Source organism: Giraffa tippelskirchi, chromosome 10, assembly GCF_054371585.1.
Source record: "Giraffa tippelskirchi isolate mGirTip1 chromosome 10, T2T-mGirTip1v1.2.pri, whole genome shotgun sequence".
NCBI lineage: Eukaryota > Metazoa > Chordata > Mammalia > Artiodactyla > Giraffidae > Giraffa > Giraffa tippelskirchi.
The window spans coordinates 11,687,765-11,759,156 of NC_137284.1; the positions used below are offsets into that span (position 1 = coordinate 11,687,765).

The following is a 71,392-nucleotide window of genomic DNA, read 5'->3' on the forward strand; positions in this document are numbered from 1 at the left end:
GGGACCAGAACGTAAAGACTGTATATTGTCACCCTGCTTATTTAACTTATATGCAGAGTACATCATGAGAAACGCTGTGCTGGAAGAAACACAAGCTGGAATCAAGATTGCTGGGAGAAATATCAATAACCTCAGATATGCAGATGACACCACCCTTATGGCAGAAAGTGAAGAAGAACTAAAGAGCCTCTTGATGAAAGTGAAAGAGGAGAGTGAAAAAGTTGGCTTAAAGCTCAACGTTCAGAAAACTAAGATCATGGCATCTGGTCCCATCACTTCATGGCAGATAGATGGGGAAACAGTGGAAACAGTGTCAGACTTTATTTTGGGGGGCTCCAAAATCACTGCTGATGGTGATTGCAGCCATGAAATTAAAAGACGCTTACTCCTTGCAAGGAAGGTTATGGCCAACCTAGATAGCATATTTGAAAGCAGAGACATTACTTTGCCATCAAAAGTCCGTCTAGGCAAGGCTATGGTTTTTTCAGTAGTCATGTATAGAAGAGAGACTCTAAAGAAAGCTGAGCGGCGAAGACTTGATGCTTTTGAGCTGTGATGTTGGATAAGACTCTTGAGAGTCCCTTGGACTGCAAGGAGATCCAATCAATCCATCCTAAAGGAGATCAGTCCTGAGTGTTCATTGGGACGACTGATGTTGAAGCTGAAACTCAAATACTTTGACCACCTCATGCGAAGAGTTGACTCATTGGAAAAGACCCTAATGTTGGGTAGGATTGGGGGCAGGAGGAGAAGGGGCCAACAGAGGACGAGATGGTTGGATGGCATCACTGACTCGATGGACATGGGTTTGGGTGAACTCCGGGAGTTGGTGATGGACAGGGAGGCCTGGGGTGCTGCAATTCGTGGGGTCGCAAAGAGTCAGACACGACTGAGTGACTGAACTGAACTGATGGGACCAGATGCCATGATCCTCAATTTTTTGAATGTTGAGTTTTAAGTCAACTTTTTCACTTTCTTCTTTCATCTTCATCAAAAGGCTCTTTAGTTCCTCTTTACTTTCTGCTATTAGAATAGTATCATCTGCATATCTGAAGCTATTGATATTTCTCCTGGCAATCTTGATTCCAGTTTGTGATTCATCCAGCCCAGCAATTTCATATGATGTACTCTGCATATAAGTTAAATAAGCAGGGTGATAATACACAGCCTTTATGCACTCCTTTCCCAACTTTGAATCAGTCAGTTGTTCAATGTAAATTTCTAACTGTTGCTTCTTGACCTGCATCCTGATTTCTCAGGAGATGGGTAAGGTCAACTGGTATTCCCATCACATTAGGAATTTTCTGAAGTTTGTGGTAACCCACACAGATAAAGGCATTCACACAATCAATGAAGCAGATGTTTTTCTGGAATTCCCTTTCTCTATGATCTCTGGTTTCTCTGCCTTTTCTAAATCCAGCTTGTATATTTGTAAATTCTCAGTTCACATACTCTTGAAGGATTTGAAAATAACCTTACTAGCATGCAAAATGAGCACAATTGTTAGGTAGTTTGAACATTCCTGGCATTGCCTTTCTTTGAGATGAGAATGAAAAGTGACATTTTCCAGTTCTGTGGTTATTGCTTTGTTGTTGTTCAGACGTTCAGTCAAGTCTGGCTCTTTGCGACCCCATCGACTGCAGCATGCCAGGCTTTCCGGCCTCTCGTCATCTCCCATAGCTTGCTCAAACTCATGTCCATTGAGTTGGTGATGCCATCTATTCATCTCATCCTCATCGTCCCCTTCTGCTCCTGCCTTCAATCTTTCCCAGCATCAGGGTCTTTTCCAGTGAGTTGGCTCTTTGCATCAGGTAGCCAAATTTTGAAGCTTTAACCTCAGCATCAGTCCGTCCAATGTGTATTCAGGATATATTTCCTTTAAGATTGACTAGTTGAATCTCCTTGCAGTCCAAGGGACTCTCAAGAGTTTTCTCCAACACCACAGTTCAAAAGCATCAATTCTTTGATGCTCAGCCTTCTTTATGGTCCAACTCTCAGATTCCTACATGACTACGGGAAAAACAAAAGCCTTGACTAAATGAAATTTTGTTGGCAAAGTAATGTCTCTGCTTTTTAATATGCTATCTAGGTTGCTCATAACTTTCCTTTCAAGGAACAAGTGTCTTAATTTCATGGCTGCATTCACAATCTGCAGTGGTTTTGGAGCCCACAAAAATAAAGTTTGCACTGTTTCCACTCTTTCCCCATCTATCTCCCATGAAGTGATGGGGCAGGATGCCATGATCTTAGCTTTATGATTGTTGAGCTTTAAGCCAACAGTTTCACTCTCCTCTCTCACTTTCATCAACAAGTTCTTTAGTTCCTCTTCACTTTCTGCCATAAGGGTAGGGTCGTCTGCATATCTGAGGTTATTGATATTTCTCCCAGCAATCGTGATTCCAGCTTGGGCTTCATCCAGCCCAGCGTTTTTCAGGATGTACTCTGCATATAAGTTAAATAAGCAGGGTGACAACATACAGCCTTGAAGTTCCCCTTTTCCTGTTTGGAACCAGTCTGTTGTTCCATGTCCAGTTCTAACTGTTGCTTCATGACCTGCATACAGGTTTCTCAAGAGACAGGTCAGGTGGTCTGTATTCCCATCTCTTGAAGAATTTTCCACTGCTTGTGGTGATCCACGCAGTCAAAGGCTTTGGCATAGTCAATAAAGTAGAAATAGATGATTTTCTGGAACTCTCTTGCTTTTTCGATGATCCAGCGGATGTTGGCAATTTGGTCTCTGGTTTCTCTGCCTTTTCTAAATACACCTTGAACATCTGAAAGTTCATGGTTCACATATTGTTGACGTCTGGCTTGGAGAATTTTGAGCATTGCTTTGCTAGCGTGTGAGATGAATGCAATTGGGCAGTAGTTTGAGCATACATTGGCATTGCCTTTCTTTGAGATTGGAATGAAAACTGACCTTTGCCAGTCTTTTGGTCACTGCTGAGTTTCCAAATTTGCTGGCACATCGAGTGTAGCACTTTCACATCATCATCTTTTAGGGTTTGAAATATCTCAACTGGAATTCCATCACTTCCACTAGCTTTGTTCGTAGTGATGCTTCCTAAGGCCCACTTGACTTCGGATCCTAGGATGTCTCTGGGTGAGTGATCATACCATCAAGATTATCTGGGTCATGAAGATCTTTTTTGTCTATTTCTTCTGTGTATTCTTGCCACCTCTTCTTAATATCTTCTGCTTCTGTTAGATCCATATCATTTCTGTCCTTTATTGAGCCCATCTTTGCATGAAATGTTCCCTTGATATCTCTGATTTTCTTGAAGAGATCTCTAGTCTTTCCTATTCTATTGTTTCACTCTATTTCTTTGCATTGATCACTGAGAGAGGCTTCCTTATCTCTCCTTGCTGTTGTTTGGAACTCCGCATTCAAATGGGTATATCTTTCTTTTTCTTCTTTGCTTTTCGCTTCTCTTCTTTTCACAGCTATTAGTAAGGCCTATCTACTTAAAAGAAAAAATTGTGATGTATAGTGGAATGATATGTTTTTGCTCTGCATTTCCCAAATCTCCTGTAAATATGTTATCATATTTTCATAACTTAAAAGCTGCAGTAAATAAATAAGGAAATAAATCTCCATTGAGTCCAGTTCATGATATTTTCCATTAAAAAGATAAACAACAAGTTCTATTCTCTATTTTCCTCCATTTTTCAGCTCTGCAACCAGTCCCCTTGCACTCCCGTCAAGCCAATTGTAGTCCAGTGCCGTCCCAGTGGAGACAGGCACACGAAAGTGTGGACATATGGCTCAACTGCACACAGATGGTAACTGCAGGGTTTAAGGGTGTGTTTCAGACTGGGATGGCAAAATTGACATCCATGACCCCCTCACTACTATTATCCAGCCTTTCTCTGCCTCTCTGCAGAGGAAGACGCTCACTCCTCAGACCTCCTACCCACACCTCTGTTGTTTCCTCCATCTGTCCTCCCCTTGGGAGATTGTTTATCTGTCTCCATGACTTGGTGATGGATTTCTAACCCAGCCCTCTATCCCTGGGGTCCACCACAGCATCTGGTCATAACCCGTACTTAGTAAATTTGTACTGAAGGGAAAAATGAGGAAGGGGGGGGAGACATTCCTTTCTCTGATGCTTCTCTTGCCCATACTATACATTGTGTCTTCCACTTTATTTCTTCCTTCCATTTTCTTCTCTTGTCTGGGTCTCTCTCCAGCTCTGACCCTTGCTGTCCACAGCCTGGGTCTCTGCCTAGAGTCTCCAGATGGAAAGAGCTGATTCTTCCACTCCCAAAGTGCCAAACCATGGCAGCTCCAACCAAAGGATTTGTGGCTCTTCCCCTAGTGGAAGCTCAGAAAGAATGAAGGTTTTGTGTACCCTAGGTTCCCCATTACATGCTTAGCATCCTCCGCAACAGTACTAGAGGTCAAGGGAAGGGGCAATGCTGCGCCCTGTAGGAGGTGGGTGGCTCCCAGGGATCCAGATGGGCCTGGCAGCTGGGAAGTGGGACTGGAAAGGACACCACAGTGGGGGTAACAGTGAATTGGTAACTGGGGTGGGGGAGACAGAAGGGAAATACGTCATCCTGAGGAGCCTCACCCAGATCGCCCCTGGAGAAGAAGGCCACTGCCAAAGGTCTTCTGAGAAGGGAAGAATAGAATCTATTTTTATCACCCCTTACCATCCTTCTGTGGCCACAGGATTGGAAGAGATCAGTTTTCATCCCAATTCCAAAGAAAGGCAATGTTACAGAATGTCAAACTACCTGATAATTGCACTTACTTCTCATCCTAGTAAAGTTATGCTCAAAATCCTTCAAGCTAGGCTTCAGCAGTAGTTGGATTGAGAACTTCCAGATGAACAACCTGGGTTTAGAAAAGTCAGAGGAATCAGAGATCAAGTTGCCAACATCCATTGGATCATAGATAAAGCAAGGGAATTCCAGAAAAAAACATCTAGTTCTGTTACACTGACTACATGAAAGCCTTTGACTGTGTGGATGACAACAAACTGGAAAATTCTTAGAAGAGATAGGGATACCAGAACATCTTCCCTGTCTCCTGAGAAACCCGTAAGCAGGTCAAGAAGCAACAGTTAGAACCTTACACGAACAACTGACTGGTTCAAAACTGGGAAGGGTATATGACAAGGCTGTATATGGTCTCCTTGCTTATTTAACTTATAGGAAGAGCACATCATGTGAAATGCCAGGCTGGATGACTTACAAGCTGGAATCAAAGTTGCCAGGAGAAATATTGACAACCTCAAATATGCAGATGATACTACTCTAATGGCAGAAAGCAGAGAGGAACTCAAGAGCTCTTGATGAGGGTGAAGGAAGAACATGAAAAAGTTGGTTTAAAACTCAACATTAAAAAAACTAAGATCATTGCTTCTCTGCCTTTTGGCTAAGATCTGGTGAAAAATGCTAAGATCAAGGCATCCAGTTCCATGACTTCATGGCAAACACGTGGGAAAAACGTAGAAGCAGTATCAGACTTTATTTTCTTGGGCTCCAAAATCATTGTGACAGTGAGTACAGCCATGAAATTGAAAGACACTTGCTCCTTGGGAGGAAGGCTATCAGAACTTAGATAGCATATTAAAAAGTAAAAACATCACTTTACCAGCAAAATCCGTATAGTCAAAGCTGTGGTCTTTCCAGTAGTCATGTATGGACCTGAGAGTTGGAACATAAAGAAGGCTGAGTGTTGAAGAATTGACAGTTTTGAATTGTGATGCTGTGAAAGTGCTGCACTCGATATGCCCAGAAATCTGGAAAACTCAGCAGTGGCCACAGGACTGGACAAGGTCAGTTTTCATTCTAATCCCAAAGAAAGGCAATGCCAAAGAATGCTCGAACTACCACACAATTGCACTCATCTCACACGCTAATAAAGTAATGCTCAAAATTCTCCAAGCCAGGCTTCAACAATACGTGAACTGTGAATTTCCAGATGTTCAAGCTGGTTTTAGAAAAGTCAGAGAAACCAGAGATGAAATTGCCAACATCTGCTGGATCATCGAAAAAGCAAGAGAGCTCCAGAACAACATCTATTTCTGCTTTATTGACTATCCAAAGCCTTTGACTTTGTGGATCACAATAAACTGTGGAAAAGTCTGAAAGAGTTGGGAATACCAGACCATCTGACCTGTCTCTTGAGAAACCTGTATGCAGGTCATGAAGCAACAGTTAGAAATGGACATGGAACAACAGACTGGTTCCAAATAGGAAAAGGAGTACTTCAAGGCTGTATATTGTCACCCTGCTTATTTAACTTATATGCAGAGCACATCATGAGAAACGCTGGGCTGGAAGAAACACAAGCTGGAATCAAGATTGCTGGGAGAAATATCAATAACCTCAGATATGCCGAAGACACCACCCTTTTGGCAAAAAGTGAAGAAAAACTAAAGAGCCTCTTGATGAAAGTGAAAGAGGAGAGTGAAGAAGTTGGCTTAAAGCTCAACGTTCAGAAAACTAGGATCATGGCATCTGGTCCCATCACTTCATGGGAAATAGATGGGGAAACAGTGGAAACAGGGTCAGACTTTCTTTTTTTGTGCTCCAAAATCACTGCTGATGGTGATTGCAGCCATGAAATTAAAAGAAGCTTACTCCTTGGAAGGAAGGTATGACCAACATAGATAACATATTTACAAGCAGAGACATTACTTTGGCAACAAAGGTCCGTGTACTCAAGGCTATGGTTTTGCCAGTGGTCATGTATGGATGTGAGAGTTGGACGGTGAAGAAAGCTGAGCGCCGAAGAATTGATGCTTTTGAACTGTGGTGTTGGAGAAGACTCTTGAGAGTCCCTTGGACTAGAAGAAGATCCAACCAGTGCATCCTAAAGGAGATCAGTCCTGGGTGTTCATTGGAGGGACTGATGTTGAAGCTGAAACTCCAATACTTTGGCCACCTCATGCGAAGAGTTGACTCATTGGAAAAGACCTTAATGCTGGGTAGGATTGGGGGCAGGAGGAGAAGGGGATGACAGAGGATGAGATGGTTGGATGGCATCACCAACTCGATGGACATGGGTTTGGGTGAACTCCGGGAGTTGGTGATGAACGGGGAGGCCTGGGGTGCTATGATTAAGTCAGACACGACTGAGCGACTGAACTGAACTGGAGAATACTCTTGAGAGTTCTTTGGATAGCAAGGAGAACAAACCAGTCAATTCCAAGAGAAATCATCTATGAATATTCATTGAAAGAATGAATACTGAATCAGAAGATCCTGTACTTTGGCCACCTGATGAGAAGAGCCGACTCATTGGAAAATACTCTGACACTGGGAAAGATTGAAAGCCAAAGGAGAAGAGGAAAGGAGAAGATGAGATGGTAGGAGGGCATCATCGATTCAACAGACATTAACTTGGGCAAACTCGAGGAGACAGTGAGAATCAGGGAGGCCTGGCATGCTATAGTCGATGAGATCACAAAGAGTCAGACACTACTTTGCAACTAAACAATAATAACAGATATTCTTCTAAATGAGCAGGGGGTGGAGTTTTGGGGCAGTCATAAACACTTTCATGGTCTAGAACAGCTCCCTGACACTTCTTTGATGGTTCCTCACCCCAACTCCAGTCACCTGGTTATGGAGGAAGCTCTCAATCATGTTTGCAGAGGAGCAGGGTCACTTGCTTAAGTAAAGCTAATCATAGTACCACCTGCCCCCATCAGGATGGTTGGTCCAGGGCTAAACTTATGATCTGAGGTAGACCAGTCCTTTATATCCCTTCCTGGTAAAGTGATGTTTTCTGAGCTTCTTTCCTTCTGGACTAGATACTTTAGGGATATAAAACCTTGAGACAGGCAACTTCAGAGTCCTTCACTAAGTGTAGAAGCCTGAGGGAAGAAGGCTTTCAGACTTAAACAGTCAAAGATGCATAAAGGTAAGCAGCAGGGGAGGCAAAGCGTGAGCCGATGGCTTCTAATTTCTCAGGTCCAGTCACAGAGACCTTTGGCTCTGCTCTGGTTCTTGTGTCCAGACCCCCAGTATCCTTCCAATAAGTCTCCCCTTTTCTTCAAACCAGCTGGAGTTGGGCTTCTCTCACTTGTGCTTCAGACTTGATTCTAGATCCTTCCTGAATGTGATGCACCTCCCTGACCCAAAGAGAGGCACCCATTCATATGAGCACCATTGAGATGAAATCCTTTATTCTTCATAGAGAGTAGGGCTTTGCAGAGCAACAAACACAGTTCACCAGCATCCCTGGCCCCACCCACGGTGCTCTCACATGGGTGTGTGTTTGGAGAGGGCCTGATTGATTCGTGAAGTAGCCCAGCATTTACACTGCGGGAGCCAGGCCAATCCTGTTGTTTCCTCGATCGAAAACCGAGAAATACAGCTTCAGGAAGACGTTACCCAGGATCCAGGTCTCCCACTCATTCACACGCTGTGGGCGCACGTGAAAGTTGCTGACGCAGTGGCTCGACAAACGCTGGGGAAACAAAAATACACAGTAGTCAGCCTGAGCGCTTACCTGTCTCCCTCATCAGTATCCAGAGTTAGCAAGTTTCCTGGTTTTACTTCCTCCCTTTGGTAAGAATCAAGTGACTCTCTCAGCAGCGGTGGAAGTAGGGGCCCTTCCAACAACTAGAAGGGCCAAGACATGTGGTTGCCATTAGGGAGGAAAAGGGTCAGACAGGCAGGGATTATAAGATGCAAACATATAGAGAGGATGGATAAACCACAAACTCATACTGTATAATACAGGGAACCATATTCAACCTCCCATGATTAACAGTAATGGAAAAGAATATGAAAATATATATATATATGAGCCTCTTTGCTTTATGGCAGGAATAAACAGATCATTGTAAATCAACTATACTTCAACAAAATTTTCGAAAAGAGAACAAGAATGGCCCGTAATTCCTTGCTGTTCCTACCTCCCTCTTTTCTCTGCAGAAAATTCTGTTTCTTCTCCTTCCCCACAACCCTTTTCCTTAAAACTGTGCTTGAGCCCTCTACGAAGCCTTCCTTGACAAACACTCACCCTCCCTTGTCACTCCAGGCTGGGTTCATGATTTTTCCTGGTGCCTCCAAGTCTGTAGCCCTCATCACCCCTAATCTGCCCCCAGAACCCCTTTGAACAGCCTCCAGGGATGCCATTTGCATGGAATCCAGTTTAGATTTGCATTGACCAAGAAGTGTTCCTCAAGTCTCCATAAGTCTGGGATTTTAGAATTAATGAAATTCCCTGTCTTCCTCAAAAGATTCTTTGAGCCCATTAGCCTGCTCTGAACTCCTGTAGAGAACTGAAATGAAGCCTCAACCGTGTGCAAGAGTTGTGCAGTCTCTGCGCACCTTTTATTCATATTAGCATCCAAATGAGGAGTCAGGTATCCCAACTCACAGATGGGGAACTGGGGCTTAGCAAGGGGAAGTTGCAGCCAAGGACTGGGGTAACCATGTAATTTATGATCCCAACCTGGCACTTTTGAGAAGGAAAGGGAGACTGTTAATCACTAGAGTGGTAGAGAACACTGGGTCTGTCCCCAGGCAACCCTCCTTGTAACTTGGCTATTTCACGGATTGCTAGAGCTGACTTTCCATATTCATGCATCTGAGGGCTCTGGTTGAACTGAAGCTCTTTAAGGCAAAGGCCCTTAGTGTTCCCCTCTCCTTGTGGCTCCCACCATGCCAGCACGGGGTAGTGACTCCACACTTATTTCAGGTGGATCAATGTCCCAGACTGTCCTTTCTTTTCAGGTGGTTGGTTTTCTGGGAGGCACATCTGAAATGATGTGGCTGATCCTGCAGAGGGCGCCCTCCTCCCAGGAGCAGCTTATGAGTTCCTGCAAGTCCCAGATATGAGAACCAGCCCCCAGGTTTGTCCCCTCACTTGGATGTAAGCTTGGGCGGGTACTGGATAGTCTATTCCATTGATAGTGAAGACAATAGGAGGCAGTGTCCCGATGGCTTGGCAGGAAACCAAGTGCTGTAACAGAAAGAGGGAGAGAGGTTGGCTCTGCTGATCTTTGTGTAGAGAGCCTGGAAGTGACCCCATGAAGTGATCCTTCACCTCATGACGGACCAGCCTGGCGTGGATGAGTTTCTGGATTTTGCTGACCAGTCCTCTTGGGCCACGCAGGAAGGCAGTCCCTGTATCCATGAGGGCCTGGCAGCCACGTTTACAAGCGATCACTGTCCCATTCATGGAGATGCTGAGAGAAAATGGGATAAAACAGGCACCAGCATCACTGCGAAATCTCCCCCATGACTGTCTCCTGAACATCACTGCCTGACTGTCTCCTGAACAGCCTTTCAGCTCTTGCCCTGCCTCTGTTTTCCTTTGCTCTGGTCATTCCATGCTCTTTGATGTCCCTTCAGTTATTGAATGCGCCAGCTCTTTCATATCTCAGGGCCTTGGCATGTGCTGGTCACCCTTTCTAGAAGACCACCTATCTCCTTGGTCTAGAGGATTTCGGCTCATCTTTCAGTTTCCAGGTTAAATGTCACTTTGTCAATGAAGTCTTCCTCCTAAACCAGATCAGGCTCCTGTCTTGCTCAGTCTCTGTAGACACTTCCCCGTGTCTAGCAGGTACCAAGGTGGTAATTCACTGTGTGTGTGAGTCATTTCATGTGCGTCTGCCTCACTAGATGTGAGGGCGAGTTGTGTCCTCTGTGCCTCCCTCAAGTGCCCAGCACACAAGGGGTGCACAATGTATGTTTGTGAATGAATGAATGAATCAATGAAAAAATGAATGAGGAACATCCAGACACCTATATCTGGTGTCTGAACAATAATGGGAGTGAATATGGAGATTCCCTGAGGCAACAGATGCTCAGAGTGTTAGTGGGAGGGAGACCCAGGCTGCCCTGGGGAAGGTTGCCTTCCTGCACCGCCCCTTCATCTGGCTCAGACACGGAGGCCCTCAGCCAGGCAATGCCTGAGCTAGCCCAGAGGGCCACTGAAACACAGGAAAGCATTTATGTGAGGCTATCACACAGATTCCCATCAATCATTGCCCCTTGTTTTCAGGCCGCTCCTGAATCCCAGCTGCCTGATTCCTTCTGTCACAGCCCCTGCCCCACTGTGTGCCTTGGAAGAAAGGCAGGTAGCTATGGCTAGGAAGGTGTCTCTCTGAGTTGCTTTCAAGTCTCAAGATTGCAGCCAACCTCTCTCCACTGCTGGGTAGCTTCTCCCTAAGAAGACCAATTTGACCGGTTTGTGAAGGCCTTGCCCTGTTTTTAAACTGGCAGTACTGTCTACTGAGAACTTTCTCAGTCCCAGGTAGCCCTGGACAGCTGGTCATCTTATCACAACTGTGTTCAGGCTGGTGAAATTCTCCCTGATCCTCTTTTCACTACACTTTAGGGTCCTCAAACATGTTCCCCACCTCACAGTGTGGTGGATGCAGCCCTCCTCCAGCTGCACAGGCCTTTCTGGACCCCATTCTCCTGGTCAGAGCCCTGATCAGGAGGCCTGGGGTGATTATCAATCCATGGGTGGTGTGTGTATCTGTGTGCTTGTATGTCTGCGTGTGTCTATATGTGTCTTGGGTGTATGTGTGTCTATGTCTGCATATCACTGTTTCTCTATGTGTCTGTGTTTGTGTGTGTATTTGCGTGCCTTTGTGTGTTTTTAAGTCTGATGCTGTGTGTGTTTCTATGTGCATCTTTGTGGGTGGAGTCTGTGTCTGTGTGTGTGACTGTGTAGCTGGGGTGCATTCGTGTGTCTGCATGTGTCCATGTGCACATGAGGGAGCCTCACTTGGGGTGGCTCTCAGAGGGAGATGCTCACCTGTCCATGTTTATATGCCAGTTGCCCACTTGGGACACGGGTACCCAGTTGAGTTCTCCCTTATAGTAAGCACGGTTCACCCCTCCAAACATCACCACGCTGCCGTTCTCCTGACTGTGGAGAGAAGGAAGAGAGGGACTTGTTGGAGGAGAATAACACCACACGCTGTCTGAGGGTTGTGCTTATCCACCCATCAGAAGCACCACTACAGAACCCATTTTACAGATGCAGAAACTGAGGCTCAGAGGGATTGAGTAGTGGACCCGGGTTGGTCACAGCTAATGACTGTCACAGAAGAATTTCAAAGGTAGGCAGCCAGGCTGCGCTTTGACCCCCTAGGATTCTCAAGAGGACCTGGTCCTCTATGGTGACTTAAGTGCTCAGAAATACCCTCAGAGGACACTTTGCTGGAGGGGTATGGCTTCCTCCTTGTCTAGCCTGTCATTTTTCAAAAACAGCCCAGGCTCAAGGACAATAAGTGTGAGGGTACAGCCTCACCCAGGGTTGGCTTCACGAGCCTGTGACCTGTGCTGTTGATGGGGCTCTCCCTGTCTTGAAATCCAAATACTTGTTAAACAAAGGGTCCCACATTTTTATTTTGCACTGGCTCCCACAGACTGTGTAGCTGGTCCTGGGCTCCTGGTGAAATGCAAGTGAGGAAGGAAACGTTCCCGCCACCCCTCTCCTTCTTTCCATATCAAGTGTGTCTGTGTGTGTGTGTTAGTCACTCAGTCCTGTCTGACTCTTCGAAACCCCATGGACAGTAGCCCACCAGGCTCCTCTGTCCTTGGAATTCTCCAAGCAAAGATCCTGGAGTGGATAGCCATTCCCTTCCCCAGGGGATCTTCCTGATCTAGGGATCAAACCTGGGTCCCCTGCATTGCAAGCACATTCTTTAACATCTGAGTCACCAGGGAAGCCCTTCCATATCAAATGCATCAGCAAATCCTATTGCTTTTTCTTCCAACCTGTTTCCTGACACCTTCCATTGTTCACCCTCTTCCCTCACCCCCTGGACCAAGTCCCTGCCCCTGAGCCCATGATCATGGTTTTGATCAATAAAACTTTATTTATAAATACCAGTGATGGGGCCAGGTAAGGCTCTGCGGCCATAGTTACCCTGGGCAAGACTATCTCTCAGGAAACTTCCGGATCAGGTGGTCTATAATTTTTCATGCAACTGAAAGCATCTCACAGCTGAATTAGAGAGGCCTGGCCCACCTCAGACTCACCTGCTCAAGTAGAAGGCAAAGACAGGCTCAGAAATGACTCCTTGTTTCCTCAAGTTGTCGAAGATCGGGGTGGCCCCTGTGACAGTGGGGCTGGGGTAACCTAATCCCAGGATGCCATCAAAGGATACATGTTCAAACCCAGTCTCCTTCAGGCTCAGGCCAAATGGCTGGGCCACACTAACAAGGTTCCCGATCTGTGGAGAGGAGAGTGTTCCCACATAAAGGATTGGGAAGTGGGGCTGGGACCGGGCTTGGGTATAGATGTCATTAGCACTGCAGAGAAGAACTGAGACCTGGCTGTACTCTGGACCAATCTCGGGTGGTCAGACCAAGCTGGGACAGGAATTCGTGTTCCATTTTTGCGGGGCTGTGGGTTTTAAAATCACCTGCTCCTCCTGCAAGCACCATCTGAGTGAGTCAAATTGGCCCTCGTGCCTTCTGTACAAGTGGGGAAACCAAGAGTCAGGACAGGACCCGGTGGTGCCCCCTGAGGACACAGGAGTAGAGCAGAATAGCCTTCTCCTCGGCATCACTATGATGTGATGACAGTAAGAAAGTGAAGTCTCTGAGTGGCCAACGCTTTGCGACCCCATGGACTGTAGCCTACAAGGCTCCTCCGTCCATGGAATTTTCCAGGCAAGAGTACTGGACTGGGTTGCCATTTCCTTCTCCAGGGGATCTTCACGACCCAGGGATTGAACCCGGGTCTCCTGCATTGCAGGCAGATGTTTTACCATCTGAACCACCAGGGAGGCCCTAATGACAGAAATGAACTGAATTCAAGGCAATGCTTGTGAATTCTGTGTCTGCCCAGAGAGAAAGAAGCCCATTATACAATGTCACTGGCAAGGTCCTCCAGAAAATTCTGCCTGGGAAACACGCATTTGGAGATAAGTTTGTGTGTGCATGTGTTTGTTTGGGAAAGAGAGAGAGAAAGAGAGAGGGCAAGGAAGGTGTGGAAATATTCAAGCACTTTGGGGAAGTCAGGCCATAGTTTTTATTATCCTGTGTTCTCACTAGAGTGAGAACGCATTTATCAGTCCCCTCCCATGTGTTTGGCCCCCTGCTTTTCCTGTCTGGATACCTGAAGCTCTGTGCTGCCCCCAGGAACCCCAGATCAGTTTTATCCTCTTCCCAATTTCCCACACCTGCTTGAGTCCTGATTGGCCAGCCCAGCTACACCACTTACTAGATGTGTAACCCTGGCAAGGCCCTTGCTCTCTGCACCTCAGTTCCTTCACGTGTATCATGAAGCTAAACATAGTACCTGTTGCGTGTGATTGTTGCAGGCTCGCATCAGTTATTACCATGAAATCACTCAGCATAGTTTGAGAATATAAATGTGGTGTTTTCTCCCCACTCTCCCTGCTCCCAGTGAAATGAATCTTGAGCTGCTCATGGGCAAAGGAGCTGTAAGTCCATGCCCCAAGCCACTGTCTGGATTAGCTATTCTGGGAGTTTGTGTGTCAGCTGAGGCGCTATCTACCCAGGGACAGGGTCCTGAGGAGCAGACATCCAGTCACTAGTGGACTGCCAGCTGGTCCAGCCTCTGTTTTGTAAGCAGTGGTTGCACCCAGGGCCAGCCCCGACTCAGCTTCTGTTTCCACATTACCCGAACAGTGTCATAGCCAAGATATCCCTTTATCCACGTAGCGGTGTAGTTGGTACTGAAGAACTGCTTCGTGCCCCGGTAGGTGGAGGAGTTACAAGGGTTGAAGCTGTTGTGTTTATCTGTAGACACAAGAGATGAGTGTCCGCCAGGTGCCAAGGATGAAGAAGGGAGTTGGAGGGGAAAGACAAGATAGGCGAGGTGGGGAGGGCGGTAGGCACTCACAGCAGCTGTCACTCTGGCAGTATATTGAAGGCACCCACAAGCTAGATGAACCGGTGTCAAAGAGGACCTGGAACTCCTGAGGGGGTGTTCCAATGTTGATGTTGCCGACGCAGGCAAACTACAGAGGCCAAGGTGGAGTGGTTAGGGCAGACTTGGCTGCACTGGCCACCCTTGATTTGCCCACTGCTGCCACCATTGAGGTGTCCTATGTCTCCTGAAATCCCTCTGCAACCACCCCACCTCACAGCCTCTGCTCAGATCACTGCCTGATTTGATTCCTTTCATTTCTGTTAGGGCTGCACAGCATACTGGATTTTACTGTCTTGACTCAGGATAGAACCTGCCACTCTTTCAATGGAAGCACAGAATCTTATCCATTGGGCCACCAGGGAAGTCGTGGCACCTTCATTTGAGAAGCTCTCCAGTCTCCTCCTCAAAGCCCAAACTGAGTCCCTTATTTCACAGATGCCCTCCTAGGTCACCCCAGGCCACTTCTTCTAAACTTGAAGGATGTCCTCTCAACACCAGGCAGGTGGCCACTTTATTTGATAACTATTTACTCCCTGCCTGTCTCTCAGGATGGGCTGTGCATTCGTGAAGAAGAGATCAGACCTTTTTTTCAAATCAATAGCAACAACAATAGTGTTAGATTCGTATGGCCTCACATGCCATAGGGACTCAGGAACGTTTTTACTGCTATCCATGCATCTGTGGATGCTGACATTCCTGTTCCTGGGATTTCACACTTGATTTGCAGTTGCCTTTATCTTTTGATTGGAATGGCTCACCCTTCGTCTGTAACTGAGTGGCTCACTTAGTTCAGAAAGAACAATCTCCCTCAAACTAATGATACACCTTTGGCACAGAAATGGTTGTTTATCTGCCCCCTTGTTATTGTTGGGCCCAGTCACCAGAGACCAAAAGTTGAGGATGACACTGCCTTCTCCTTTGGGAATGGGGTCCCTGTTCCCCCATGTTTCTGCCTCCTGCAGGAGCTCCAGCCCCAACAACCCCACTGGCATCTCCACCTGAACCCCAGTGCAAAGCCAGAGCACCAGGGGGCGCTGTGGAGCACCATCCTCCCACACTCACATCCTTGAAGTTCCTCAGGGGATGATAAGTTATGCTTTGGTCATTAGTGGCTTTCTGGGACCAGCTGAAAGTGTGTTCCTCAGAGGAATTTGGCAGCAAAGTTCTTTCCCTTACGGTTTCTGGCATGGTCTTCGTTTGTGTAACAGGGATTCTTTCACCAGCCATGAGGAAAAGAAAACAAAGAAGGGGCAGCAATCAGCGGTCTGTGTTATACAGGCTGTCATACCTGACGTTGTAACGGCACTGTGCATTTTCCAAGCATTTTTATGAGTGTCACATTATTATTAGGATGCCATCCAATGACCATGGCAAAGACCTCGGTCTGAACACAGGTTCTGTTCCATAATTTTTGGTAAGGCATATGACCATTTGAAGTCTCAATTTCCCCATTGATAAAGAGGTGAAATATAATAATCTTCACCTCCACCCCCCACATAAATGGCTTAGATAGTAAGTGAGATGATGGATATAATGCACCTGATATATAAGAAGTCTCGACAATGTCAGCCATTATCATCGCTGTGGCCATCCCACAGTATCCTTCTCAAGGATGCTTGGGGAAAGAGGTAGAAGGGGTTCATCATTCTCTTTATACAGGGGGGAATTTGAAGTTCAAGGAGTTGGAGACTTGGCTGTGGTCATACTGCTCGTTAGAGCTAAAAGAGCAGAGAAATAGTACTACTGATCTTTCTTCTGGGCTCAAGCAGAAGAGAGGAGGCCAGGAGATGGGGAATAAATAAAGGAAGTGAAGGGAAGACAAGAAGAGGGTTTTTAAGAAGGGAAAGCCTAACAGAGGTCCGCTGAGTTGAAAGAAACACAAGCTGGAATCAAGATTGCCAGGAGAAATACCAATAACCTCAGATATGCAGATGACACCACCATTATGGCAGAAAGTGAAGAAAAACTAAAAAGCCTCTTGATGAAAGTGAAAGAGGAGAGTGAAAAAGTTGGCTTCAAGCTCAAATTTCAGAAAACGAAGATCATGGCATTTGGTCCCATCACTTCATGGGAAATAGATAGGGAAACAGTGGAAACAGTGTCAGACTTTATTTGGAGGGGCTCCTAAATCACTGCTGATGGTGATTGCAGCCATGAAATTAAAAGATGCTTACTCCTTGCAAGGAAGGTTATGACCAACATAGACAGCATGTTTAGAAGCAGAGACATTACTTTGCCAACAAAAGTCCGTCTAGTCAAGGCTATGGTTTTTCCAGTGGTCATGTATGGATGAGAGAGTTGGACGGTGAAGAAAGCTGAGCGCTGAAGAATTGATGCTTTTGAACTGTGGTGTTGGAGAAAACTCTTGAGAGTCCCTTGGACTGCAAGGAAATCCAACCAGTCCATCCTAAAGGAGATCAGTCCTGAGTGTTCATTGGAAGGACTGATGTTGAAGCTGAAACTCCAATACTTTGGCCACCTCATGCGCAGAGTTGACTCATTGGAAAGAAACCCTAATGCTGGGTAGGATTGGGGGCAGGAGGAGAAGGGGACGACAGAGGATGAGATGGTTGGACGGCATCACCGACTCGATGGATATGAGTTTAGGTAATCTCCGGGAATAGGTGATGGACAGGGAGGACTGGCGTGCTGCGATTCATGGGGTCGCAAAGAGTTGGTCACGACTGAGCAATTGAGCTGAACTGAACTGAAGAGAGTTCGGCATGCACAGAGACATCTGAAGAGATAGATAAAATCGAGAGATACAGAATTGAAGACACAGACATATTTACACAGAAATGAAGACAGACCATAGAGATTTAGAACCACATACAGGAGAAATGTTGTTTGTTAAGACCACACCTACAGTTGCACAGGTTGTGCACTGAACAATTTCAAAGAATGCAATTTTACATAGGACATTATGTGGCTGGACCACAGAGTTCTGCATACCTACAGGTTTCCCCGGAGAGCCTAGGGCCTCACAGAATCTCTGGCAAGGTACTTATCAAGTGATAGATGACTTTACACTGTCAGGGAGTGATTACATTCCTTTCTAACCCTTACAGGCAGAAGAATAAGACATTGGGAATAAAAAACCAAAAAAACGGACGATGTCAATTATATTCCCCGCACTTACATGACTATGCACTCTGAGAGAGCTACCAGCCCCAGGAGTCCAAGCCACTTCATGCTTCTTTCCTCAACTGAAGTACTCAGGACACATTGAGTTCTGAGCATGCACTGGCGGTGAAGATTACCTAGCTATATATGCTCTAACCTGCTCTAACGTTCTCCTTTAAGCCACCATGAGTCTGATGAGAAATATGAACCTGTAGATAAAATCTTTGCCTCTATTGGTGTCTGTGAGGAGTGGCCAGGGAAAAGTCTCATAATACAGAAAATTCCACTGTAATCTCTTCCTTCATTCCTGGGTGAAAAAACCAAACTAAACTGAACAATCTAAGTGTGGGGAGACTCTTTCCAACTTGTAGGAAAAACACTGCTAATAAAGTGATAAAAGGAAATGTTAAGGGCCATGTTAGACATTTGTGATCTCGTGTGGTCTTCCTAGCCACTTCATGAGATGTGCATTGCTGTCCACAGATGGAGAGGAGACTGCTAGGAGGAAAAGACGTCAAATGGTAGAGTCGGACACTACAGAAACAACTTGCACAACACAACACAACACAGCCCAGTGATGTTTGGGTGGCTTTAGGAAGTGGGACAGATGGCACAGATCAGAGACAGCATTGACACTAAACTGCATTGAAGTTCTATAGCGATATTACAAAAGAGCAATTTCAATATTGGAAGAAATGTCTGACTCTTTGAGATGCCATGGACTGTAGCCTGCCAGACTCCCCCATACATGGGATTCTCCAGGCAAGAATACTGGAGTGGGTTGCCATTATCTACTCCAGACGACCTTCCCAACACAGGGATCAAACCTGTGGCTCCTGCATTGGCAGGAGTTCTTTACCACTAGCACCACTTGGGAAGTTGTGATGCTGTTAGGGAAATTAAAATTGAGGCAGTCTTCTTCAGGCTTCAGAAGTAGGGCAGCAGTCCTCTGATCAAATTCTGACCTTCCTGGACTCTGCCTGGACTACATGCGTGCTGCAAGCACACCAACGGTTATCAGTGACGGCAACTAGCACCTTAGATAAGAAGAGGGAGTGAGTCTTGGAATTGCCTGAGCCCCTTGAGGCCTGGCTAGCCCCCAGGGTCTGGAAAATCCTATAATTCACAAGGTGAAAGAAAAATCATTGTAAAAAATTAATGGCAAATTAGAGGTTCGCTTTTACAGGGAAACTGATTATGATATCAGATTGCAGCCTGGGATTATAAGTGGAGGGCCCCAAAACTGCAATCTGTAGTTCTACCTGTGATGTCCAAGGACCACCTAGGACTATTTCCCAACTGGGATTCCAGATTGCCTTCCTCTGGAACTTTCCAGGGCTCTGCAATTCTGGACAGGTTGTCAGCCGAAGTAGGTGATTTACAAGCTGCTACTTCTCTCTGTTGATTCCATTTTTTCTTTAAGGACTGTATATTGAAATTAAGTCAAATAATTATTTTTAGCAACTGAAATTGTTTGTAAGGAGTTGTTTATTGTGTTATCTCATTATTTGAACGTAAAATGAAATCAAACTTTCAGCAAAACCTCATTTGCCCCTATGAGTCAATTCTTGAAAAATGCCACTCTTTAATCAAGTTTTTTGTTACTGGATGGGAAGATTTGCCTTGCTTCTTATTAGCTACTTAATGGAGCATATCCACAGGATTGTGTGAGATTTGGGACTTAAACTAAAGCTGGCCACAACTTCAGAAGTCACTGAGCTTTTGTAGGTCGTTCGAATTGAGAAAGGACAAGAATAATTGGTGCCGGTCCCATAAGGTTCATGAAGCCAAATTACGATAGAATGATCTCTGTTCATTTCCAAGGAAAACCATTCAATATCACAGTAATCCAAGTCTATGCCCAGACCAGTAACGCCAAAGAAGCTGAAGTTGAACGGTTCTATGAAGACCTACAAGACCTTCTAAAACTAACACCCAAAAAAGATGTCCTTTTCATTATAGGGGACTGGAATGCAAAAGTAGGAAGTCAGGAAACACCGGGCATAAGACGCAAATTTGGCCTTGGAGTACAGAATGAAGCAGGGCAAAGGCTAATAGAGTTTTCCCACGAGAACACACTGGTCATAGCAAACATCCTCTTCCAACAACGCAGGAGAAGACTCTATACGTTGGCATCACCAGATGGTCAACACCGAAATCAGACTGATTATATTCTTTGCAGCCAAAGATGGAGAAGCTCTATACAGTCAGCAAAAACAAGATTGGAAGCAGACTGTGGCTCAGATCATGAACTGCTTATTGCCAAATTCAGACTTAAATTGAAGAAAGTAGGGAAAACCACTAGTCCATTCAGGTATGACCTAGATCAAATCCCTTATGAGTATACAGTAGAAGTGACAAATAGATTTAAGGGACTACATCTGATAGGCAGAGTGTCAGATGAACTATGGACAGAGGTTCAAAACATTGTACAGGAGACAGGAATCAAGAAAATCCCCATGGAATAGAAATGCAAAAAAGCAAAATGGCTGTCTGAGGAGGCCTTACAGATAGCTGGGAAGAGAAGAGAAGTGAAAAACAAAGGAGAAAAGGAAAGATATTCCATCTGAATGCAGAATTCCAAAGAAGAGGAAGGAGAGATAAGAAACCTTCCTCAGCATTCAGTGCAAACAAATAGAGGGAAAAAACAGATTGGGAAAGACTAGAGATCTCTTCAAGATACCAAGGGAACATTTCATGCAAAGATAGGCTCGATAAAGGACAGAAATGATATGGACCTAACAGAAGCAGAAGATATTAAGAGGAGGTGGCAAGAATACACAGAACTGTAGGAAACAGATTCTCATGACCCAGATAATCACGATGGTGTGATCACCCATCTAGAGCCAGACATCCTGGAATGTGAAGTCAAGTGGGCCTTAGAAAGTATCACTACGAACAAAGCTAGTGGAGTAGATGGAATTCCAGTTGAGCTTTTTCAAATCCTGAAAGATGATGCTGTGAAAGTGCTGCACTCGATATGCCAGCAAATTTGGAAAACTCAGCAGGGCCACAGGACTGGAAAAGATCAGTTTTCATTTCAATCCCAAAGAAAGGCAATGCCAAAGAATGCTCAAACCACAGCACAATTGCACTCATCTCACATGCTAGTAAAGTAATGCTCAAAATTCTCCAAGCCAGGCTTCAGCAATACGTGAACCATGAACTTCCAAATGTTCAAGCTGATTTCAGAAAAGGAAGAGGAATGAGAGATCAAATTGCCAACATCTGCTGGATCATCGAAAAAGCAAGAGAGTTCCAGAAAAACATCCATTTCTGCTTTATTGACTATGCCAAAACCTTGGACTATGTGGATCACAATAAACTGTGGAAAATTCTGGAAGAATTGGGAATACCAGACCATCAGACCTGTCTCTTGAGAAACATGTATGCAGGTCAGGAAGCAACAGTTAGAACTGGACATGGAACAACAGACTGGTTCCAAATAGGAAAAGGAGTGCGTCAAGGCTGTATATTGTCACCCTGCATATTTAACTTATATGCAGAGTACATCATGAGAAATGCTTGGTTGGAAGAAACACAAGCTGCAATCAAGATTGCCAGGAAAAATATCAAATAACCTCAGATATGCAGATGACACCACCCTTATGGCAGAAAGTGAAGAAGAACTAAAGAGCCTCTTGATGAAAGTGAAAGAGGAGAGTGAAAAAAATTGGCTTAAAGCTTAACGTTCAGAAAACTAAGATCATGGCATCTGATCCCATCACTTCATGGGAACTACATGAGGAAACAGTGGAAACAGGGTCAGACTTTTTTGGGGGGGCTCCACAATCACTGCTGATGGTGATTGCAGCCATGAAATTAAAAGACGCTTACTCCTTGCAAGGAAGGTTATGGTCAACCTAGATAGCATATTTAAAAGCAGAGACATTACTTTGCCAACAGAAGTCCGTCTAGTCAAGGCTATGGTTTTTCCAGTGGTCATGTATGGATGTGAGATTTGTACGGTGAAGAAAGCTGAGCACCGAAGAATTGATGCTTTTGAACTGAGGTGTTGGAGAAGACTCTTGAGAGTCCCTTGGACTGCAAGGAGATGCAGCCAGTCCATCCTAAAGAAGATCAGTCCTGGGTGTTCATTGGAAGGACTGATGTTGAAGCTGAAACTCCAATACTTTGGCCACCTCATGCAAAGAGTTGACTCATTGGAAAAGGCCCTAATGCTGGGTAGGATTGGGGGCAGGAGGAGAAGGGGACGACAGAGGATGAGATGGTTGGATGTCACCACTGACTCGATTGGCATGGGTTTTTGTAATCTCCGGGAGTTGGTGATGGAGAGGGAGGCCTGGCGTGCTGCAATTTATGGGGTTGCAAAGAGTCGAACACAACTGAGTTACTGAACTAAACTGAAGTGAAGACAAATCAAAATTTGAGAAAGAATTAAGCAATTTCCAAGAACTATTGTCTATGTTACAATGTCAAAATTATATGTTAGCTGGCCGAGTCTCTATTTTCCAATTTGTATCTGAAATAACCTGGACAAGTCTCCACTCTCTAATTTGCAGCTGAAATAGCCATAGAAAACCTTGCACAAGCTTAATATGTAAAGTGGCTCTGTAAGGTAAAGTTCACCTGTCAATAGCTAAGGCAGGGGTAGACTGAAACTGTAATAATCCCTCCAAGATTCAGAGACCTGCCCAGGCTTTAATTTTTGGAACTATAATGTGGTAAAAGACATAGACAGATTTTGCCTAAGGCTAAACAAAATATAATGGAACTTAAAACTCCCCAACGAAAGGGAGGATCAAAAATTTAGACGGCTATTTGGTTTCTGGTGACAGCATAATTCACGTTTCAACAAAATATTGAGTTCAATCCTAAAAAGTAACTAGGAAACAAACTATATATTTCAATGGGCTGAAGAGCGGTAACAGAATTTTGATGCCACTAAATGTACAGCACAGCATGCTTTAGACTTACGGCCAGTACCACCCAATGACACTGAAATGCATTTCTCTGTAAGTGAGCTGTATACTAATTGGAGCTAACGGCAAAAACAGAAAGGCAAAAGAATGGCTGTGGGCTTCAAGAGTAGATTTCCAGAGGCCACGAGAAACTATACTACATTTGAAAAAGTTATTGACTTGTCATTGGGGCTTTGATTGATATGGAAACAATTGACTGTAGATCTTACTGTAATATTGAGACTCCAAGTGCCAATCATGCAGTAGGTACAGAGTTCACTGAAAACCCACAGGATTAAATATGTTGACGAGTCCAGCCTAAGAAAATGAAAATGGTATATTAAGGACTCACCCAAACCTAGGACACATGGGGTTACAGAATTAGGCGAAAAAAATTGGAAATTCCCATTAAAGGCCTTGATCAAGAGGATAATTGGTCCTTAGATAACTGAGTCACCTGTAATTTGGGAAATCTCTTTGCCTGTTTGTTGTTGTTCAGTCGCTAAGTGATGTCCATCTCTTTTTCGACCCCACAGTCTGGGTCTGCAGAACTCCTGGGTTTCCTGTCCTTCCCTATCTCCCTTTGTTTGCTCAAACTCACATCCCTTGAGTCGGTGATACCATCCAACCTTCTGATCCTCTGTTTCCCCCTTGTCTTCTTGTCTTCAGTCTTTCCAAGGATCAGGGTCTTTTCCAGTGAGTTGGCTCTTTGCCTCAGGTGGCCAAAAATATTGGAACTTCAGCTTCAGCATCAGTCCTTCCAATGAATATTCAGCTTTGATTTCCTTTAGAATTCTTTTTTTTTTGGATCTTGTTGGCAGTCCAAGGGACTCCCAATAGCTTTCTGTAGCACCACAAAAAGTAAGCATCAATTCTTTGGCGCTCAGCCTTCTTCATGGTCCAACTCTCACTTCCGTACATAAGTACCAGAAAAGTCATAGCTTTGACTATGTGGACCATTGTTGGCAAAATGATGTCTCTGCTTTTTAGTACATTGCCTAGGCGTGTCATAACTTTTCTTCCAAGAAGCAAGCACCTTTTAATTTTGTGGCTGCAGTCATTGTCCACAGTGATTTTGGAGCCCAAGAAAATAAAATCTGTCACTGATTCCATTTTCCCCATCTATTTGCCATGAAGTGATGGGACTGGATGCCATGATCTTAGAGTTTTAAGCCAGCTTTTTCACACTCCTCTTTTGCCATCATTAAGAGGCTCTTTAGTTCCTCTTCACTTTCTGCCATAAATGTGGTATCATCATCATATCCGAGGTTGTTGATATTTCTCCCAGCAGTGGGTCTGTATTTCTTTTTGCCATTGATGCACAGAGAGCCTAGATTTTGGTACCTTCTGTGGTTCCCTTGCAATACAAATGATCAACATGTGTTGTCATTATTGTCCAGTCCCCAAATTGTGTTCGAGTCTGTGTGATTCTGAGGACTACAGCATGCCAGGCTTCCCTGTCCTTCACCATCTCCCAAAGTTTGCCCAAGTTCATGTCCATCACATCAGTGATACCATCCAACCATCACATCCTCTGTTGCCCTTTTCTCCTCCTGCCTTCAGTCTTTCCCTGCATCAGGGTCTTTTCCAATTAATCAGCTGTTCACTCCAGGTGGCCAAAGTATGGGAGCTTCAGCTTAGCATCAATACTTCCGATGAGTATTCAGGATTGATTTCCCTTAGGATTGACTGGTTTGATTTCCTTGCTTTCCAGGGGACCCTCAAGAGTCTTCTCCAGTACCACAGTTTGAAAGCATCAATTCTTTGGCATTCTGCCTTCTTTATGGTCCAACACTCAAAAACATATCTGACTAATAGAAAGACCATAGCTTTGCTTATTGGGACTTTTGTCAGCAAAGTGATGTCTGCTTTTTAATATGCTGCTGAAGTTTGTTACGGCTTCCCAGGTGGTACTATTGGCAAAGAACATGTCTGCCAATGCAGGAGACATAAGAGACGCAGGTTCGATCCCTGGGTGGGGAATATCCCCTGGAGGAGGGATGGCAACCCACTCCAGTACCCAGTCTTGTATGGAGAATCTCCATGGACAGAGGAGCCTGCCAGGTTACAGTTCATAAGGTCACAAAGGGTCAAAAGTGACTGAAGTGACTGAGCACATAAGCACAGGTTCGTCATAGCTTTCCTTTCAAGGAGCATGTGTCTTTTAATTTCGTGGCTACAGTCACAGTCCACAGCAATTTTGGAGCTCAAGAAAATAAAATCTGTCACTGCTTCCCCTTCATGGATCACAGCATTGTCGTGGGGACAGGGCTTGCATAACTCAAAGACGCTGTGATTCATGCTGGCCAGGGCCACCCATATGGGTCATAGTGAAGAGTTCTGACAAATTGTGGTCCACTGAAGGAGGAAATGGCAAAACCATTCCAATATTCTTTCTGCAAGAACCCAACGAACAGTATGAAGAGGCAGAAAGATAGGACACCATAAGATGAGCCCTCCAAGTCGGAAGGTGTCCAATATGTTCCTGGGGAAGAGTGGAGAGCTCTGATTGGTCCACCTCAGATCAGAGGAGCCTGGCAGGCTACAGTCCATGGAGATACCCAGAGTTGGCCACAACTCAGCTGCTAACACTTTTATTTTCAAACAGTTAACAAAATTTCTTTGATAAATGTAATCATATCTTGATAGAACATTCTACTGTTACTACTATTGCTGCCAATAAGATAATGGATGTATTTGATGTACAGAATCATAATTCTCTTTCATGATGGGACTTTTTCTTTACTCAATCCTGTACTGTTCAAAAATTGAGAAGGCAATGGAAACTTACTCCAGTATTCTTGCCTGGAGAATCCCGTGGACGGAGGAGCCTGATATGCTGCAGTCCATAGAGTCGCTACCAGTCGGACATGCCTAAGCGAGTTCACTTTCACTTTTCACTTTCTCTCACTGGAGAAGGAAATGGCAACCCACTCCAGTGTTCTTGCCTAGAGAATCCCAAGGACAGGGGAGCCTGGTGGGCTGCTGTCTATGGGGTCGCACAGAGTAGGACACGTCTGAAGCGACTTAGCAGCAGCAGCAGCAGCAGCAGCTCAAAATTTGTTTTTTTCATTTCCCAACCATTACTTTTTTCTTTGATCACTTTATTTCTAGTGACGATCTGGAATTGTTATTTGACTTATAGAATTCAGAAGACTGCTTGTGTCCTGTGTCCTTATTCTTATGCTCTTCAGTCTAAGCAAACCTGAAGTCAATTGTTAGGGAAAATAAAAAGGAGGTAGTCTGGCTCAGATTTCAGAAGTATGGGAGCAGGCCTCTGGCCACCTTCTGATCTTGCTTGGACCTTGCCTGGAGAACATACCTGCAAGCACACCAATTGTTATCAGCAAGTCAAGTAGTACTTTACCTAGGCCAAGGTGAATTGCCTAAGCCAATTTCCTGGAATTTCCAGAGTGCCTGAGGCCTGGTCAGCCCATGAGGGTGTGGATAATCTTGTGACCCACAGGGTGAAACAAACAGCATTGTAAAACTTAAAGGAAAACCAGAGCTGCATTTTTGCAGGCAAACTATGATGATATCTGTTTGCGGCCTGGGATTATAAGCCAGAGCCATCAAAAGTGCAATTTGTAGTCTTACCTGTGGGGTAGATACCCTGCTCAGTTTTATTTCCCAACTGGGACTCCAGATTGGCACAACCTAGGATTTTCCAGCACTGTTCGAGTCTGTATGAAGGTTGAAGGCACATTTTGGTTACATATACTTTGTTTTTGTTTGGTTTAGTGACTAAGTTGTGTCCAACTCTTTGTGACCCCATGGACTGTAGCCCACCAGACTCCTCTGTTCATGGGCTTTCCCAAGCAAGAATAATGGAGTGGGCTGCCATTTCCTTCTCTAGGGGATTTTCTCATCCTTGGGTAGTATTGAGGTCTTCTGCTGGGCAGGCAGATTCTTTACCAATGAGCCACCTAGGATGCTGTTACTTCTATTTTTTATATTTCTTTTCTTTTATTTTCTGTGTATTGCAATTAAGTGAAATAAACTTCCCTAATAAATTTAAATTGTTTATTTGTGCATAAGAAATGGTCTCTTTTGCTTCCTGGTGGTTCAGCAGTAAAGAATTCACCTGCAGTGCAGCAGACTTGGATTCAATCACTGGGTCAAGAAGATCCCCTGCAGAAGGACATGGGAACACATCTCAGTATTCTTGCTTCGAAAATCCGAAGGACAGAGGAGCCTGGCAGGCTGCAGTTCGTCGAATCACAATGCTCGGGCATGACTTACTGAGTAAAACCATCAAACCAAGGAGCAATCTTTCCTTTTGTAAAGGAATCTTTTAAACCTAAAAAGAAAGTAAAACATCTAACAAAACAGATCCATGAATACACAAGATACTTTAGTCAGCCAGCAAACAATTATGGAGGACCCTGCGTGCTGGTATCTGGGTTAGATGCTAGAAAGACAAACTCAAATAAGTCACAGGTGGTTCTGATGTTCCGGAAGCTAGCAGTCCAGGGCAAGTCTCCCAAACTCTTGGCCCAGAAGGCAAGAAAAATGAATGGAAGGACTGAGTGGGTAGCCTGCACACAGGGCAGCACAGGCCCTACCACGGAGGGCATCCTTTTCTCAGCTCCAAGCAATAGCTGCCATGCTGGAAAGCAGGCTGTTTGCCCAAGTTTACAAAAGAAGTCAGAACTCTGGGTATTTATGTAAAATCTCTGATTTTAAATTTTACCAACTAATTTTCTTTTCCAAAAAACATAGCGGAAGTCAAACGTCCAACAAATGTGTCCTTGATTCAGGCTGCAGAATGCATGTTTTTATGTCTGGCCTAAGATGGAAGTACAGAGTGAGCAAGGAGGGGACTCAATTCACAATCGTCTATGTTCTACTGTTGTATAATCGGTTTATAATACTTTATACAAATAATACATAAAAATCAAACACAAGCAATTGTTGCAGAAACCAGTAATCAAGAAACCAAGCACCACACTCAGAGAGTTGGAGACTCAGGTTTATTATACCAGCAGGCCCAGAGGAGTTAACACTCTAAGCTCTGAGCCCCAAATAAAGGGGTAACAGAGACTTTATAGACAGTCTATAGGAGGCAACACTAGCTGCTAATAGGCTGGTTTAAAACAAGGGATTTTGCCAGTGGCGGAACAGCAGTCATGATGGAGACCTGGATGCCTGACCTTTACATGGACAGGCATGATTAATCAGCTTTCCAGGGGCTCAGTTCAGTTCAGTTCAGTTCAGTTCAGTCGCTCAGTCGTGTCCGACTCTTTGCGACCCCATGAATTGCAGCACGCCAGGCCTCTCTGTCCATCACCAACTCCCGAAGTCTACCCAAACCCATGTCCATCAAGTCGGTGATGCCATCCAACCATCTCATCCTCTGTCATCCCCTTCTCCTCCTACCCTCAATCCTACCCAACATTAGGGTCTTTTCCAATGAGTCAACCCTCGTATGAGGTGGCCAAATTATTGGAGTTTCAGCTTCAACATCAGACTTTCCCATGAACACCCAGGATTGATCTCTTTTAGGATGGATTGATTGGATCTCCTTGCAGTCCAAGGGACTCTCAAGAGTCTTCTCCAACACCTCAGTTCAAAAGCATCAATTCTTCAGCGCTCAGCTTTCTTCACCGTCCAACTCTCACATCCATACATGACCACTGGAAAAACCATGGCCTTGAGTAGACGGACTTTTGTTGGCAAAGTAATGTCTCTGCTTTTAAATATGCTATCTAGGTTGGCCATAACCTTCCTTCCAAGGAGTAAGCGTCTTTTAATTTCATGGCTGCAGTCACCATCAGCAGTGATTCTGGAGCCCAAAAAAATAAAGTCTGACACTGTTTCCACTGTTTCCCCATCTATTTCCCATGAAGTGATGGGACCAGATGCCATGATCTTAGTTTTCTGAATGTTGAGCTTTAAGCCAACTTTTTCACTCTCCTCTTTCACCTTCATCAAGAGGCTCTTTAATTCTTCTTCACTTTCGGCCATAAGGGTTGTGTCATCCGCATATCTGAGGTTATTGATATTTCTCCCGGCAATCTTGATTCCAGCTTGTGTTTCTTCCAGCCCAGCGTTTCTCATGATGTACTCTGCATATAAGTTAAATAAGCAGGGTGACAATATACAGCCTTGACGTACTCCTTTTCCTATTTGGAACCAGTCTGTTGTTCCGTGTCCAGTTCTAACTGTTGCTTCCTGACCTGCATACAGGTTTCTCAAGAGACAGGTCAGATGGTCTGTTGTAGAGCAGGACAAGGGTGAGTGAGATAAGTTCCAGTTCCTAGTATTGTAAGTTCCCACTTTCTGAGACCATGATTCAGACTTTGCAAGGAGCAAGCTGAGTTAAAGAGGCAGAACAAGCAAGAGGTTATGTAAAATTTTAATTTTTCCTCTTCACAATAAAGGACACATTTTTAATATTACAGTTCAGTACCATGAAAAGTATAGTAATACCAGCAGTCAGCAAGGAGATCATACCAGTCAATCCTAAAGGAAATCAACCCTGAATATTCATTGGAAGGACTGATGCTAAAGCTGAACTCCAATACTTTGCCCACCTGATGCAAAGAGCCAACTCACTGGAAAAAATCCTGATGCTGGGAAACGTCAGTGGCAGGAGGAGAAGGGGGTGACAGACGATGAGATGGTTGGAAGGCATCATGGACCCAATCGACATGAGTTTGAGCAAACAAAGGCAGATAGCGAAGGACAGGGAAGCCTGGCCCACTGCAGTCTGTGAGGCTGCAAAGAGTTGGACACGACTGAGCGACTGAACTGACCTGGTGGTTTTTGCCATACATTGACATGAATCAGCCACGGGTGGACATGTGTCACCCATTCCGAACACCCCTCCCACTTCCCTCCCCGTCCCATCCCATCCCTCTGTGTTGTCCTAGAATACCGGCTTTGAGTGCCCTGCTTCATGCATCGAACTTGGACTGGTCATCTCTTTCGCATATGGTAATATACGTATTTCAATACTGTTCTCTCAAATCATTCCACCCTCACCTTCTCCCACAAGTCCAAAAGTCTGGTCTTCATGTCTATGTCTCTTTTGCTGTCTTGTATATAGGGTCATTATCATCTTTCCAAATTCCATATATATATGCATTAATATACTCTATTTGGTGTTTTTCTTTCTGACTTACTCCACTCTGTATAATAGGCTCCAGTTTCATCCACCTCATTAGAATGGATTCAAATCTGTTCTTTTTAATAGCTGAATAATATTCCATTGTGTATATGTACCACCACTTTCTTGTCCATTCATCTGCCAATGGACATCTAGATTGCTTCCATGTCCTAGCTATTGCAAACAGTGCTGCATTAATGAGGAGGTGGTGGAGTGGGTGGGCAGTCATTAACTTTTCATGGTCTAGAGCGTCCTCCTGACACTTCCTTGGTGCTGCCTCTCCTTAGTTCCTGTTATGTGGTTCTGGAAGAAACTGTCAATCGCATTTGCAGTGGGGCCAGGGCCACGTGACCATAGGAGTAAAGTCAATCATAGGAGCTCATGCCCCTGCCAGGATGGTTGGTCCAGGGCTGGAAAGATCATCTGAGTGGGACCAATCAGAACCCTCCCTGGTAAACTGAAGTTTTCTTAGTTTCCTTCCTTCCCAGTTAGATGCCTTAGAGATATAAAATCCTCGGGCAGGCAGCTTCAGAGTCCTTCAGTAGAGAAGAGGGAAGAAAGCCATGAGACTAAGAGAACCAAAGATGATTGAAGGGAAAGGGGAAGGAAGAGAAGTAATGAGCTGATAGCATCTGATTTCTTGGGTCCAGTCAGTGAGATCTTTAGATCTGCTCTCATTCCTGTGTCCCAGATCCCCAGTATCTTTCCAATAAGTTTCCCCTTTCCTTGAAACCAGGTGGAGTTGGGATTCTCTGAGTGTGGTTCAGATTCATTGATTCTAGATCCTTCCCAACTTTGCTGTATCTCCCAGACCCAAAGAGAGGAACTCATTTATGCTAGTACCAATGAGAGTGAAATTGTTTATTGTTATTGAGAATAGGGCTTTGCAGAGAACCAAACAATTCACCAGCATCCCTGGGTGGGGTTCCCTTGGTGTGAGTGAGTGTGTATTTGGAGTGGGCCTGATTGATTCCTGAGGCAGACCCAGGATTTACACCGCAGGAGCCAGGCCAATCCTGTCATTCTCTTGATGAAAAACAGAAATACAGCCTCAGGGAGACATCACCCAGGACCCAGGTCTCCAGCTCATCCATGATGTCTGTGTTCACTTGAAATCTGCTATAGCAGCATTCCTGCCAACTCTGGAGAAAACAGAATACACAGCAGGCAGCCTGAACCTTACCTGCCTCTCCCTCCTTATCTAGAGTTGGCAGGTTCCCAGGTTTTTTATTTTTTCTCTGCTTTTTAAATTTCCCTCCTTTGGTAAAAATCAAGTGCATCTCAGAAGAGATGGGGAAGTGGGGGCCCATGCAAAAACAGGAAGGGCCAAGATGTGTGGTTCTTATGACTGATGGAGATTGGGATTATCAGATACAACCTAATATATAGACGATATATAAAGTCCTACTATATATATAGGAAATTATACTTAATATCCCATGACAAACTGTAATGGAAAACAATATGAAACACATACACACGTGTGTGTGTGTGTGTGTGTGTGCGCGTGTGTGTATGTAACTGAGTCACTTTGCTGAACAGCAGAATTTAACACAACATAGTTTCCCTGATAGCTCAAATGGTAAAAGAACCCACCTGCAATGCAGGAGACCTGGGTTTGATCCGTGGGTTGGGGAGAACCCCTGGAGAAGGGAAAGGCTACCTACTCCAGTATTCTGGCCTGGAGAATTCCATGGAATGTATTGTCCTTGGGATCCCAAAGAGTCGGACACAACTGAGCGACTTTCACTTTTCACTTTGCAAATCAACTAAAAGACATGAACAATAATGGCCTGAAGATCACCCCTCACTCTGCTGTATCTTGCTTTCTGATCTCGGCTCCCTCTTTTCCCTGCAGAGAATGCCTTCACTTCTCTCTGTTCCCTCTACATTTTTCTTTAAGACTTCCAGCTAAGCCCTCTAAGAATACTTTCTGACTGACCCTCACCCTCTCTGGCCACTGCAGGCTAGGTTGCTTGACTTACCCTGGTGCCTGTCCCCACCCTCGGCATAAAGCCCTCACCTCATCACCCCTAATCTACCCCAGGTGCTTCTCTGCACAACCCACATGGGTGCCATTTTCATGGAATCCAGTGTAGATCTGCCTGGACCCATGCAGGCCTCCTCATGGCTCCAAGAGGCTGCAGGGTTAGAATTACTACAACTCCCTCTCTTCCTCAAAGCCTTCTTTGAGCCCATCAGCCTGCTCTGAACTCCCACAGGAAGCTGACATGAAGCCTCCCCCTGTGCCGCAGCTGAACAGTCACTGTGCACCTTCTTTCACCTTAGCATTCAACCTCCCCTCAGAGGGGTCTATACCCAAACTCACAGAGGGGGAACTGGGGCTTAGCAAAGGGGAAGTTGCAGCCCTGGACTAAGGCAACCATTTAATTTATCATCACAACCTGGACATTTTTGAGATGGGATGGGAGCCTGCAAACCATTATGATGGCACAGCACACTGGACTGTCCCCACGCATCCTTCTTGTCCCTCGGTGTATTTCAGGAATTGCTAGAGCTGACTTTCCATATTCATGCATCTGAGGTCTCTGGTTGAACTGAAGCTTTTTGAGGGCTGAGGCCCTTCGAGTTCCCATCTCCTTGTGCCCCTCACCAGGCCGATATTGGGCTGGTGTCTCTATATTTACTTCAGGATGATGGGTATCCAGACTGTCCTTTACACTCAAGTGGTTGGTTTTGTGGGAGGCAGTGACCCAGACACAGAGGCTCAGCAGCATCTGCAATGGGGTGACATGGCCTGTGGAGGGACCCCTCCACCCAGCAGTAGCCCAAGGGTTCCTGCAAGTCCTAGATTTGAGAACCAGCCCTCAAGCTTGACCCCTCACTTTCTGGAGGTAGACTTGAGTGAGTACAGGGTAGTCGATGCTGTTGATGGTGAAGGTGAGAGGAGGCAGGGTCATGATGGCTTTACATGGAATCAAGGATATTAGAGAAAGAGGGAGAAAGGTTGGCCCAGGTGATCCTTGTGAGGAGAGCCCTGAAGTGACCCTTCACCTTGTCATCATGGAAGAGACTGGCTCCGATGAGACTATGAGTGTTGGTGACCATACGTCTCGGGCCACCGAGACGAGGTCTCGGTGTCCACAGGGCCTCGCAGCCGTGTTTACAAGCAGTAACTATCCCGTTCATGGAGATGCTGAGAGAAAATGGACAGAATGGGCAGCAGGCTCACTCTGAAGTCTTCCCATGACTGCCCCTTCCCTGACTGTCTGTTGAACAGCCCTTCAGCTCTTGCCCTGACTATTCCCTTGGCTCTGTTCAAGTCACCTTCCTTGACTACTTTTCATTCGAATGCACCAGGCTCTTTCGTGCCTCAGGGCCTTGGCACATGCTGGATGCCCTTCAAAGAAGACTTCCATCCCGTTTGTCTAGCTAATTTCTCCTCATCTTTCAGGTCTCAGTTTCATTGTTACATTTTCAGAGAAGTTGTCTCCCCACCCCCCGCCCCCCAGAGTAGATCAGGCTCCTGTCTCGCTCGCTCTCTATGGAATCTTCCTTATGTCTAGCATGTACTAATGTGGTAATTCACTGTGTGTGTGAGTTGTTTCATGTATGTCTGCCTTATTAGATGTGAGGGCAAGTTGTGTCCTCAGTGTCTTCCTGAAGTCCCCAGCACACAGCAGATGCACAATGTATGTTTGTGAATGAATGAATCCATCAATGAAAAAATGAGTGGAGAACATCTAGATACCTGTATCTGGTATCTGACCAATAATAGGTCAGCACACACAGTGAAGATGGAGGTTTCCTCGGGCAGCAGATGCTCAGAGTAGTGGTGGGGGAGACACAGGCTGCCCTGGGAGAAGATGTCTCCCAGCACTGCCCCCTCACCCGGCTCAGATACTGAGGCCCCCTGCCAGGGGATGCCCGAGCTAGCCCAGGGGACTCCTAAGGAGAGGTCAGCTATTTTTTTTCTGAGGGTATCACACAGAATCCCATCAAATCCTACCCCTGTTCTCAGGCCATGCCTGGATTCCAGCTTCTTGATTCTCTCTGTCACAGCTCCTGATCCACTGTGTCCTCCTGTAAGGAGGTGGCTGTGGGTAGGGCAAACATCTCTTTGTGTCAGCTGTCTTCCAATCTCAAGACTGCAGCAACCCTCTTTCCATTGCTGGGTAGCTTCTCCTGAAGGAAACCAGGAGGCCAGCTTTACTGGTTTGTTCAGGACTTTCTCTGTGTTTGAACTGGCTCTTCTGCGTACCGAGAACCCCCTTCTTCCCTAGTAGCCCTGGACAGTTGGTCATCTTATCATAACTCTGTTCAGGCTGGTGAAACTCTTCCTGATCCTCTGTTCATCACAATGTGGGGTCCTCTAACCGTGCTCCCATCTCACACTCAGGGGAGCAGCCCTCCCCATTTGCACAGACCTCTCAGGACCCTGGTCAGAGACCTCCTCAGGAAGCCCGGGGTGATTATGAACCCATGGGTGGTGTGTGTATCTTTGTGTTTATGGGTCTCACTGTTTGTGTTTGCATGTGTCTTTTTATGTGTGTCTGAGTGTCTGCCAGTCTCTATCTGTGTTTGTTTGTGTGGGTATTTGTGTGAGTGTGTGTTTATATGTCTACCTTTTTTTTTAAAATTTTAATTAGTTTATTTTCTATTTTTTAACTTTACAATATTGTATTTGTTTTGCCATACACTGACATGAATACACCAAGGGTGTATATGTTTTTCCCTTCCAGAACCCCCCTGACACCTCCCTCCCCATCCCATCCCTCCGAGTCATCCTGGTGCACCAGCCCCGAGCACCCTGTATCATGCATTGAACCTGGACAGGCGATTCGTTTCACATATGATAATTTACATGCCTCCATGTCATTCTCCCATAACATCCTGCCCTTGCTCTCTCCCATAGAGTCCATAATACTGTTCTATTTATCTGTGTCTCTTTTGATGTCTCGCATACAGGGTTATCTTTACCGATTGACTAAATACCATATATATGTCTACCGTTATATGTCTTTTTACATGTGTCTTGTGGGTGGACTGGGTGTCTGTGTGTGTCACTGGGTATCTAGGCATGCATTTGTGTGTATCTGCATGTGTCCATGTGCCCTTGTAGGAGCATCACTTGGGGTGGCCCTCCGAGAGAGGATTACTGGCCCATGGCAATCTGCCAGTGGTGGGTTCAATACACTGGTCACCAGTTAGGATCTCCTTTGTGGTAGCTGTGGTTCACCCTGCCAAGCATCACCAGGCTGCCATTCTCCCCCCAGCTGACAAGAGAAGGAAGAGAGGGTTTGTTGGAGGAGAGTAATGCCAGGTGACCTCTGCGGGCTGTGCCTATTCACCCATCAAAGGCACTATTACTGTCCCCATTTCACAGATGTGGAAATTGAGGAACTGGGGGATTCAGTACATGACCCAGGTCACTAGCCAGCTAATGAGTGGCACAGATGAGGTTTGAAACTGAGCAGCCTGGCCACTCTTACCACCCAACCATATGAGAGGACCTGGTTCTTTCCAGTGACCTGAGTACTTAGTGATAGCATCAGAGGACACTGTGCTGGACGGGTTTGGCTTCCCCTTTGTCTATACTATCATTTTTCCAAAAAGCCCTGGCCCAAGGGCTTTATGGGCGTGGATTCAAGCTCACCTAGGTTTGGCTTCACAGGCCTGTGCCTATGCTATCCATGGGGGCCCAGGCTCAACAGGGCACCATGCCTCTACCATCCCTGTCTTGAAATTTTCAGTGCCTGTTGAACAAAATGTCCCACAGTTTCATTTTGCACTGGCTCCTGCAAAATGGTTAGCTGGTCCTGGTCTCCTGGTGAAATGTCAAAGAGGAAGAAAATATTCCCAACATCCCTGCCCTTTCTTCCATATCAAATCCATCAGCAAATCCTGTCGCTTTTTCCTCCAACCTGTTACCTGCCACTTTCTATTGCTTTCCATCTTCTCTCTTCCTTCCTAACCAAGCCGATCCCTTGGAGCCCATGAGCATGGTTCCAATAAAACTTTACTTTTAAAAAACCAGTGGCAGTGTTGAGTTGGGCCCTGGTGCCATAGTTACCCTGGGCTAGAATAAAGGAAACTTCTGGATTGGGTGGTTTATAATTTTTCACGGAACTGAAAGCATCATACAGTTGATTTGGAGCGAGGGCTTGTCCAGCTCAGACCTTCCTGCTAAAGTAGAAAGCAAAGACAGGCTGAGAAATGACTCCTTGTTTCTTCAGGTTGTCAAAGATGGGAGTGGTCCCTCCAACAGAGAGGTTTGGCCCAAGCCCAGGATACCATTAAAGGACATCTTTGAACCTGTACTCTTCATAGCTTAGGCCGAGTGGCTGGGTCACACCAACAAGGTACCCGATGTGTGGGAGACTAGAGTGTTCCCCCATAAAGGTTTAGGAAGTGGGGCTGGGACTGGGCTGGTGTGCAGCTTACATTACCACTGCAGAGAATACCTGAGGCCTGGCTATGCCCTGCATTGACCTCAGATAGTTAGACCAAGCTGGGATAGGAATTTGGGTTCCATTTGTGTGGGACTATGGATTTTAACAACACCTGCTCTCTGACAAACACCATCTGAGTGAGTGAGTTTGGCCTCATGCCTTCTGTATGGGTGCAGCAACCGAGAATCAGGACAGGACCAAAAGGTTCCCACCTGAGGACAAAATGTGTAACGAGCAGGGTAGTCTTCTGTTTGGCATCACTATGATCTATTGACAGAAATGGACTGAAATCAAGGCAATGCATTGTGAATTCTGCATCTGCCCAGGAAGACAGAATCCTACAATGTTGATGGCAGGGTTCTTAAGAAAATTCTGCCTGAGAAACATACTTTTGGATGTGTGTGTGTGTGTGTGTGTGTGTGTGTGTGTGTGTTTAAGAAAGAAAGAGAGAGAAAAAGAGAAAGTGAGGGGGACAGAAAATATTAAGGCACTTTGGGGTGGCAGGCCAAGGTTTGTATTAGATTCTTAAAGGTCCCCTAGTGATAACACATTTGTCAGGCCCCTCCTATATCGGTGCCTCCTGCTTTCCTGGCCTGGATATCTGAAGCCCTTGGCTGCCCTTCAAGGATCCCAGATCAGTTTTATTCTCTCCCCAAATAACCTGCACTTACTTGGAGCCCTAACTGGCCAGCCCAAGTCCACCACTTCCCAGATATGTGACCTTGGCAAGGCCCTTTCTCTCTGCACCTCAGTTTCATTGTCTGTGGAGCTATGATTAGCTGTCACGGAGCTAATCATTGTACGTGCTACATGGATTTGTTGCAGAATTAAACAAGTTATTGTCATGAAAGAGCCTGGAGCTTTCTGAGAATATAAAGGTGGGTGTCCTTTCCCCCCATCCCTGCTCCCAGGAAAATGAACCTTGAGCTGCTCATGGGCAAAGTAGCAGCAGGTCCACACTCCAAGCCACTCTCTGGGTTAGCTGTTCTGGGAGTTTCTGTGTCAGCAGAGGCACTGTCTCCCCAGGGACAGGGCCCTGAGGGGCAGGTGGCCAATCACTAGGGAATTTTGAGAAGGATGGGCTCTGCCAGCTGGTCCAGCATCTGTTTAGTAAGCAGTGGTCACTCCATGGCCAGCCTTGACTCAGCTTCTGGTTTCTACATTACCTGAGCAATGTCATAGCCAAGAAATCTCTTGATAGACCAAGTACTGTAGTTGACACTGAAGGACTGACCCACGCGTATAAAGGTGGTGGATGAGTGAGGGTCAAAGCTACTGCATTCATCTGCAGACAGTAAAGAACAGGTGCCAAGGATGGAAAAAGGAATAGGAAGGGAAATAAAAAGGATGGGCAAGGGGGCTGGTGCCAAGGATGGGAAAAGGGATAGGAAGGGAAATAAAAAAGATGGGCAAGGGAGCTGGCACTCTCAGCACTCAAGACTTAGGCAGTAGATGCAGGGTACCCACAAGTCAGATGAACCTGTGTTGAATATGACCCGGAATTCCTGAGGGGCTGTTCCAATGTTGATGTTGCTGATGTAGGTCAACTACAGGGGCCTGGGAGGGAGGTTAGGACAGATCTGACTTCCATGTCCACCCTGATTCCCAGAGTATGGCCTCCCTATGGGTGGCCCATGTCCCCTGAAACCACGTTCCAACTGTTCCACCTCACAGTCTCTGCTCAGACCAGTGCCTGATTTATTTATTTTTTTAATTTTTTCTGGGCTGCCTAGCATATGGGACTTTACTTACTTGACTAAGGATGGACCCCTGCCTTCCTTTATTGGAAGTGTAGAATCTTCACCCCTGGACCACCAGGGAAGTCCTGGTGCCTTCATTTGAGTAGCTCTCCAGGCTCTTCTTCAAGGACCAGCCAGAGCACCTCCTTCCCCAGGTGACACTCCTAGGCTACCCCAGGCTACATCCCCTAAACTCAAGACTCCTATCAAAACCACACAGGTGGCCCTTTGATTTGACAACTACTTACTCTTTGACTATTTCTCTGGCTGACCTGTGCATTCTTGAAGAAGAGTCAAGATCTTCTTTCAAATTAATAAACAATAACTACAGTGTCAGATTTTTATGGCATCACATGCAATAGGGGCTCAGCAACTTTTTACTTGTATCATACTTGGATCTGCAGAGTCTGAACTTCATCTGCCTGGTTTTCAAACTCCATGTGTAGTTGGCTTTATTTTTTGATCAGGCATCGCTCACCCTTCATCTATAACTGAAGGGTTCACTTAGTTCCGAAATTGCAGTCTCTCTCAAACTAATGATACATCTTTGGCACAGAAATGGATGCTTACCTTCTACCTGGTCATTGCTGGGCCCACTCACCACAGACCAAGAGCTGAGGATGAGAGTGTCTTCTCCTCTGGGAATAGAGTCCTTGTTCTCCAGTGTTTCTGCCTCCTGCAGGAGCCCCAGACCCAACAACCCACCCTGAAAGTCCAGAAGAATCACAGTGCTAGGGAAGAACACCATCCTCCCAACACTCTCACATCCAGGTAGTTCCTCGGGGGCTGAGAAGAGGATTTCTGGTGAAGAGCAGTATTCTGGGACAGGCTGTAGGTGTGTTTGTTCCTCGGAGACATTTTTCAGCAACTTTTCCCTGAGGGTTTCTCAAATGGTCTTCATCTTTATGAGAGAGATTCTTTCACCAACCATTGGGAAAAGGAAACAAGGAAGGGGCAACAATCAGCTGTTCATGTTATGGTATGACGGTAATACCTGGCACTGGAATGGCACTGTATTTTTTAAAGCATTTTTGTAAGTGTCATCTTATCATGATGCCTTGTAAAGACCATGGCAAAGACCTAGGTTTGAATATAGGTTCTGTTAGGTAATCTTGGATAAGCCATTTGGAATCTCAGTTTCTCCTGTGAAACAGAGATGGAATGTGATAACCCCCACCACCCATATAGAATGTTTTGGGTATTAAGTGAAGTGATGAATACAATGTACCTGATATAAAAGAAATCTCAAATATGACAGCCATTACCATGGCTGTGGGCATCCCACCATATCTTTCTAAAGAAAATCAGGTAGGGAGGTAGAAGCAGGATCATTATTCTCTCTTTACGAGGGAGGAATTTCAAATGCAGGGTGTTTGTGACTTGGTTGTGGTCGTGATGCTTGTTAGATGTAAAAGAGCCCAGAAGTAGTACTCCTGATCTTTCTCCCAGGATCAAGCCAAAGAGAGTGGTGAGTGAGGAAGCCAGGAGATGTGGAATGAATTAAGGAAACTCAGACACTAGAGAAGCAAGGAAGAATTTTTAAAAAGGAAAAAACCTCTGAGCATTCTTCATACACTGCTGCTGATGCTGCTGCTAAGTCGCTTTATTTGTGTCCGACTCTGTGCGACCCCATAGACGACACAGGCTCCCTCGTCCCTGGGATTCTCCAGGCAAGAATACTGGAATGGGTTGCCATTTCCTTCTCCAATGCATGAAAGTGAAAAGTGAAAGTGAAGTCGCTCAGCCCTGTCCAACTCCTAGCAACCCCATGGACTGCAGCCTACCAGGATCCTCCACCCACGGGATTTTCCAGGCAAGAGTACTGGAGTGGGGTACCATTGCCTTCTCCATCTGCATACACAGAAACGTCCAAAATGTGGAAGGATGAAAGAGAGAGATGCAGAAGTAAAAACACAGAGACATACACACAGGTGTGAAGAGCGAGCAGAGAGAAGACCTAGCATCAAAAACAAAAGAAATGCTATTTCATTGGACACAACCTACACTTGCACACATTGTGCACTGAACAACTCCAAGAAGTTCCATTTTCACAGAAGTCGTGATGAAACTGAAACCCCAAGAGATGTGCAAACCTACAGGCCTACCCCAAGACAATTGGGCCCCACAGTGCCCATGGGAAAGGGCTTATCGAAAAGGGAGAGTTGAACTTTAAGACTGTCAGGAAATGATTACATTTCCTTCTAACCCTGCTGGATAAAAGAATAAAAGGACGACAAGAAAAGAAGTCCCAGAAGGAGAGATGATGCCAATTAACAGCCCCTTATTTACATGACTATGCAGTCTGAAAGGACCACCAGCCCGAGGAGCACAAGCCACTTCATTGTTCTTTCCTGAGTCCAAGCACTCAGGGAAGATCAAGTTCTGAGGTTGCAGTGGTGCTGAAGATTACCTAGTTATATGTGCTCTAATCTGCTCTAATCTTCCCCTTTAAGACACTATGGGCTAATGAGAAATACGGCCTCTTGATAAAATCTTTGCCTCCATCAGCATCTGTGGGGAGTAGACTTGGAAAATTCTCATAATACTGAGAATTATACTGTAGTCGCTTCTTTGGGGCTTGGCTGAAATCCAAACTGAACTGCACAGCCTGTCTAAGCATGAGGAGACTCTTTCCAACTTGGAGAGAAAACACGGCTAATAATATGATGAAAATAAATTCTGGGAGCCAGGCTAGACATTCCTTATCTCATGTGGTCTTCCTAGACACGTCATGAGATGTGCATTGCTGTCCTCCATTGGAAAGGAGATGGCTAGGAGGAAAAGACGTCAAAAATTAAAGCGAAGACTTCAAGGGCAGTCTACTGACATTTGAGTGGCTTTAGGTAGTGCGACAGATGGTACAGATAAGGGGCCCCTATGATGTCAACCTGCATCAAAGATCTAGGCTAGAGCAGTATTATAATTGCACACTTTCAATACTGGAAGAAATGTGATGCTGTTAAGGAAGTTAAATTGGGGAGGTAGTCTTGTTTAGGTTTCAGAAGTAGAGGAGCTGCCTCTGACAGATCTAACTTTGCCTGAATCGGGCCCGGATTACATGCCTACATGCAGGTACACAAATTGCTACCAGTATGTCAAGTAGCATCTTAGATAAGAGAAGCATTTTCTTAGAATTTCCTGAGCCCCTGGAGGCCTGGCCAGCCTCCCAGGGTCTAGAGAGCCTTGACTCACAAAGTAAAACAGTGTTGTAAAAGTTGAAGGAAAACCAGGGTTACATTATTCCACACCACCTGATGACAATATCAGTTTGTGGGCTGAAATTATGAGCTGGAAACCCAAAAACTGCAATTTGAAGTCTCACTAATGGGGTGGACACACTGCTCAGACCCTTTACAAATTGAGACCCTAGATTGCTGTCACTTGGGTCTTGCAAGTGCTATTCAGGTCTGGATCAGGTTTTTGGCCCGATTTGGTGATGTGCATTCTATCGCTTCTCTCTATTATTTCTATTTCTTTTCTTTTGAAGACTGTATATCAAAACAAGTCAAGTAATTTTCTGTAAAAATTAAAACTGTTTATTTGTGTGTAGCAACTGATTTCTTTTGTTACTAGATCCTACCAAGCTAATATGGAAGAAAACTTTCAGGAAATCATCAGTTGGTGCTGTGATCAGGATTCATGAAACCAAATGCCACTCTTTAAACCGAAAGAGGTTAAGACTAATCAAGTTGTTATTCCCAGATGGGAAGTCTTGCTTTAATGCTTGTTAGCTACTGAATGGGGTAGATCCACCTAATTGTCTGAGAATTGAGACCCCAAATTAATGCAGGCTGAACCTTTAGAAGTTATTGAATGTTAGTTAGATCCTGCCAACTGAGAAAGAACAAGAGTGTACCTCATTGGTTTGCAGAGGCTGGATTCTCCACTCTGCCTTCCATAAGGTGCCTGAATTCAACTTAAAACTGCTTGAAGAGAAGTCGAACTTGGAAAAAGAATTAAACAAGTTGCAAAGACGATGTTTCGTGTTACAATAGAGAAATTATATTTTACCTAACCAAGTTTCCCCTTTCCAGCTGATACCTGCAAAAGCCGCTGCAAAGTTTACACAAGCTAAATATCAAAAGTGCCTCAGTAAGGTAAACAAAAAGAAAGTCCATCTGTCAGTAGCCAAAGTGGACATCGAGGAGAGATACTGGGATGATTGTGATGGGAGATTAATCCCTCAAAAAATTAGGGACCTGTCCAAACTGTGAAGTATTTGGGAATACAATGAGCTATAGGACATGGGGAGATTCTACCTAAGGTTAAACAAAAGATAATGAAATTTTAAAGTCCCAGGAAGAAAAGGGAGGCTCAAAAATTTTTAGGGCTACTTGGTTTCTGGCAAGAACGTATTACACACTTGAGCCAAATATTGAGTCCACTGTGCAAAGTAATTAGAAAAAAAAAATAAGAATTTCATGGGCTGACAATCAAGAATAGGCTTTCAATGTTGCTAATAGAGTAATACAGCTTTAGATTTATGCCCAGTACCACCTGGTGACACTGAATTATATTTGTCTATAAGTGAATTGGATGCTAATTGGAGCTTATGGCAATAACTGGAAGGGAAAGAGGGTCTTTGGGCTTCTGCAGTAGAAAATTTCCAGAGGACAGGAGAATTTACTATCATGGTGACTCAGTGGCAAACATCCTAAAAGATGATGCTGTTAAAGTGCTGCACTCAATATGCCAGCAACTTTGGAAAACTCAGCAGTGGCCACGGGGCCAGAAAAGGTCATTTTTCATTCCAATCCCAAAGAAGGGCAATGCCAAAGAATGTTCAATCAAGCACACAACTGTACTCTTCATAGGCTAGGAAGGTAATGGTCAAAATTCTCCATGCTAGCCTTCAAAAGTATGTGAACTGAGAACTTCCAGATGTACAAGCTGGATTTAGAAAAGGCAAAGGAACCAGACATCAAATTGCCAACATCCACAAAATCATTGAGAAAGCAAGGGAACTCCAGAAAAACATCTACTTCAGCTTCATTGACTATGCTAAAGCATTTGCCTGTGTGGATCAGAACTGTGGAAAATTCTTAAAGCGATGGGACGATCAGACCACCTTAGCTGCGTCCTGAGAAATCTATACACAGGTTAAGAAGAAACAGTTAGAAGTGAACATGGAAACACAGACTGGTTCCAAATTGCGAAGGGGAAGTATGTCTTTTTGCCTTTTCATACTGTTCATGGGGTTTTCAAGGCAAGAATACTGAAGTGGTTTGCTATTCCCTTCTCCAGTGGACCACATTCTGTCAGACCTCTCCACCATGACCCGTCCGTCTTAGGTGGTCCCATATGGCATGGCTTAGTTTCATTGAGTTAGACAAGGCTGTGGTCCATGTGATCAGATTGGCTAGGTGTTCATGACTGTAGTTTCATTCTGTCTGCCCCCTGATCCCCTCTGTCAGTGCCTACTGTCTTACCTGGGTTTCTCTTACCTTGGAAGCCGGGTCTCTTTTCATGGCTGCTCAAGCAAAGGGCAGCCACTGCTCCTTGCCTCAGATGCAGGGTAACTCCTCTGGGCCACTGCCCCTGACCTCGGGCGTGGGGTGGCTCCTCTTTCCAATCACAAAGAAAGGCAATGCCAAAGAATGCTCAAACTACCACACAGTTGCAATCATCTCACAGGCTAGTAAAGTAATCCTCAAAATTCTCCAAGCCAAGCTTCAACAATACGTGAACCGTGAATTCCAGATGTTCAAGCTGGTTTTAGAAAAGGCAGAGGAACCAGAGATCAATTTGCCAACATCTGTTGGATCATCAAAAAAGCAAGAGAGTTGCAGAAAAACATCTATTTCTACTTTATTGACTATGCCAAAGCCTTTGACTGTGTGGATCACAATAAAGTGTGGAAAATTCTGAAAGAGATAGGCATACCAGACCTCCTGACCTGCCTCTTGAGAAACCTGTATGCAGGTCAGGAAGCAAAATTTAGAACTGGACATGGAACAACAGACTGGTTCCAAATGCGAAAAGGAGTACGTCAAGGCTGTATATTGTCACCCTGCTTTATTAAATTATATGCAGAATACAATGAGAAACGCTGGGCTGGATGAAGCACAAGTTGGAATGAAGATTGCCGGGAGAAATATCAATAATCTCAGATATGCAAATGACACCACCCTTATGGCAAAAAGTGAAGAAGAACAAATGAGCCTCTTGATGAAAGTGACAGAGGAGAGTGAAAAAGTTGGCTTAAAGCTCAACATTCAGAAAACTAAGATCTTGGCATCTGGTCCCATCACTTCATGACAGATAGATGGGCAAAAAGTGGATACAGTGGCTGACTTTATTTTTCTGGGCTCCAAAATCACTGCAGATGGTGATTGCACCCATGAAATTAAAAGACGCTTACTCCTTGGAAGGAAAGTTGTGACCAAACTAAACAGTATATTAAAAAGCAGAGACATTATTTTGCCAACAAAGATCTGTCTAGTCAAGGCTATGGTTTTCCAGTGGTCATGTATGGATGTGAGAGTTGGACTATAAAGAAAGTTGAGCACAGAAGAATTGATGCTTTGGAACTGTGGTGTTGGAGAAGACTCTTGAGAGTCCCTTGAACTGCAAGGAGAACCAAACTGTCCATCCTAAAGGAGATCAGTCCTGGGTGTTCATTGGAAGAACTAATGTTGAAGCTGAAACTCCAATACTTTGGCCTCCTGATGCAAAGAGCTGACTCGTTGGAAAAGACCCTGAACCTGGGAAAAATTGAGGGTAGGAGGGGAAGGGGACAACAGTGGATGAGATGGTTGGGTGGCATCAATGATGCATTAGATATGAGTTTAAGCAAACCCTGGGAGATGGTGAAGGATAGGGAAGCCTGGCGTGCTGCAGTCCATAGGGTTGCCAAGAGTTGGACACGACTGAGTGACTGAACTACAACAAGCAGTAAAAAAGTCTGCCTTCAACATAGAAGATATATGAGATGTCAGTTCGATTCCTGGGTCAGGAAGATTCCCTCGAGGAGAAAAAGGAAATCAACTCCCATATTCCTGCCTGAAAAAAATCCCATGCACAGAGGAGCCTGGAAGGCTGCAGTCCAAAGGGTGGCAAAGAGTTGGACATGAATGAGCACGAGCACACGGAGGAGGATTTCCGCTGCCTTTGGGAAACAGTTATTGGCTTGTTACTGAGCTTTGACTGATATGAAACAATTGACTATGGATCACACAGTAATACTGAGACAAGTGACAATCATGAGATGTATATAAAGCTCCCCCTAAAGCCACAGGACTGGACAAGCCCAGGAGTCCAGCATAATACAATGGAAATAGTATGATATATTCAGGATCTAGCCAAAGCTGGGACACATGTGTTTGCTGCCTTACGTGAAGAAAATTTGAAATTCCTACTGAAGGCCTTGAGAAAGAGGATAATCGCCCTGAGATTGCTGAGTCACCTGTTATTGGGGAAAGCACTTTGACTGTTTAACAGCACAAGAAAAACAGCATGCATGGTGATATTTATGGATCACCTAAATATATAGAATTCATTTACCATTGAAAAGCAGTGGCATATAATATGGTCACTATTAAATTCATGAAAAATACTGGGGAAGTTTAAAGAAGCAAATTTACTGAGTTATATGCTGTTTTATCAGGTCATAAAGCAAGAAAATTTAACGAAATGCCATATATACATTTGGTGGGTAGCCAATGGATTGACCACTTGACTTTCCCTATGGGTAAAGAATAACTATGGCTTTGTCCCAGTCTCAGACTGGAACATGTCTCAGACACGTGGACCAGAAATTCATCCCACACACGACACAATGACAGATGGTGGGCTAGAAGAGCGGGCCTATGGAAGGGGCAGGTTACATACCAAAAGACTGTGTAGAGCCAAGAGCAGTGGAGGCAACATTACAGCTTTAAAGAGGCAAGGTTATCTCGCTTACTCCCACACTTGCTCCAGCAGCCCCTGCCTGAGACGTGTCATCCTGGAAGGCAGCATAGGCTCTGTGGGATGCCCCCTCCTCCCTTCCTGGCCCTCCTAGCAGCTGCACCATCTCCCAAGCTCCTGTCCCATCCAGGTGTTCCAGGTAGCAAGTGGCTACCACGGCCCCCTCAGCGGAGAGACACACACTGACTGCTCCACCAATGCCGCCACCCCCACCTGAGGTGGGAGAGAACACGAGGGAAGGGGGAAGGAGGAGTGGGCAGGGGTCAGAAGTCAGTTGGAGCTGAGATGCCAGGGTGGGCAGCAATGGTGTGATCACTCACCTAGAGCCAGACATCCTGGAATGTGAAGTCAAATGGGCCTGAGGAAGTATCACTATGAACAAAGCTAGTGGAGGTGATGGAATTCCAGATGAGCTATTTCAAATCCGAAATGATGTTGCTGTGAAAGTGCTGAACTCAATACACCAGCAAATTTGGGACTCAGCAGTGGCCACAAGACTAGAAAAGGTTAGTTTTCACTCCAATCCCAAAGAAAGGCAATCCCAAAGAATGTTCAGACTACCACAAAATTGCCCTCATCTCACACGCTAGCAAAGTAATGCTCAAAATTCTCCAAGTCCAGCTTCAATACTCATTCATGATGGGACTTTTTCTTTACTCAATCCTGTGCTGTTCAAAAATTGAGAAGGCAATGGCACCCCACTCCAGTACTCTTGCCTTGAAAATCCCATGGACAAAGGAGCCTGGTAGGCTACAGTCCATGGGGTCGCTAAGAGTCGGACATGACTGAGCGACTTCACTTTCACTTTTCCCATTCGTGCACTGGAGAAGGAAATGGCAACCCACTCCAGTATTCTTGCCTGGAGAATCCCAGGGATGGCGGAGCCTGGTGGGCTGCCGTCTATGGGGTCGCACAGAGTCGGACACGACTGAAGCGACTTAGCAGCAGCAGGCTTCAATAGTACATGAAACCCGAACTTCCAGATGTTTAAGCTGGATTTAGAAAAGGCAGAAAAACCAGAGATCAAACTGCCAACATTCACTAGATCATTGAAAAAGCAACAGAATTCCAGAAAAGCTTCTGCTTCATGAACTACACTAAGGCCTTTGACTGTGTGGATCACAACAAAGTGTGGGAAATTCTTAAAGAGATAGGAATACCAGACCACCGTACCTGCCTCCTAAAAAACCTGTACGCAGGTCAAGAAGCAAAAGTTAGAACTGGACACGAAACAATGGACTGGTTCAAAATTGAGACAGGAGTACATCAAGGCTGTATATTGTCACCCTGCTTATTTAACTTATATGCAGAATGCATCATGCAAAATGCTGGACCGGATGAAGCACAAGCTGAAATCAAGATTGCTGGGAGAAATATCAATAAGCTCAATATGCAGATGACATCACCTTATGGCAGAAAGTAAAGAGGAACTAAAGAGCCTCTTAATGAAAGTGAAAGAGGAAAGTGAAAAATCAGACTTAAAACTCAACATTCAAGAAGCAAAGATCATGGCATCTGGTCCCATCACTTCATGGCAAATAGATGGGGAAACAATGGAGGCAGTGACAGACTTTATTTCCTTGGGCTCCAAAATCACTACAGATGGTGACTGCAGCCATGAAATTAAAAGACACTTGCTCTTTGGAAGGATAGCTCTGACAAACCTAGACAGTATATTAAAAAGCAGAGACATCACTTTACTGACAAAGGTCTGAATAGTCAAAGTTATGGTTTTTCCAGTAGTCATGTATGCATGTGAGGGTTGGTCCATAAAGAAGGCTGAGAGCCTAACAATTGATGCTTTTGACCTGTGGTGTTGGAGAAGGCGCTTGAGAGTCCCTTGGGCTGTAAGGAGTGCCAACCAGTCCATCCTAAGGGAAATCAGTCCTAAATATTCATTGGCACGTCTGATGCTGAAGCAGAAGCTCCAAAACTTTGACCACCTGATGTGAAGAGCTGACTCAATAGAAAAGACCCTGATGCTGGGAAAGACTGAAGGCAGGAGGAGAAAGGATGACAGAGAATGAGGTGGTTTGATGGGATCACTGACTCGATGGACATACGTGTGAGCAAACACCAGAAGTGGGTGATGGACAGGGAAGCCTGGCATGCTGCAGTTCATAGGATCCCACAGAGTGGGACATGACTTCCTGACTGAACAACAACAATAGTCACTGAGATCTTTGAATCTGCTCTGGTTCCTGCATCCTGGATCCCCAGGGTCCTTCCAATAGGTCTCCCCTTTCTTGAAGTCCAGCTAGAGTCGGGATCCTCTCAGTTGTGGTTCAGACTTGATTTTAGGTCCTGTCTGGGTATGATGCACGGCAACCCTCAACCCAAAGAGAGACCCCCATCCATATCACCACCATTGAGATGAAATCTTTATTCTTTTCTTAAAAATAATTTTTCTTATTACTTAGTTTTTTTTGACTGTGCTGGGTATTCTTCACTGTTGAGGCTTCTGTTTTCTATAATTGTGGCTAGTAGGAGCGACTCTCTGGTTGCAGTGTGGACTTCTCACTCTGGTGGCTTCTCTTGTTGCAGGGCAGGCATTAGAGCACCTTCGGGCCTCAGTAGCTGTGCGATGTGGGCGCAGTGATTGTGGCTCCCAGACTCAGGATCCCAGAATGGACTCAATGGTTGTGGCGCAGGGGCATAGTTGTTCCACAACACGTGGGAAATTCCCATATCAGGGATTGAACCCCTGTCTTCCACATTAGCAAGCGGATTCCCTACCACTGAGCCATCAAGGAAATCCCCAAATCCTTTACCCTTTACTGAGACTAGGGCTTTGCAGAGCACCAAGAACAATTCACCAGCATCCCTGGGCCAGAGTGCCCTACGTGTGAGTGAGTGTGTGTTTGGTATGAGCCTGATTGATTCCTGGAGCAGCCTGGATTTACACTGCAGGAGCCAGGCCAATCCTGTACTTTTCCAGATCGTAAACTGAGAAGTACAGCCTCAGGAAGACGTTACCCAGGACCCAGGTCTCCGCCTCATTCTTACGCACTTTACCGTTCCGAAAGGTGCTGTAGCAGAGCCCCTCAGAACCCTGGGGGAGAGGGAAATACAAACCAGTCAGTCTGAGCCCCTACCAGCTTTCCCCAATCAAGATCCAGAGCTGGAAGCTTCTCGGATTCATATCCCTCCTTTGATAAGAGTCAAGTGTGTGTCTCAGCAGCTGCATGAGTCAGGGTTCACCCAAGAACAAGAAAGGCCAAGACCTATGGTTTCTATGAAGCCTGGGGTGATGGAGGGGAGAATTGGGTGTTTGAGATTATCAAATGCAAGCTAATATAGGGAGGATGGATAAACAACAAGGTCCTGCTAGCACAGGAAACTATAGTCAATATCCCAAGATAAAGTATAATGGAAAAAATATGAAAAATACATATATGTATATGTGTAACTGCCACTTTGCTGTACAGCAGGATTTAACACATTGTAAATGAAAAATACTTCAATGAATTAAACAAAACCAGTAATAATGGCCCAAAGTTCCCTCACACTCTGCTGTTCCTTTCCTTCTGACCTCTGCTCACTCATTTCTCTGCAGAGAATGCCTTTTCTTCTTCCTGTTCCCCACAACCCTTGTCTTTAAGACTTCACTCAGATCCTCTAGGAAGTCTTCTTGGACACACCCTCACCCTCCCTGGCCACTCCAGGCTGGGTTGGGTGACACCCTGATGCTCCCTGAGTCTGTAGCCCTCATCACCCCTAATCTGCCCCCGGTGCCAATTTGCACAGGCTCCAGGGGTGCCATTTGCATGGAATCCGGTATAGATTTGCCTCATCCCAAGCAGGCTTCCTCATTCCTCCATGAGGCTGAGGGTTTAGAATTACTAAAGCTTGCTTTCTTCCTCAAAGCCTTCTTTGAGCCCATCAGCCTGCTCTCAACTCCCACAAGGAGCTGACATGAACCCTCCACCCTGTGCTGGGGCTGAGCAGTCACTGTGCACCCTTTATTCACCTTAACAACCCACCTGCCCACAGAGGGGTCGGTACCCCAACTCACCAAGGGGGTGGTGGGGCTTAGCAAGGGGAAGTTGCACCTGGGAACTACAGGGTTACCATGTAATATATCATCCCAACCTGGACACCTTGAAGATGGGAAGGGAAACTGTTAACCCCTGTGGTGGCACAGCACACTGGGACTGCCCCCAGCCATCCTTCTTGTCACTTGGTATATTTCAGGGATTGCTAGAGCTGACTTTCCGTGTTCATGCATCTGAGGTCTCTGGTTGAACTGAAGCTGAGGCCCTTAGTGTTCCCCTCTCCTTGTGACTCCCACCAGGTGAGCACGGAGTGGTATCTGCACATGTATTTCAAGAGGATGGATGTCCCAGACTGCCCTTTACTCTCACGGGGTTGGTTTTGTGGGAGGCTCTGGCCCAGCCACAGGAGCACAGCAGCATCTGCCATGGATTCACTTGGCCTGCAGAGGGGGTCCTCTTCTCAGCACAACCCAAGGGTTCCTGCAATTCCCTAGGGTTCCTGCAAGTCCCAGATTTGAGAACTACCCTTCAAGATTGGCACCCTCACCTCATAAATGTAGGCTTGAGCAGGCACTGGGTAGTCGATGCCCTTGATAGTGAAGATGAGAGGAGGCAGGGTGCTGGTGGTGTTACATGGAACTGTGTACTGTCAGAGAAAGAGGGAGAGAGGTCAGCTCAGCTGATCCTTGTTGTCTGGGGAGGCTGGAAGCAACCGTGTGGCATGACCCCTCACCTGCAGACTACCTAAGGGCCTGATGCGGATGAGCCTGTGGATTCTGGTGATGCGTCTACTTGGGCCAAGCAGGTATGTACTCCCAGTATCCATGATAGCCTGGCAGCCGCGTTTACAAGCAATCACCTTCCCGTTCATGGAGATGCTGAGAGAGAGTGGGACAAAGTAGCACCACAGTCACTCTGAAGTCTCCCCCACGACTGCCCCCTCCCTGACCATCTCCTGAACAGCCCTTCAGCTCTTGCCCTTCGCTGTTTTCTTTGCTCTGGTCATGTCCCCTTCTTTGACTTCCTTTCAGTTCTTGAATGCACCAGCCTCTTTCAGGCCTCATGGCCTTAGCACCCGTTGGTTGCCCTTCCTAGAAGACCCCCAACCCCCTTGTCTAGCTAATTTCTCCGCATCTTCCAGATTCCTGCTTAATTGTCACTTTGGCAGGAAAGTCTTCACCCTAGACTAGATCAGGCTTCTGTCTTGCTCAGTCTCTGTAGACACTTCCTCATGTCTAGCATGTACCAAGGTGGTAATTCACTGGGTGTGTGACTCGCTTCATGTGAGTCTGCCTCACTAGATGTGAGGGCAAGTTTATCCTCAGTGCCTCCCCCAAGTGCCCAGCCTACAAGGGATGCAAGTGTATGTTTGCTGAGTGAATGAATGAAGAACACCCAGAGACCTATATCTAGTGTCTGACGAATCAACTATGGGTCAACCCACATAGTGAAGATGGAGCTTCCCTGGGGCCCCAGATTCTTGGAGTGGTTGTGGGGAGACATAAACTGCCCTGAGAGAGGGGGTCTCCGAGCACCAGCCGCTTATCTGGCTCAGACACTGAAGGCCCCAGTCAGGGGATGCTCAATCTAACCCAGAGGGCTCCAAAGGACAGGAAAGCTTTTGTCTGAGGGATGACACAGAATGCCATCAATTACTGCCCCTTGTTATCAGGCCACTCCTGGATCCCAGCTCCCTGATTCTCTCTGAAACAACTCCTGCCCCACTGTGCGCCCCAGAAAGCAGGTAGGTACCTTCAAAGAGAGAAAGTGTCTCTTTGTAAGAGGTGCTCTCAGGTCTCAGGACTGCAGCCAACCTCTCCCCACTGCTAGGTAGCTTCTCTATGGATCGAGTTTTCCTTGTTTGTCTAGGACTTTCCTTGCTTTTAAACTGGCAGTTCTGTGTACTAAGAACCTTCTCGATCCCGGGAAGCCCCGGACAGTTGGTCATCTGAACACAACCCTGTTCAGGCTGGTGAAATTCTCCCTGATCCTCTTTTCACCGCACGGTCAGGTCCTCTAACCCTGCTGCCCACCTCACAGTGGGGTGGGTACAGCCTTTCCCGAGCTGCACAGACCTCTCTGGACCCTTTCAGGACCCTGGACAGGGGGCTGGTCAGGAGATCAGGGTGATTATGATCCCTTGGGTGGTGTGTGTATGTTTTCTTGTGTGTGTGGTTGTGTGTCTCTGAGCTTGTGTCTGGCCATGAGTGTGTATATCTGCGTGCCTGTGCATGTTGATATGTGTGCCTATGAGGGTGTTAAACGTGTCTTGTGTGTGTTTATATGCGTGTCTTTGTTTGTGGACATGTCTGTGTGTGAGATTGTGTCTGTGTTAAATCTGTGTGTGTGTCTACATGTGTCACTGCACCCGTGCGGGAGCACTGCTAGAGTGGCCCTCGGAGGGCGAGGCTTACCGCTCCATGGATATCTGCCAGTAGTGGGTTCGGGACACTGGTACCCAGTTGAGCTTTCCCGTGTGGTAGGAGTGGTCCACCCCACCAAACATCACCACACTGCCATTCTCCCTCCGGCTGTCGAGAGAAGAGAGAGGGGGGTTCTTGGGAGGAGAGTAACGCCAGCACTGTCTGAGGGCTGTGCTTCTCCACCCAGCAGAGACACCACTACAGTCCCCATTTTACAGATGTGGACATTGAGGAGCTGAGGGGTTGAGTACCTGACCCAGGCCTGTCACCATCTAATCAGTGCCACAGAAGTTTGAAGTCTGGCCTGGCTCTGACCACCCAACTTTCTGAAGAGGACCTGGTTGCCTCCCCTGACTGCTCAGAGATCCCCTCAGAGGACTCCGTGCTAGAGGAGTCTGGGTCCCCCTTGCCTCGCCTTTCATTTTTCAAAACTTCCAGGCCCAAGGGCACTAAGGGCATGAGTTCAGGGCCACCCACTGTTGGCATCACTGGCCTATGACCTGTGCCGACCATGAGGCCCCACACTCAGCAGGCCCCAAGCTCTGTTAACCTCTCTTGAAATTCCTAACATTTGTTGAACAAGGGGTCATGCATTTGCATTTTCAACTGGCTCCAGCCAACTGTGTAGCTGGTCCTGGGCTCCTGGTGCAATGTTAGTGAGAAAGGAAACATTCCCACCATTCCTCTGCATCTTTCCATATCAAATCCACAGCAAATCCAGATGCCCTTCTTCCAACTCGTACCCTGATACCTTCCATTGCTCTCCCCCTTCCTCCTACTCCCTGGGCCAAGCCACTGCCCTCAAGTGCTCTATAATTTTTCATGCAAATAAAAACATCTTTCAGCTGATTTGGAGAGGGTTTTTGTCATCTCAGATTTACCTGCTCAAGTAGAAGGCAAAGAGCGGGTGAGGAATAAGTCCGAGGTTCTTCAGGTTGTCAAAGAGCGGGGTGGTTCCTTCAATGGCGAGGCTGGGGAAGCCCAGGCCCAGGATGCCATCAAAAGGTGCAGTGAGAAAAACTTGTCTGGATTGCTTCTCGCTCATGGCAAAGGTCTGGGTGAAGTGGAGACGGTTCCCAATCTGTGGGAGAGGAGAGTAACTTTGTTGCTCAGTCGTGTCTGACTCTGTGTGACCCCAAGGAGTATGCAGTCTGTGGAATTCTCCAGGACAGAATTCTGGAGTGGGTAGCCTTTCCCTTCTCTATGGGATCTTCCCAACCCAGGGATTGAACCCAGGTCTCCTACACTGCAGGCAGAAACTTTACCAGCTGAGTCACAAGGGAAGCCCAGGAGAGGAGAGTGTTCCCACATAAAGGACCTGAGGCCTGGCTGTGCCCTGCCTTGGCCTCAAACAGTTAGACCAAGCTGGGAGAGGAATTCGGATTCCATTTGTGTGGGGCTGTTGATTTTAACAACACCTGCTTCTCCTGCAAACACCATCTGAGTAAGTCAGATTGGCCTCATGCCTTCTGTACAAGTGGGGCGACCAAGCCTCAGGACAGGACTGAATGGTTCCCCCTTGTGGACAAAATGAGTAGAAAGCAGGGTAGTCTTCTCTTCAACATTACTATGATCTGAGGACAGAAACGGACTGAATTCTGCATCTGCCCAGAAGACAGAAGCCCTTTATACAATGTCGCTGGCAGGGTTCTCATGAAAAGTCTGCCTGGGAAACTAAATTTTAGGGATATGTGTGTACATGTGTCTTGGGGAGTCAGGGAGTGTGGAATATTCAGACATTTTGGGGAAGGCACGTCATACATTTATTAGACTCTCAAAGACCCTCGAAAGTGAGAACCCATTTATCAGGACCCTCCCACATATGTGGCCTCTTGCTTTCCCTGCCTGGATACCTGAAGCCCTGGGCTGCCCCCAGGGTCCCAGGCAGTTTTATCCTCTCCCCAAAAAACCCACACCTGCCTGAGTCCTGACTAGCCAGCCCAGCTCACCTGCTTAGCACATGTGTGACATTGGCAAGGCCTTTATTCTCTGCACCTCATTTCCCTCATCTATATCATGAGTTAATCATAGTGTTTGCTGTGTAGAGTTGTTGCAGGATTGAACAAGTTTCTTATCATTCAGTGGCTAAGTCATGTCTGACTCTTTGCAACCCCAGGAACTGCAGCACACAAGGCTTCCATGTCCTTCACTATTGCCTAGAGGTTGCTCAAACTCACGTCCATTGAGTCAGAGATGTCATCCAACCTCTCATCCTCTGTCACCCTCTTCTCCTCTTGCCCTGAATCTTTCCCAGCATCAGGGATTTTCCAATAAGTTGGCTCTTCACAGCAGGTGACCAGAGTCTGGGACCTTCACTAACACTTTCACTTTAAACCAGTTATTACCATGAAAATGCCTAGCACAGTCTGAGAATATAAAAGTGCTTTTCCCCCAACTCTCTCACCTGACACCAAAATGAACCTTGGGCTCCTCACAGGCAAAGAAGCTGCAAATCCACACCCCAAGTCACTCTCTGCATTAGCCATGGGGAGTTTGTGTGTCAGCAGGGGTGTTTTCTCCCCAAGGACAGAGTCCATCCAGGCAGACATACAGCCATTAGGGGACTTTGGGAAGCACAGACCCTCCCAGCTGGTCCTGCATCTCTTTTGTAAGCAGCAGTTGCTCCCAGGGCCAGAAGCTTCTGGTTTCCAGATTACCTGAATGATGTCTTGGCCAAGGACTCCTTTTATCCTCCCAGAGTGATACATGAGGTCAACGGGGTTTTCCAACAGCTTGAAGGTGGTGGACTTGAAAGGGTTGAAGACATTGTGTGTCACTGCAGACACAACAGATGATTACCCTTCAAGTGCCGAAGACAGACAGCAGGGTGGGAGGGCAAGCACAAGAGGCGGAGGGTGGGGAGGGCGTACTCACAGCAGCTCAAACTGTGGCAGACAATGGAGGGCACCCACAGGTCAGAGGAGCCGGTGTCAAACAGGACGGTGAACTCCTGAGGGGGCGTTCCAATGGCGATGGTGCCGACATAGATGTACTACAGGGGCCGGAGAGGGATGGTTAAGGCAGACCTGGCTGCCTGTCCACCCCCATTCCACCCACGATTCCTCGAGTACTGCCTCCTGCTGGGTTTCCCAGGTCTCCTGAAATCACTTTCCAAGCGCCCAACCTCACAGCCTCTACTCGGACTGGTGTCTTCATTTGAGAAGCCCTCCAGTCTCCCCTCTATGTCCAGTGTGAGCTCCTTCTTCTCCTAGGTCCTCCCAGGCCACTGATTCTAATCTCAGATCATGTCTGAACAACAGCACTCAGCTGGCCCTGTATTTAGACATGTATTTACCCTCTCCCCATCTCTCAGGATGGCCTGTGCATTCTTGAAGAAGAGATTAGACCTTTATAATCAGTAAAGGATTATGAGGACTCAGTAATTTTTACCAGTATTGCTCTTGGATCTCCTGAGACTGAACTTGCTCTGCCTTGGATTTCACACTTGATTTGCACTTGCCTTTGGTTTTTGATTGGCATGGCTCACCCTTCATCTGTAACTGAGTGGCTCACTTAGTTCAGAAAGAACAATCTCCCTCAAACTAATGAAACACCTTTGGCACAGAAATGGATGTTTATCTGCCCCCTGGTCATTGCTGGGCCCAGTCACCACAGACCAAGAGTTGACAATGACACTGCCTTCTCCTCTGGGAGAGGAGAAGGGTCCCTGTTCCCCCATGTTTCTGCCTCCTGCAGGAGCCGCAGCCCCAACAACCCCACTGGCATCTCCTTTTGAACCTCAGTGCAATGCCAGAGCACCAGGGGGCGCTGTGGAGCACCATCCTCCCACACTCACATCCTTGTAGTTCCTCAGGGGATGATAAGCTATGTTTTGGTCCTTAGTGTCATTCTGGGACTGGCTGTAAGGGTGTTCCTCAGAGAAATTTGGCAGCAAACTTCTTCCCCGTAGGGTTTCTGGCATGGTCTTCACTTGTGTAACAGGGATTCTTTCACCAGCCATGAGGAAAAGAAAACAAAGAAAGGCCAGCAATCAGCTGTCTGTGTTATATAGACTGTCGTACCTGACGTTGTAACGGCACTGTGTATTTTCCAGGCATTTTTATGAGTGTCACCTTATTATCAGGATGCCACGTAATAACCATGGCAAAGACCTAGGCCTGAACACAGGTTCTGTTGCATAATTTTGGGTAAGGCATATGACCATTTGAAGTTTCAATATCCCCGTCAGTAAAAAGATGGACTATAATAATCCCCACCTCCGCCCCCCACATAGAATGGCTTAGATAGTAAGTGAGATGATGGATATAATGCACCTGATATATAGGAAGTCTCAGCAATGTCAGCCATTATCATTGCTGTGGCCATCCCACTGTATCCTTTTCAAGGAACCTCGAGGAGGGAAGTAGAAGGGGTTCATCATCCTCTTTAAACAGGGGAGAAATTTGAAATGCAGGGAGTTGCAGACTTGGCTGTGGTCACACTGCTTGTTAGGGCTAAGAGAACAGAGAAATAGTACTACTGATCTTTCTTCTGGGCTCAAGCAGAAGAGACGAGGTCAGGAAATGGGGAATGAATTAAGGAGGTTAAGAGACGCCAAGAAGAATGTTTTAAAAAGGAAAAAATCTAAGAGAGTTCTGCATACACAGAGACATCTGAAGAGATAGATAAACTAGAGAGATACAGAGTTGAAGGCACAGACATATTCACACAGAAATGAAGAGAGACCAGAGAGGAGATTTAGAACCACATACAGGAGAAATGTTGTTTCTTTGGATCACACCTACAGCTGCATAGGTTGCACACTGAACAATTTCAAGGAATGCAGTCTTATGTAGGACATGATGTTGCTGGAACCCAAGAGTTCTGCGATCCTACAGGATTGCCTGGAGAGCCTAGAGCCTCACGGAATCAGTGGCAAGGTACTTATCAACAAGTGAGAGTTGACTTTAGACTGTCAGGGAGTGATTACATTCCCTTGTAATCCTGACAGGTGAAAGAATAAGAGGATGAGAATAAAAAACCAAAAAAAAGGGACAATGTCACTTATAGTCCCCACACTTACATGACTATGCACTCTGAAAGAGCTACCAGCCCCAGGAGTCCAAGCCACTTCATGCTTCTTTCCTCAACTGAAGTACTCAGGACACATTGAGTTCTGAGCATGCACTGGCGGTGAAGGTTACCTAGCTATATATGCTCTAACCTGCTCTAATGTTCTCCTTTAAGCCACCATGAGTCTGATGAGAAATATGAACCTCTAGATAAAATCTTTGCCTCTATCGGTGTCTGTGAGGAGTGGACTGGGAAAACTCTCATAATACAGAAAATTCCACTGAAATCTCTTCCTTAATTCTTGGGTCAAAAACCAAACTGAACTGCACAGTCTAAGTGTGGGGAGACTCTTTCTAACTTGTAGGTAAAACTGCTAATAAAGTGATAAAAGGAAATGTTATGGGCCATGTTAGACATTTGTGATCTCGTGTGGTCTTCCTAGCCACTTCATGAGATGTGCATTGCTGTCCACAGATGGAGAGGAGAGAGCTAGGAGGAAAAGAGGTCAAATGGCAGAGTCGGACACTACTGGAATGACTTGCACAACACAACACAGTGCAGTGACGTATGAGTGGCTTTAGGTAGTGGGACAGATGGCACAGATCAGAGACAGCATTGACACCAAACTTCAACGAAGTTCTATAGCAATATTACAAAAGAGCAGTTTCAATATTGGAAGAAATGTCTGACTCTTTGCGATGCTGTGGACTGTAGCCTGCCAGACTCCTCCATCCATGGGATTCTCCAGGTAAGAATACTGGAGTGGGTTGCCATTATCTACTCCAGAGGACCTTCCCAACACAGGGATCAAACCTGTGGCTCCTGCATTGGCAGGAGTTCTTTACCACTAGCGCCACTTGGGAAGCTGTGATGCTGTTAGGGAAATTAAAATTGAGGCAGTCTTCTTCAGGCTTCAGAAGTAGGAGAGCAGGCTTCTGATCAAATTCTGACCTTTCCTGGATCTGCCTGGACTACATGCCTGCTGCAAGCATATCAAGTGTTATCAGTGATGTCAGCTAGCACCTTAGATAAGAAGAGGGAGTGAGTCTTGGAATTGCCTGAGCCCCTTGAGGCCTGGCTAACCCCCAGGGTCTGGAAAATCCTGTAATTCACGAGGTGAAAGAAAAAGCATTGTAAAAATTAAAGTCAATCTAGAGCTTCCCTTTTACAGGGAAACTGATGATGATATCAGTTTCCAGCCAGGGATTATAAGTGGATGGCCCCAAAACTGCAATCTGTAGTTCCACCTGTGATGTCCCAGGACCACCTAGGACTATTTCCCAATTGGGATTCCAGATTGCCTTCCTCTGGAACTTTCCAGGGCTCTTCAGTTATGGACAGGTTGTAAGCCCAAGTTGGTGATATACAAGCTGTTACTTCTCTCTGTTGATTCCATTTTTCTTTAAGGACTGTATATTGAAATTAAGTCAAATAATTATCTTTAGCAATTGAAATTCTTTATAAGGAGTTGTTTAATGTGTTACCAGATTCTTTGAACCTAAAATGAAATCAAACTTTCAGCAAAACATCATTTGCCCCTATGAGTCAATTCATGAAAAATGCCACTCTTTAATCAAGTTTTTTGTTACTGGACGGGAAGATTTGCCTTACTTCTTATTAGCTACTGAATGGGGCATATCCACAGAATTGTGCGAGAATTGGGACTTAAATTAAAGCTGGCCCAAACTTCAGAAGTTACTGAGCATTTGTAGGTCATCCCAATTGAGAAAGGACAAGAATAATTGGTGCTGGTCCCATAAGGTTCATGAAGCCAAATTACGATAGAATGATCTCTGTTTGTTTCCAAGGAAAACCATTCAATATCACAGTAATCCAAGTCTATGCCCAGACCAGTAATGCCAAAGAAGCTGAAGTTGAACGGTTCTATGAAGACCTACAAGACCTTCTAGAACTAACACCCAAAAAAGATGTCCTTTTCATTATAGGGGACTGGAATGCAAAAGTAGGAAGTCAGGAAACACCGGGCGTAAGACGCAAATTTGGCCTTGGAGTACAGAATGAAGCAGGGCAAAGGCTAATAGAGTTTTGCCAAGAGAACACACTGGTCATAGCAAACACCCTCTTTCAACAACAAAAGAAAACTCTACACGCGGATATCACCATAGGGTCGACACCGAAATCAGATTGATTATTGACACAACTCAGCTACTAACACTTTTATTTTCAAAGAGTTAAAAAAATTTGATTGATAAATGTAATCATATCTTGATAGAACATTCTACTGTTACTACTATTGCTGCCAATAAGATAATGGGTGTGTTTGACGTGCCGAATAATAATTCTCATTCATGATGGGACTTTTTCTTTACTCAATCCTGTATTGTTCAAAAATTGAGAAGGCAATGGAAACTTACTCCAGTACACTTGCCTGGAAAATCCCGTGGACGGAGGAGCCTGTTAGGCTGCAGTCCATGGGGTCGCTACAAGTCGGACATGACTAAGCAACCTCACTTTCACTTTTCACTTTCTCACATTGGAGAAGGAAATGGCAACCCACTCCAGTGTTCTTGCCTGGAGAATCCCAGGGACGGGGGAGCCTGGTGGGCTGCCAGTCTATGGGGTCGCACAGAGTAAGACAGGTCTGAAGCGACTTAGCAGCAGCAGCAGCAGCAGCTCAAAATTTGTTTTTCCATGTCCTAACCATTACTTGTTTCTTTGATCACTTTATTTCTAGTGACTATCTGGAATTGTTATTTGACTTATAGAATTCAGAAGACTGCTTGTGTCCTGTGTCCTTATTCTTATGCTCTTCAGTCTAAGCAAACCTGAAGTCAACTGCTAGGGAAAATAAAATGGAGGTAGTCTGGCTCAGATTTCAGAAGTATGGGAGCAGGCCTCTGGCCACCTTCTGATCTTGCTTGGACCTTGCCTGGAGAACATACCTGCAAGCACACCAATTGTTATCAGCAAGTCAAGTAGTACTTTACCTAGGCCAAGGTGAATTGGCTAAGCCAATTTCTTGGAATTTCCAGAGTGCCTGAGGCCTGGTCAGCCCATGAGGGTGTGGATAATCTTGTGACCCACAGGGTGAAACAAACAGCATTGTAAAATTTAAAGGAAAACCAGAGCTGCATTTTTGCAGGCAAACTATGATGATATCTGTTTGCGGCCTGGGATTATAAGCCAGAGCCATCAAAAGTGCAATTTGTAGTCTTACCTGTGGGGTAGACACACTGCTCAGTTTTATTTCCCAACTGGGACTCCAGATTGTCACAATTTAGGAGTTTCCAGCACTGTTCAAGTCTGTATGAAGGTTGAAGGCACATTTTGGTTACATATACCTTGTTTTTGTTTGGTTTAGTGACTAAGTTGTGTCCAACTCTTTGTGACCCCATGGAGTATAGCCCACCAGACTTCTCTGTCCATGGGCTTTCCCAAGCAAGAATAATGGAGTGGGTTGCCATTTCCTTCTCTAGGGAATTTTCTCAACCCAGGGTGGTACTCAGATCTGCTGGGCAGGCAGATTCTTTACCACTGAGCCACCTAGGATGCTGTTACTTCTATTTTTTATATTCCTTTTCTTTTAATTTCTGTGTATTGCAATTAAGTGAAATAAACTTCTATAATAAATTTAGATTGTTTATTTGTGCAAAAGGAATGGTGTCTTTTGCTTCTTGGTGGCTCAGCAGTAAAGAATGCACCTGCAATGCAGGAGACTTGGATTCAATCACTGGGTCGAGAAGATCCCCTGCAGAAGGACATGGCAACACATCACAGTATTCTCGCATGGAAAATCCAATGGACAGTGGAGCCTGGCAGGCTGTAGTTTGTGGGATCACAAGGGTCGAGCATGACTTAGTGAGTAAAACCACCAAACCAAGGAGCAATCTTTCCTTTTGTAAAGGAATCTTTTAAACCTAAAAAGAAAGTAAAACATCTAACAAAACTGATCCATGAATATACAAGATACTTTAGTCAGCCAGCAAGCAATTATGGAGGACCCTGCGTGCTGGTATCTGGGTTAGATGCTAGAAAGACAAACTCAAATAAGTCACATGTGGTCCTGATGTTCCAGAAGCTAGCAGTCTAGGACAAGTCTCACAAACTCTTGGCCCAGGAGGCAAGAAAAATGAATGGAAGGGCTGGGCGGGTAGTCCGCACACAGGGCAGCACAGGCCCTACCACAGAGGGCAGCCTCTTCTCAGCTCCAAGCAATGGCTGCCATGCTGGAAAGCAGGCTGTTTGCCCAAGTTTACAAAAGAAGTCAGAATTCTGGGTATTTATGTAAAATATCTGATTTTAAATTTTACCAACTAATTTTATTTTCCAAAAAACATAGCGGAAGTCAAACATCCAACAAATGTGTGCTTGATTCAGGCTGCAGAATGCAGGTTTTTATGTCTGGCCTAGAATGGAAGTACAGAGTGAGCAAAGAGGGGACTCAGTTCACAATCGTCTATATAGCACTGTTGTGTAATCGGTTTATAATACTTTATACAAATAATACATAAAAAACAAGCACAAGCAATTGTTGCAGAAACCAGTAATCGAGAAACCAAGCACCACACTCAGAGAGTTGGAGACTCAGGTTTATTATGCCGGCGGGCCCAGAGGAGTTAACACTCTGAGCTCTGAGCCCCAAATAAAGGGGTTACAGAGATTTTATAGACAGTCTATAGGAGGCAACACTAGCTGCTAATAGGCTGGTTTAATATAAGGGGTTTTGCCAGTGGGGGAACAGCAGTCATGATGGAGAACTGGATGCCTGACCTTTTCACAGACAGGCATGATTAAGCAGCTTTGCAGGGGCTGGGCAATTGCAAAGAGCAGGACAAGGGTGAGTGAGATAAGCTCCAGTTCCTAGTATTGTAAGTTCCCACTTTCTGAGACCATGATCGAGACGTTGCAAGGAGCCGGCTGAGTTACAGAGGCAGAACAAGCAAGAGGTTGTGTAAAATTTTAACTTTTCCTCTTCACAATAAAGTACACATTTTTAATATTACAGTTCAGTACCATGAAAAGTATAGTAATACCAGCAGACAGCAAGGAGATCAAACCAGTCAATCCTAAAGGAAATCAATGCTGAATATTCATTGGAAGGACTGATGCTAAAGCTGAAGCTCCAATACTTTGCCCACCCGATGCAAACAGCCAACTCCCTGGAAAAGATCCTGATGCTGGGAAAAGTCAGCGGCAGGAGGAGAAGGGAGCGACAGACAAGGAGATGGTTGGAAGGCAGCATTGACCCAATGGACATGAGTTTGAGCAAACAAAGGGAGATAGTGAAGGACAGGGAAGCCTGGCCCGCTGCAGTCTGTGGGGCTGCAAAGAGTTGGACACAACTGAGCAACTGAAGAGCAACTACAACACTGCTTTTATGCTTGCTTTCAAACATCAGGGGCTTGAAATAAAGATAACGTATACTGTATTCTATACAGTACTTTTAGTAAAGTACACATAAGTACAGCTACTTGAGAAAATGCCTGTAGATGACAGTGTATGCCAGACACCTGAACTAACTAAGGAAATTCGGCATGTGAATGCATTTTCTCATGTTTGAAAGTTTGCAGCTTCAAGGTGGTATGTAGGCAACTTACTGTACAGGTATTCAGTGTATGTACGTGGAATGAATGTACAGATAAAGAGAGTAAGGAACTGTCTTCTCTTTCTTTCTCTCTATGCACGTATCAGGGCCACTCTGAATAGGAATGACATTGGGTATAATTGAGGACTGTATTTCTGGGATTATAGGTGCAAGTGATATTCAAAGGAGCCGGGGAAGCTGAAGAGTCAGTAGTGGAAATTATTAAGAACTAAACTTTTACTGGTTTACATGAAAGATTTATCACTTAAAATGGACACTTAGCCTTTACACTCCTTGTTTGGAGTGATTTCTCTGGGACTGATAAGTGCAGACCCTTTGGCTAAGGATGGCCAGATAGGAGAGTGAGGGGGTGCTGAACCATGAAAATCAAACAAATAATCCAGGTCGGGTATGTCTAGCATTGAAGACACATAAGTACTGTTATTTTATCTGCTCCCTCTTAAGCAGAATTACGGGTAGTAAAAGACCAAAAATCAGCATTATGCTACTACTTATTCCTTTCTGTCCAGTAAACATTGAATTGCAATTTAATTTCAATGTAAGTAGAGAATCCACTTTGAATGACTTGTTCAAATTTACTGTTTCATAAAACATTTTCGGGTGTTATGTTTTGATGAATTGACCTCCTTTGTCATAAAGTAGGGCTTCCCCGGTGCCTCAGTCAGGAAAGAATCCACCTGCATTGAGGGAGACGTGAGTTCAATCCTTCAGTTGGAAGATCCCCTGGAGAACGGAATGACAACTCACTCCAGTATTCTTGCCTGGAGAATCCCCAAGGACAGAGGAACCTGGCCCGCCGCAGTCCATAGGGTTGCAAAGAGTTGGACGCAACTGAGCGACTAAGCACAGCACATCATAAAGTGAACTTTCTAATCCCTGGTAAGACACTTTGCTCTGAAACCCATTCTGTCTCATATTTGTATAGCCAATCCAACTTTAAAAAATTAGTACTAATGTATTGATATACAGAATACTTGAAGAACTCCTATAACTCAACAGTGAAAAGATAACCCAATTAAAATGGGCAAAGGACTTGAGCAGACATCTCTTTAAAGAAGATGTGCCAATCACCAATAAGCACATGAGGACACTCAACATCAGTAGTCACAGGGAAATGTGAATCAAAATTAAATGAGATAACACTTCCTATCCACGAGAATAACTATTGTTTAAGAAAAAAAAACAGGAATCATTGGGAAAGATGTGGAGGAATTTGAGCCCTTATTTGTATCACTGGTGGAAATGTACAGTGTACAGTTGCTATGGAAAACAGTACGACTATTCCTCAAACAACTAAAGACAGAATTACCATTTTCCATGTGTGTGTGCTCAGTCATGTCCAACTCTTTGTGACCCCAAGTCCTCTAGCACACCTGGCTCCTCTGTCCATAGACTTTTCCAGGAAAGAATACTGGAGTGGGTTGCCATTTCCTACTCCAGAGGATCTTCCTGACCGAGGGAATGAACCTGTTGTGTCCCTTGAGTCTCCTACATTGGCAGGTGGGTTCTTTACCACTACTCCACAGTCACAACTATTTTTAAATAAAAGTTTATTTGTCAGTTTGCTTATTCCCATCATTACTAACACAGATTTCAAATTATTTTTAAGCATTTCTCATAATTAAAATTCACTTTCAAAAAAATAAATATGAAACTCTTTTGAAGATATTGAAAAGTTCGTGGTATTGTCTTTCAATACTATATTAAAGTGAAATTGAAAACATTTTGAATCATGATAGTAACATTTGTGTGACAAGCTAAAAAGACTGCTATCAAAAAGTCTACATTCAAGAAATGTTGAAGCTGGATTAAGAACAAAAGGACCGTCATTTGCTACTGATGGTATGTAACTGGTAACAGCCATTATAAGGACCGATAAGGAAGTGTCTTTTAAAGTAAGAATACATTTGAATCAGTTCTATTGAGATGGATGAAACTGGAGCCCATTATACAGAGTGAAGTAAGCCAGAAAGAAAAACACCAATACAGTATACTAACGCATATATATGGAATTTGAAAGATGGTAACAATAACCCTATATGTGAGACAGAATAAGAGACACAGATGCATAACAGTCTTACGGACTCTGAGGTAGAAGGTGAGGGTGGGATGTTCTGAGAGAATAGCATTGAAACATATATATTATCATATGTGAAGCAGAACACCATTCCAGGTTCGATGCATGAGACGGATGCTCAGGGCTGGGGCAGTGGGATGACCCAGAGGGATGGGATGGGGAGGGAGGTGGGAGGGGGGTTCAGGAAGGGGAACACATATAAACCCATGGCTGATTCATGTCAGTGTATGGCAAAAACCACTACAATATTGTAAAGTAAGCCCCCAACTAAAATAAATAAATTTATTAAAAAAAAGAAAAGAAAAGAAAAGAAAAAAAAAAGAAAGTTAAAAATAGAGCTGCCACGTGGTCTGACAGTCCTGAGATCAGTTCAGTTCAGTCGCTCAGTCTTGTATGATTCTTTGCGACCCCATGGACTGCAGCACACCAGGCCTCCCTGTCTATCACCAACACCTGGAGGATATTTAAACTCATGTCCATCCAGTCAGTGATGCCATCCAACCAGCTCATCCTCTGTTGGCCCCTTCTCCTCCTGCCTTCAATCTTTCCAGCATCAGGGTCTTTTCAAATGAGTCAGTTTTTTGCATCAGGTGGCCAGAGTATTGGAGTTTCAGCTTCAGCATCAGTCTTTCCAATGTATATTCCAGACAGATTTCCTTTAGGATGGGCTGGTTGGATCTCCTTGCAGTCCAAGGGACTCTCAAGAGTCTTCTCCAACACCACAGTTAAAAAGTATCAAGTCTTCGCCTCTCAGCTTTCTTTAGAGTTCAACTCTCACTTCCACACACGACTACTGGAAAAATCTAAGCCTTGACTAAATGAATATTTCTTGGTAAAGTAATGTCTCTGCTTTGTAATATGCTGTCTAGGTTGCTCATAACTTTTCTTCCAAGGAACAAGCATCTTTTAATTTCATGACTGCAGTCACCATGTGCAGTGATTTTGGAGCCACTCTCCCCCCCCAAAAAAATAAATTCTCTCACTGTTTCCATTGTTTCCACATCAATTTGACATGATGTGATGGGACCGGATGCCATGATCTACATTTTCTGAACATTGAGTTTTAAGCCAACTTTTTCCTTCTGCTCTTTCCCTTTCATCAAGAGGCTCTTTAGTTCTTCTTTGCTTTCTGCCATAAGGGTGGTGTCATCTGTGTATCTGAGGTTATTGATATTTCTCCCAGAAATCTTGATTCCACCTTGTGCTTCATCCATCCTGACATTTCACATAAAATACTCTGCATGTAAGTTAAATAAGCAGGGTGACAACATACAGCCTTGATGTACTCCTTTCCTGATTTGGAATTAGTCTGTCGTTCCATGTCAGGTTCTAACTGTTGCTTCTTGACCTGCATGCAGATTTCTCAGGAGGTAGGTCAGGTGGTCTGGTATTCCCATCTCTTTAAGCCTGGCAGTCCTATCCCTAAGAATATAGGCAGAGACATCAAAATTTGAAAAACTTGTGCTCCCAAAAGTACACTGTTTAACATCACGTTACTTTTTTTGTTGTTGTTTTATTTTGTGTTAGAGTATAGTAGCTCAGCTGGTAAAGAGTCTTCCGGCAATGCAGGAGACCCCGGTTCAATTCTTGAGTCAGTAAGTTCCCCTAGAGAAGGGGTTGGCTACCCACTCCAGTATTCTTGGGCTTCCCTGATGGCTTAGATGGTAAAGAATCTGCCAGCAATGTGGGAGACCTGGGTTCAATCCCTGGGTGGAGAAGATCCCCTGGAGAAGGGTATGGCAACCCACTCCAGTGTTCTTGCCAGGTCAGGGGAGCCTGGTGGGCTACAGTTCATGGTTTCACAAAGAGTCAGACTGGACTGAGCAACTAAGCACATAAGCTTAGACAATTAACCACCTGTGATAGCTTCAGGCTGACAGCTAAGGGACTCTGTCATACATACACATGTATCCATTCCCTCTAAACTCCCCTCCCAGTTTTCAGCAGGGTGTAAGAGCTCTGATTGACTGGGAATGTGGAAGAGAGCCCAAGAGGGTGAGTCAGCTAAAACCAGGTGGGCAGCTGCTGGAGAGCCTAGCTCCTGGTGGACATTCTGCACTATGAGGGAAAGAGTCCAGAGTTCACTGGAGCACTAATACAGCTCTGCCCACTCTCAGCTGTGTGGTGATAGCTTCTATAGATTCCTGCCTGAGTCTTGAGTGCATTTGAGGAGGCTCGGCCTGGTTTCTCTTTAAGGGTGGCCACATTGTTGCAGAGGACCCTGTATCTGCAGGACCTAGAGGTGTGTAGGGTCAGACGTGGCTAGCAGAGGGTTATTACAGGGCCCAGCAAGAAGATGGGTGGTTAATATCTGAAACACTCCCAGCTCCCTGAAATCTATCAGTAAACCGTTTTTCTGGGAAAAGTGAGGGAGGGGCATGGTTAGTTGTTGCAAAAGTCTTGGTGTTAGATCCTTTGTTCTTGAGGTTAGGTCAGGGTCAGATAATGATGTTCCCATTGTTCCTGTAAATCCCCACCAAGCAAATGTTATTCTGTATTCTAACAAGAAAGGGCAAGGTCTCAAAGTACAATCATCCCGCTCTGAGACCAAGATTGTGGCTGAAGAGGCAAATCTCATTTGGCAGCCTTCTCTAGGTCAGCATCTCAGACCCACTTGGCCCTCAGGCTCCTCAGCAGGCCCAAATGACAGGGACCAGGTCCCGCAGACTGCTCTCTGTGCAGACTGTCACTGCCATTAATTCCCAGAGGCGGTGACGGGGACCGGTTCTCCACTGCCTCAAGGCCTGGGGCAAGCCCTGTGGATGTCCTTGGTGAGGGCTCTGGAGCCCTGCAGGACACAGCCTCCAGCCTGTTCTCTGGCCCCCCTAGCTTACCTGCTGGCTTGAGGCAGGTGGCCTGGAGGTCCCCGGAGAGAAGGCCAGGATCCCCCTACTACCTCACTGTCTGACTGAGGACCACCACTCCCTGGATCTTTTACTGAATGGGCTCACTGACAGTGGGATGCTTGTGGAAAGGGCCCAGTGTGGCTCTGACCAATGGCTGAACAAGACCACTAATAGTCCCCTGGTAACCATTGCCTGGTTATGTGGTGAAGGGGATGGTGGTGGTGGTGGGTACTGGTTCGCAGCTATGGCCAACATGCTAAGGACTGTGCTTTGGCTGTGCTCTGTTTAAAAATTACATCAGCTCAGCACACATATCCTCATTAAGCAGCAGGCTTTGAAAAGGTTTTTAAGGCAACTGCAGGTGTTTTCAAAATGAGGGGCAAAATGGGGCCAGTTCCATACAACAAGCAGAGATTGAACTGTGCAAGTTGTCATGGCACCAGCTTCTTGTGCTACCCTAGGAAGATGTGGAAAACTGAGAAGAAACCAAAGGCCTTTACACCTCTCTTCATAGTGTGTTTTCAGGCTTGAAGGAGTTGGTAAGGAAAGGTTAGCTGGTAAAGATGAGGAGGGGAGTAATTGGAGCCAGGAAAACAGAAGCATTGGCTCACTCAGAGTTCTGTGTTATGGTTCAGAAAGAGCCGTCATTTTCCTCACTCAATATTGAGTGCTGGGGAAGGCAGGATTCACCTCTAATCATCAGATTGCCACGAGGAGACAGAATAATTAAGATTTATTCAGACTCACAAGCTTGCAAATACGGTGCATGGCTGCCTGCTCATCCTAGTCACACACATGATCCCCAAGGTGGGATTATCATCATGGTACCCATTTTCCAGATGAGGAAACTGAGATTAAGGGACATGATCAAGGTCACACAGCTAAAGACCTTAGGATCCAAAGTGCAAACCCAGGACCTAAGTCCCCAAATTCTGTGTTTCTGCTCTGCTCCCAATGGAGAAAGCTGGCACTAATTGTTTATGCAGAAGCAAGGCAGGAGAGGCACCACCAGCCAACTCTAGAGCTGCACACCTTCCTCTGATCTGAGCAACCTCATGCTTAGAACATGTTGCCTTTTGCTTTCAGTCTTTACTTTTGCTTTTCCCCCCAGGTTCACTTTTTACAGGATCTGATATCCATGGAAAGTATTTGTTTTTTGGCAGAACAGTCCCAGGAAGAATCCTCATTGAGCAAGAGCTGTCAATAGCTTGGTTTTTCCACCATGGAAGTCAGATCTGGAGGGCTGCCCTGAGCTGAACCCTCACCAGCATCTCCTCTCCACCGGAACATTCTGCAGCATCCCCTTAGGGAGTGCTGACCAAGGGCACTGGTCTGGCCTCCACCCACTGCGGGTAGTATAGTCTCCTGTGGGCCTCATTATCTTCCACTGGATCCCAAGTGAGGAAAGAATGATACATTTTCTCCTCTTGGGGGAGGGAACACAGATTAGCCTCTGTTCCTCTCCTGCTTTCCATGTAGTCTGATCTCCTTAGAGTGGGAGATATCACTCATCCCCCTCTGAAAAAAGAGTTATTGTCTCTCTACCTGTGTGTGGATGCTGTGTCACTGTTTCCCCACGTCCTAGCCCTCCCCACCCTGTCTCGGGCCTCATGCATCTGCAGTGGCTCCCATGGTGGCCTTGCTGGCACCTGCCCCCGACCTTCTGACTCCTGTCCTTGACTTGAACCCAGGCAGAACTGCTCCAGTGTGTACATGCCTGGCAAAGACGCTGCACTGTCTTCCATGTGCTCTGCAAGCCTGGGATCATGCTGTTTTGTATTCTGTTCTTTTCTCTCCATGTCTGACTGAAAGGATTACTGATAGCATTAAATGCATTTTTAAGGCAGTTGGTTGCATGTTGGCCAGTCTATGGACACTTTAAGTTGAATGGGCCTTGGGATGTCCCAGATTTTCCCTTTTGTAAGAGACTTTGAGGACTACATCCTTGCTTATTCATGTTTGCAGATTCTTCTGAAAGCTTGTGTCTCCCGACATGGATGCAGCAATGTATTCTAGTGGAATCATCTTCTCATTCATCTATTCATTTATTTACTATGTATTTCATGAGGGCCTACTATGTGCCTGTCACCAGTGCTGGAGCCAGTAGATCGGAAGAGACTTCTTTCACCTCTACAGTGGGGGTCCTGCCTTGCCGGGGATAATGGGTAGGCAGTGACGTAGCATACGTAATTAACCAAAGCTATTATTCTTACTCTTATCAGTGGTTTCTCACCAACAGGAACATTAGTTATGTTCCATGAAGACCACTTGGAAAATGAATTTGATAAACTGCTCACTTAAGTCTCCATTTAGGTCACTTCATATTTACTGTTTTAAAAAAAAAGATTCTGTACTCATCTTTCCACACCTTATTAGCTCCACAGACAGTACTCTGCTGGAGAAAGGATAGGCTACCCACTCCAGTATTCTTGGGCTTACCTTGTGGCTCAGCTGGTAAAGAATTCACCTGCAATGTGGGAGACCTGGGTTCAATCCCTGAGTGGGGAGAACCCCTGGAGAAGGGAAAGGCTACCCACTCCAGTATTCTGGCCTGGAGAATTCCATGGAATGTATAGTCCTTGGGGTCCCAAAGAGTCGGACACAACTGAGCGGCTTTCGCTTTTCACTTTGTAAATCAACTAAAAGAAATGAACAGTAATGGCCTGTGGCTCCCCTCACACTCTGCTGTATCTTGCCTTCTGATCTTGGCTCCCTCTTTTCTCCTCAGAGAATGCCTTCACTTCTCCCTGTTCCCTCTACACTTTTCCTTAAGACTTTCAGCCAAGCCCTCTAAGAATACTTCCTGACTGACCCTCACCCTCTCTGGCCACTACAGGCTAGGTTGCCTGACTTACCCTGGTGCCTGTCCCCACCCTCGGCATAAAGCCCTCACCTCATCACCCCTAATCTGCCCCAGGTGCTTCTCCGCACAACACACATGTGTGCCATTTTCATGGAATCCAGTGTAGATTTGCCTGGACCCATGCAGGTCTCTTCATGGCTCCAAGAGGCTGCAGGGTTAGAATTGCTGCAATTCCCTCTCTTCCTCAAAGCCTTCTTTGAGCCCATCAGCCTGCTCTGAACTCCCACAGGAAGCTGACGTGAAGCTTCCACCCTGTGCAGTGGCTGAACAGTCACTGTGCATCTTCTTTCACCTTAGCGTCCAACCTCCCCTCAGAGGGGTCTGTACCCAAACTCACAGAGGGGGAACTGGGGCTTAGCAAAGGGGAAGTTGCAGCTCTGGACTAAGGCAACCAATTAATTTATCATCACAACCTGGACATTTTTGAGATGGGATGGGGGACTGCTAATCGTTATGATGGCACAACACACTGGGACTGTCCCCAGTCATCCTTCTTGTCCCTCGCTGTATCTGAGGGATTGCTAGAGCTGACTTTCCATGTTCATGCATCTGAGGTCTCC

General features: G+C 45.6%; 2 protein-coding genes across 2 annotated transcripts; both read right to left on the reverse strand.

Moving 5' to 3' along the window:
• Positions 1 to 8,129: 8,129 nt before the first annotated feature.
• Positions 8,130 to 18,031, reverse strand: LOC145522751 (pregnancy-associated glycoprotein 2-like). The gene is made up of 9 exons (XM_081531732.1): positions 17,973 to 18,031; positions 15,896 to 16,046; positions 14,804 to 14,921; positions 14,582 to 14,700; positions 12,970 to 13,163; positions 11,738 to 11,851; positions 10,016 to 10,157; positions 9,836 to 9,931; positions 8,130 to 8,428 (listed from the first exon to the last, which is right to left on the reverse strand). Exons 1-9 carry the CDS (start codon positions 18,023 to 18,025, stop codon positions 8,276 to 8,278), a joined length of 1,140 nt encoding a protein of 379 aa, XP_081387858.1. The 5' UTR covers positions 18,026 to 18,031; the 3' UTR covers positions 8,130 to 8,275.
• Positions 18,032 to 47,807: 29,776 nt separating this feature from the next.
• On the reverse strand, positions 47,808 to 57,543 carry LOC145522747 (pregnancy-associated glycoprotein 2-like). Its single transcript, XM_081531730.1, has 9 exons — positions 57,491 to 57,543; positions 56,264 to 56,414; positions 55,342 to 55,459; positions 55,125 to 55,243; positions 53,349 to 53,548; positions 52,459 to 52,575; positions 50,778 to 50,922; positions 50,592 to 50,690; positions 47,808 to 49,101 (listed from the first exon to the last, which is right to left on the reverse strand). The coding sequence occupies exons 1-9, from the start codon at positions 57,541 to 57,543 to the stop codon at positions 48,949 to 48,951; spliced, it is 1,155 nt and encodes a 384-aa protein (XP_081387856.1). The 3' UTR covers positions 47,808 to 48,948.
• Positions 57,544 to 71,392: the final 13,849 nt, after the last annotated feature.

Excerpts from the sequence above, each read along its gene's own strand:
- LOC145522747 (XM_081531730.1), bottom strand. The coding sequence starts at position 57,543 with ATGAAGTGGCTTGGACTCCTGGGGCTGGTAGCTCTTTCAGAGTGCATA. Across the intron at positions 53,549-55,124 it reads TTGGCCAAGACATCATTCAG|ATTGGGAACCGTCTCCACTT; the intron begins GTAATCTGGAAA and ends CCTCTCCCACAG. Across the intron at positions 50,691-50,777 it reads GGCCCTTAGGTAGTCTGCAG|TACACAGTTCCATGTAACAC; the intron begins GTGAGGGGTCAT and ends TTTCTCTGACAG.
- LOC145522751 (XM_081531732.1), bottom strand. The coding sequence starts at position 18,025 with ATGAAGTGGCTTGGACTCCTGGGGCTGGTAGCTCTCTCAGAGTGCATA. Across the intron at positions 11,852-12,969 it reads TTTGCCTTCTACTTGAGCAG|TCAGGAGAACGGCAGCGTGG; the intron begins GTGAGTCTGAGG and ends TTCTCTCCACAG. Across the intron at positions 10,158-11,737 it reads TGGCATATAAACATGGACAG|CATCTCCATGAATGGGACAG; the intron begins GTGAGCATCTCC and ends ATTTTCTCTCAG.